The following is a 72,089-nucleotide window of genomic DNA, read 5'->3' on the forward strand; positions in this document are numbered from 1 at the left end:
ATCCCATAGGTTTTGGTATGTTGTTTCATTATTATCATTATCTAGGATAAAATGGTTAATTCTTTCTATAATTTGTTTTTTGGTCCACTCATTTTTTAAAATGAGGTTATGCAGTTTCCAATTTGCTCTGGGTCTATATCTCCTTGGTCCAGTATTGCATATGACTTTTATTGCACTGTGATCTGAGAAAGATGTATTCACTATTTCTGCCTTTCTGCAGTTGATCATTAGGGTTTATGTCCTAGGACATGGTCAATTTTTGTATAAGTTCCATGTACTGCAGAGAAAAAGGTATATTCCTTCCTATCCCCATTCAGTTTCCTCCATAAGTCTACCATATCTAATTTTTCTAACAATCTACCTCCCTAATTTCTTTCTTGTTTGTTTTATGATTTGATTTATTTAGATCTGATAGCGGGAGGTTGAGGTCTCCCACTAGTAGAGTTTTGCTGTAATTCTGTAATTCTTTCAGCTTCTCCTCTAAGAATTTGGGTGCTGTCCCACTGGGTGCATATATATTCAATATTGAAATGACTTTATTGTCTATGATACCCTTTAGGAGGATAAAGTTTCCTTCCCTATCTCTTTTAATGCTATCTATTTTTGCTGCTGCTTTGTCTGAGATAAGGATTGCTACCCCTGCTTTTTTTACTTCAGCTGAAGCAAAATATATTTTGCTCCAACCTTTTACCTTTACTCCATATGTTTCTCTCTGCTTCAAATGAGTTTCTTGTAAGCAGCATATTGTAGGATTCTGGTTTTTAATCCACTCTGCTATTTGCTTATGTTTTAAGGGAGAGTTCATCCCATTCACATTCAAGGTTATGATTACTAATTCTTTATTGCAATCCGTGCTATCTTCCCTCTGTTTTTATTTTCCCCCCTTTCCCCCCTTTTATCCATATTCCCTAGTATTTTGTTTTTGAATACCACTCCCTTCAGTGTGTTTGCCCTCTTATATCACCCCCTTCCTTTCTTTACCCTTTCCCTTTTTCCCTTTTCCCTTCCCTTCCTTTGTTATTTCCCCCACTCCCCTTCCCTTTCTCCATCCCCCCTCCCCTTTTCCCCTTTTAATACTTGAAAGGTTAGATGTTTTATAAGTTAACTGAGTACGTGTAGGCTGACTTTAAGCCAAGTCTGATGAGAAGAAGATTCAGGTGTTTCTCCTCTTCTCCCTTCTTCCCCCTATTAGCATATGTTTTTTGTACCTCTTAGTGTAATGAGATTTGTCCCATTCAATTCCCTCCCTCCTCCTGTCTCTTTCCTGTCCCCCTTTTTAGGGGGGGTAGTGTATTTTTTTAGATCATTCTATCTATGTCATAGAAAATTCTGAGTGTCTGTCCCTTCTAGTTCAGTATATTCTATTGAATAGAGTCAAAATTCCTGAGAGTTATTAGAGTCTTTCTCCCAAGTGGGGTTAAAGCCAATTACATCCCATTAGATAGCAGTCTCATGGATAGGTCATGGATGTCCATCATTTCTGGCTAGGTATATTCTCTCTGTTAGAGTTACATTTCTCAGGATTTATAAGAGTCTCTTACCCCCCCCCCCCCATGCTGGGATATAGCCAGTTTCAAATTACTGATTGCATTTTTTTTCTTTTACCGCCCCCCCCCCCTTCTTTTACCTTTTCATGTGTCTCTTTAACCTCCTGTTTGATGCCCAAATTTTCTGTTTAGCTCTGGTCTTTTCATCAGAAATTTTTGGAATTCTTCCATTTCATTAAATGTCCATCTTTTTCCCTGGAAGAGAAGGCTCAGCTTTGCAGGAAAGTAGATTCTAGGCTGCATTCCAAGGTCCCGTGCTCTTCGAAATATCTAGTTCCAACCCTTTTGATCCCTTAAAGTTGATGCAGCCAGGTCCTGAGTGATCCTTAGTGTGGCTCCTTGATATTTAAATTGTTTCTTTCTGGCTGCTTGCAGGATTTTCTCTTTTATCTGATAGTTCTGCAGTTTGGCCACAACATTCCTTGGTGTTTTCATTTTAGGATCTTTTTCTGGTGGGGATCGATGTACTCTTTCAATAACTACTTTGCCCTCGATTCCATGATATCAGGGCAGTTTTCCATCACTAGATCCTGTAATATTAAGTCCAGGCTTTTTTTCTCTTCAATGTTTTCAGGAAGTCCTATAATTTTCAGGTTGCCCCTCCTCGATCTATTCTCAAGGTCAGTGGTTTTGTTGATGAGGTATTTTACATTTGCTTCTATTTTTTCTATTTTTTGATTTTGTTTAACTGACTCTTGCTGTCTCATGGAGTCATTAGTTTCTGTAGATTCCGTTCTTTTTTTGGGGGAGGAGTTTTCTTCATTAACTTTTTGCAACTCCTTTTCCAATTGGTCAATTCTACTTTTGAAAGAGCTTTTCCATTTGACCAATTGAGGTTTTGAGAGAATTAATTTCTTTTTGCATTTGCTCATTTGAGGATCTGAGAGATTTATTCTCTTTTTGTGTTTGTCCAATTGTACTTTCTAAGGTTTTGTTTTCTTGTTGTAAGGTATTAATTGTCTCTCCCAAATTTTTACGCTCCTTCCTTATTTCTGCAAGGAAGTATTTCTGTGCTGGAGACCAGATTGTATTCTCCTCAGAGGTTCCAGGTCTCTCTGAGTTGGGATCTTTCCCTTCCAGGAATTTTTCTATGGATCCACCTTTCCGCTGACTGTTCTTCATTATGCTTAGACCTTGAGTTGGGGGGGGGGGTTCACCTGGGCTTGGGATTGCCAAAGGCTTTACTGAGTGCAGTTTCTCTGGCTGGCCAGTAGGAGGTGCTGTTGCCCTCTCTGGAGTGTCTGTGACCTTGGTTGAGAGGCCTTCTCCCTTTGCTTGAGGGAAGGAATTGGAGCTATTGAATTCTTTTGCCTTCAATCAATGGTGGGCTTTACCCTGGCCTGAGGTCATTCCTCAGCTGAACTGGTTCTTTTGCTCACACACCTGGGCCTGAGGCAGAAGTAGTTTGCAATTGTTTGTTTTGGAGGAGGCTTCAGTTCAATGGAGGTGTGGACTCAGAGTTTTTCAGACCTGAGGAGCCCAGGGATGGCGTCTGCAGCTCTCCTGCACCAGACCTCTCCCTGCAGCCCCTTCCCCAAGCTCCAGGGGGACAGCACCAACACCAGTGCCTCTGCTTCCCCGCAGACTCAAGCCCCTTTCATCCAGCCCCACTGCTGATCCAGCAGGTCTGGTTCTCGGTCCCTCAGACTCCCAGTTCCAATTCAGCTGTTAATCTGACTGATCCGGGGCTGTTCCTCCCTCAGAGCCCAGACTCACCCACTGGTACTCAGCCAAGGCTGCTGCAGGAGACAAATCCTGAGGTAAATGTTCCTCTCCTGGCTTTTCTTTCTGGGTTTCCTGGTTCGGATTTCTTTTAAGAGGTTTTTTTCATGTGATAGATGGGGAAGAGATCAGGAGACTTTAGAACTGTGCCTGTCTTCTCTCTGCCATCTTAGCCGGAAGTGTATGTAGACTTTAAATAGACTCCAAGGTTCCAATTAGAATGATTCAGAAATACCTTTACACATCTTTATCTCAAGTGGAGCCACTCAGCTGATGATATGGGAAGAAGAGTAGATTAAAAAGATGTGAAATGTTATCATTATAGTAGAGTTATCATTATAGTAGTGTTAGGAGGATGAATCCCAACATGCAGCACAAAACTGGGGTAGTTACTTGGGGCTAAACAAAGTCACTTTTAGGTCATCCCTCCTCTGTTTTTAACTCATATTTAATCTTATCTAGCATAATCCATGGATATGCTTAAATAATTCCTAATTAATTACTAGAATTTCATCAACTCTCTATCTAAATTCAGAACCTGTATTTCAGTTTCTACATCTTATTTATTTAATAAATGGAGAAATTTCCTGTCTCATAGGAATTATTCATCTCTATTATAACACCCAAACTCTTAGGATTAAATAAATATTTGTTATTGCATATATAATTCATTGATAATGAAATGATAACAATGACAAATATTTACATTGTTTTAATTATGAAAAATATTCAGTAAGTCACCTCAAGCTAATACTGCTAATTGTAGATGATTTCTCTTCTAAAGCAGTAATATAAGTTCACTCCAGATAGCAAATAAAAAATCTCTTCATTAGAATCGTCATTTTCTTTGAAAAATTACAATGATTGCATAAAAAGGAAGGTCCATTCATCTTTCTCTCTGTTTTTTCAGCTATTCTGAAGTTAGGACAAGAAAACCATGTCTTTGGTTTTTCTCAAGCCCTCTCTTTTAATGGTATCTCTCTTCCTTACATTATTTTTCAAGTGTTTCTTCATAATAGTTAAGATAGTTTCCCCAAGAACAAAATTTTTCTTCCTTTTCTTTCTGTTTTTTCCATTGCTTCTCTTAACCCATATCTAGTACCTCTTTCTTCTCACTTTCTCAAAACTGCCAGCTCTCAACTATCGAATCCTAAACATTGTCTAACTCTCAAAACTACAGCAACAATTGACCATAGTATCTGAAAGAGAGACCTTTCAAACAGATATTATAATCAGAAGAGGGTAGCTAAGTGATGTAGTGGTTAGAGCTTCATCAGCTCTGGAATCAGGAGGACCTGAGTTCAAATTCAGCCTCTGATACTTGACTTGAACTAGTTGTGTAACCTTGGGCAAGTCACTTAACCCTGATCTCACATCTGGGGTCATCTCTAGTCATCCTGATTCATATCTGGCCATTATACCCAAATGTGTCTGGAGAAGAAAGTGAGGTTGATTACTTAGCACCCCCCTACTCAAATCATCACCTCCCTAAGGTCATGGCCTTCTTTGAGAATGAAGGACAAAGTTATTATATCAAAAGAATTGACAGATATTTCTTGAGTTCTTGCTTTGTGCAAGGTGTCATATTCCTGCTAGGTGCTGTGAAGCCCCAAGGGAGAAAATTTTGATACTGCCTTTCTTGTCTATATCACTTTCTGAACTTTGGTACTCTTTGATGTATTAAAAAATATTTCATTGACAATTTTCTTTTCTTTTCTTCTCCCCACCCTACAAATAGATTTCCTCCCTTGAAACAAATAGCTATAATCAAGCAACAAATTAACACATTGGCTATATCTAAAAATATATCTTCTTGTGCTCTTAATCCATCACTTCTCTTCCAATAAGTAGAAAGGATGCTTCATCATTAGTGTTTTGAAGTCATGGATTGCTTTGATTAGAGTTTTAATGTCTTTCAAAATGTTTTCTTTGAAATTATTGTATAAAAACTAGTTCTACTCAACTTTACACCATTTCATACTAGTCAGGATATTTTCTTCATTGCCTTGAGATGTTGGAATGCCTGATGGTATCACAGGATTCCTTTACATATAATCCTACATTAGATCCATCTAACCCAAATCTCTAATTTTCTAAATGAGGCTATTAAGGTTCAAAGAAATTAAGCAACCAACCCAAAGTCATATAGCTAGTAAATGTCTAAAGTTTGCTTTGAACCCAGATCTTAATGGTTACAAGTTCAACAATCCAAAGTTCAAGCCAAACTGCTTTTGACAACAAGGACCAATATACACAAACTAGCTTCAGAGGCTGGGTTAGAGGGTTTGGGGATACTTTTCATTCTCCCCATATTCCTTAAATTCAAATCTACCCTTGGGGTACGAGGCACAGTGGGATAGTGTGGCTCAATGGATAGAAAGTCAATTTTTGAAACCAGGAAGATTTGGGTCCAAGCTTTGCCTCTAACAGAGATTGATGGTGTGACCCTGGTCACACTTCTTTGATTATTTGGAAATTATCTAACTTTCCAAAAGTCCTTCCAAAGTCAATAGCCTTTTTCTATGTCTCTGATAGCAGAATCATCTCTCATTCATAAAAGAATCTGAGGTATTTCTATGAGTTCTAGGCATTCTGAGTCCTTATTACTGGATAATGATGGAATGGTGATGGAGAAGAAATGGATGGTATTACTTGAGGTTCATTTGCATATATATATATATAACTCATAAATATTTTGGGCCACTACCAAATTATTCTATTTCTTCTCTCTCTCCTAACATACACATACCTCATTTGGTACTTCATTTCCCATTTTAGGCTGCTATGGATAGACATTTTAACTTCATTTCACCTTAAAATACCAATGGGGTCTTGAATTCCTGGATGTACTATATTAATACTCATACTCCAGAGTAGCTGAGGAAACTCAACAGATTAATCAGAATAAGCAAGTACTTATCCAGCACTGTGGAAGGCACTTGGGAAACAAAAATATAATAGCCTCTTCAAGGAACTTAAGATTCTATGGGGAAACAATATCTACATATATAAGTATATGCAAAATATAAGGCTAGGGATTGTGTCTATGATTTGATTGATTTAGGTAATTCCTGGATGAGGAAACTCCCCCTACCAAGGCAAGTAAGTACCTTTTTCTCTAATGTGTAGGATATTTCTAGTGTAGCTTGTTGAGAATGGGGACATGATGGAGACTGCCAGCATTTCCATGTCTTCCCAGAGTCTTTTCCTTCAAAGACTTGAAATGGGAGTGGCCTCCCATTTTCCCTCTTAAAATTCAAAGTTAGAAGTGTCCAAAATGATTGAAGACTGAAGAGAACTCAGAGAAAACTAAAGACATGACCTCTTCCTCTCTTGACAACTGTATCTAAAGCTGATATAGGAGAATCCCATTTCTTTGTTTTTTTGGACTATTTAACCAATAGAATCTTGGGGAGTTGCCTAGTCTTCCTGAATCCAAGGTCAGCTCTCTATAAACAATGCAAAATGTACAAATATACAAAATAAGTTAAAAAAAAAGAATAATCAGGGTAGAGAGGAAAGAAGGGAAGGAAAGGCACTGGTTACTGTTTACATTAGTTTCTATAGCAGCCCATCAACCATTTATTAATTGTTATCTTTCTATAGAGAACTCAGAAAAGTTTCCATAGCATACTGTTCTTTCTCCCCAACCTTCATTTTCTGCCCCAACCTCTGCTCATCCACCCCATCTCCCAATATAGCATTCCTCTCTTTCTCTACCCCATAAATATGGCCTAAATCTTCCAAGATCCTTAAATGTATTATTCTTGAGGAAAAAACTGTCCTACTTCAGAGAAGTTTGTTTTTTCATTTTCATATGTAAAGGGATTTATCTACAGTTTTACCATGCCTTCTTTCCTTTCCAAACACAGTGGCCTTGTTGTTAACTGCAGCCCTGGGTTTCAGTAGAGGGCACTCTGACCTTACAAGTCAAGTATTTTAATTGGCCAGTTTCTGGGAAGAATTGGAACATTGCTATTCTTATTCCAATACTCTATGCAGAGATCATTCCTCAAGCAATTAAACCATAGCCTCCTGATTCTGTGTAAATGGTGTAGGAAAAGAAAAGAAGAAATCCACAAAGTCCAAAGCTTCTTGAGAGCTGCACATTTTAATGGGAAAAAAGGTGAAAGAAAAGCTTAGCCTTCTGAGGAAATGCAACTTTACACTGATGTAGTCAGGAATGGAAACTTTATATTAAGTGCTTTATAGAGATTGGTTAGATGGAAACAAACATGCTGACCCTCGACTGAGCTTCCTTATAACAATTCAACTATTTCATTTATTAAGCACTTGCTGTTTGTATGTCAGTGGTCATAGAAAACTCACCTTTGAGTTAGGAAGACTTGAATTCAAGAATAAACCCTACTGACAATCACTTCACTTTTCAAGACTTTGAACAACTTGTTAAGAATGTGAGTTATTCATGACTAATATGAAAATATGTTTAACATAATTATACATGTATAACCTTTATCAGATTACTTGCTGTCCAGGGGAGGGGGGAGGGGGGAGGGAAGGAAAAAAATCTGAAACTCAAAATTTTATCAGAAAATTAATGTTGAAAACTATCTTTATATGTAGTTGGAATAATAAATAAATTTTAACAAAAACTGTGGAACAGTTGTTAATGAAGTCTGTATAATAGGAATTCCTTATAGCAGTGAAATCACCAATTTGTACTGAATGTACTCTCCTAGATGATGGGAATTCAGGAGATGTTGTGAAGCTCAAATTTTTCCCAAGTCAAAATATTTGTGAAACTCACTTTGTAGACCTTAAATTGCTGTATAAATGCTAGTTATAATTATTGATATTATTATCACTATTATTATTAATCTACAGTCACCAAATCTCCAGTCTGATGATGACTTCATTTAGGGAGCCTGCCCTCCAAGTGAACTTAAGAGTTTGTAAAATTATATACGACTGTGCTGGTGGGTGTTTTACATCTGGACTCTCCAGGAAAAAAAAAATTGAATGTACACACACACTTTTAAGTTTAATATGCAGATATGAATCCTTTCTTAAGTCTAATTTAATCAACCAAAACAATAAATAATAAATCAATAAATGAAAATAATAAACCAAACTTTGATTTGCAGTGATTGCTGATTTTGAAGGTCTAAATACTCACACTGAAAATTTAATAATTGTTCCTGTTAGAGATGGCTTCAGTACATGCCTGTGGCAATTCAAAGACCAAAACTGAATAAGTTCTGCCATCAATATACTACTATATATTTAGATAAATAAATATGAAGTAAATATAAATTGACTCCAAGAAAAATAGCACTAATAGAGGTGTGTGTGTGTGTGTGTGTGTGTGTGTGTGTGTGTGTATGTGTGTGTGTGTGTATGTGTGTGTGTGTGTAGGTGAGCTGAAGTTTGAAGAAAACTAGGGATTCTCATTCATTCCATCAAACATTAAAATGACTACTTATATAAAGCAGTGTAGGGAGAAAGAGGGAAGTTTGCAAATACATTTAGTATTTCAGGTTTGAATAGAATTCATAGGGTGTTAGAACTAGAAAAGAATCTTAGAACAAAGAACATAGAATGTTATTTGGGAGGAATAATAATATCTGAATCTGGAAGGGACCTTACAGGTATTCTTATCCAGAGATTCTTGTTTTTTTGTGTGTGTCATGGACTTTTAGATTGTCTGATAAAAATGATGGACAACTTAGAATAATATTTTTTAATGTATAAAAGAAAATATGTAACATTACAAAAGAAGTCAGTTATATCCATTATGAAAATATAATTTTATATTCCTTTCTGAATTCTGTCCTCTGATTTTCTGAAATCTTTTCTCTGAGACCCCTGGATAAGAACCTTTTAATTTCTTCTTTTTAGATAAGGGAACTAAGCCTATAATATTTAATTTATGCTTCTGGACTTGACAGATGATTTACAATCTTGACAAAGTTCCATATTCTGCTGGGGTAGGAAAGAGTAAAATGGTATTTGCTATTTTTTGTACTGAGTCATTTCATTAATGTCTGACACTTCATGACCCCTTTTGGATCATAGAGTAGTTTTCCTTTTCTTTCTCCAACTCATTTTATTTACTTGTTCATTCATTCATTCATTCATTTATTTTTATTTAAGGCAATGGGGTTAAGTAACTAGCCCAAGGTCACACAACTATGTAATTATTAAGCATCTGAGGTCAAATTTGAACTCAGGTCCTCCTGACTCCAGGGCCAGTGCTCTATCCACTACACCACCTAATTACCTCCTCCAACTCATTTTAAAAGGTTAAATGACTTGCTCAGGCTCACACAACTAGTAAGTGTCTGAGATCAGAACTGAACTCAGGAAGTTGAGTGTTCCTAATTATAGACCTGACATTTTAGTCCCTGAGCCACCAGCTGTCCCCATTTTTCATTAGAGCACATATTATCATTAACTGTTAAATTGTCTTTTTATTTATTTTTCAATTACATTTTAATCTTCTCTTGTAGGCTGGCTGCATTTTACATACACCAGCTTGGAGGAGTGGATAGGCCACTGGATTTAGAATTAGGAAGATCTGAAATGAGTCCTATCTTAGATATTTAATTGCTATGTGATATTGGGCAAGCCACTTTCCCTTATCTATAAAATAAGGAAGGGTGATAGACTTAAGTTCTGCTTCTAGCTCTAAATCTGTGGTCTTTACATTATGACAGTTCTGTCCAGTGAATTCTATAATGGAGGAAATTCAAACTAACTCTGATCTCTTAGGACCTCTTAGAGGGTCAAATAATTAGGAGGACCTTAGACAAAACTGTGAAACTGATAACTCTATTTCTTTTTTTTTTTTGATGTTTCACAGGAATGTTTATTTATGAGTATTTTCATATCAAGACACATCAAAGACTTATAAACCTATCAAGTGAAGAACTGGGAGCCCCTAGGGGCCTTTAGCAAGGCTCAAATTGTTTAATGAGTTTTAGTTCTCAAGATAAAAAGTTTCAACACTGTCAATGGAAAAAAAAACAAAATCAAGTCCAGTCTTCTTTCCAACCCTCTAATAATCAAAGAAGACTAATCCTGTAAACCATTCCAACTTCTATCCACTACAACAGAGAGTCGAAACACACGAGAAGTGGAAAAGTGACTGTGTGCCCACCTTGTTCCCCCATGTCCTTCCTAATATGTGGGTGGTCTCAAGGTTCCTGTTAAAAGGAACAAAGCCTACAGGAGTATAAAAAGGTGACCCCTTTTTTCGGCTTGGGATCTAAAAGCCGGCCGGCCGCCAGCCAGAGTGTGAACTGAAGCAGCTGGACTCCCTGGAGCAGAGGATGCAGGACATGACTCTATTTCTTATGAGACCTTTATCCTCTTCTGGGGATTAATTTAGGTGTTCTCAATGTTGTCTTTCCTTTCCACCCCATTGATGATCTGGAATCAAGAAAGGGGCTGATAGAAGGTACTTATGCCACATAAGTCATAGAAAAGGATCCTTGGTGGATAAACTCTTAGTTTTTATAGTTAGAAAGTCCTGATTTCAATTCAAGAACTGTGTAGAGAAGATGTTGTTCTTCACTGCAGAGTGTATTTCCTCACTCAGAATTCCCTATACCATATACATCATATATCTCATCTAAAAGCAAACAAAAAGTTCATAGAATTCTGGAAGGGATCTTAGAGAGTACCTAGTGAAAGTATTATATTTCCCTAGGGATTTGCATTAAAAATTTTTGATTATGATTTTGGAATAAAAGGCTTATTTAACAAAAATTTAGCATCAGGTATTTTTTTGATGGAGTACACTCTTTGTGGTTCCATTATATATCATAATAGATGGTGTAAAGATCCAGGGTTGGTGGCACCCTTCAATTTCCATCTTCTATGATCACTAGTAGTCTGGAAAATCTTAGGGTAAGTAAACACACTCAATCTGCAGCTTCTCAAATCATTGTCTTCCCTAGAGAAACTCCAGGTCCCATTTGACTGAGATAAAGCAAAGTAATTGGCAAGGGTCCTCAAACAAGTCAGTGCTCCAGTCCAAGTCCCCTCATCCCTACAAACTCCCACCAATATTCAACTCTCATTCCCCTTCCTTAACCCATTCTATTAGAATATCTTGCCTTCTTAGATCATAAGTGGCTGCCCAGGATTGGGCAGAACTTTCTCTATACCCTCACCTATTTCCCAAGACATGCTTAGGGGCAATTGAGAGCAAGAACTGGAAAGTCCACATGACTCAAGAATAGAAACACTATTGATGCAGGGAAAGATGTAGAGAAACAAAATTTGTAATCTTAAAGGCTGTTAAATCTTGTTAAATTGGGTGGAGGTTTTCTACTCTTGAGATGTAAATCAACTACCATTGTTTCACTGTTTAATGTAAAATTTGTATCTTGATTTTCTTAGGCTTCAACCCTCTACTAAAGAATTCCAGGTCCAATAAGGGGGGAAGGGAATCCATCTTTTTTCTCTCTGGATAAGGACAAGACTATAAAAATCTGGGTAGAAACTCGGCTCAGGACTTGAGTTGCCTCTGACTTTCTGGCCCAGTCTACTCTGCTTGACTATTCTTTTATCTCTTTGTCTCTCTTTACCTACTGCTTTCTCATGTGTTGTAACTTCTTTTAATACATTTTTATTTTCTTTCCACTTGCTTTCCCGGGTCTGAATATTGATTCCTCATAGGCAGAACTGAACTTAAGTAGCCAGAGGCTACACTATGACTTTCTATCAGATAGCAGAACTGGGACTAGAGAACTCACTCCAAAACTTTCCATCTAGACAACAACATAAGCATCAAAGTAAAGGATATTTAACAAAAATCTATCAACTCCTTTCATAAAAGGTCTACCCAGAGGCTTTCATTTAGGGACCTAAACTCTCCTTAATTTTTCCTCCTCCTAAGCATCCTTTCTTAGGTTAAAGGAAGTCACAGAAACAGATACTGAGTTTACCTTCTTGAAATTTTCCATTTTCATCTAGTTGTCTTCCCTCTGTGGGACCCTTAGAAGCATGAATTGCTGAACTCCAATGGAAGAGATGGCTCAGGGAATAGAATATGTTTAAACATGTTTTTTGATAAGACAACTGTTGCAGAAAGTATAAATTTCAATCAAAACATACCATGTAGCTTTTAGAACTATTCTAGATCTTTACAAAGCTGAATTGCTCTACAGAGATCTGGCTTGCTTCCCCATTTCACTTAGGCACTTTTGCTAGTTATGGAACATATGAATTCATTGTTCAAAGACTGATTTTATGTTCTTTGTTAGGTGCTTAACAAATAAGAAACAATATATTATAGTGGATCAAGAGCCAGCCCCAGAATGAAGAGGATACAAGTTCAAATTTTGTCCCTGACAAAAAGTGGGTGAGTGAGCCTGTGCATGTTACCTAACTATTCAGGGTTGCAGGCAACTCTCCAAGGCTTGGAATTGGAAGGCACTTATTCATCTGTGCCAGTGGGAAGAGCTTCCTCACTGGGAAGTTCCAAGTTTGTATAAAAAAAAGAGACCCGCATAAAGCCTAAAGATATGAAATCACAAGTCAGAACTCAAAAAGACAACAAGTCCATTGGCTACATTCTTTGAAAATTTAGCTAAGTGCAAGATACCATTGCTTCTGGGTGCTCACAATGTGTATAGGGCACAATGCTTTTCCCAAGGCAATAGAACAATGAGGCAGATGTAGAGAATCATGGAAATGAAGACAAGGATTTTGAATTTACAAGGAAATAAGTAGGCCTATAAAAATGCTCTGATGTCGATATGGACTAGTGTCCTTTGTTGGACATTTTTTTCTTAGCAAAGGGAAGAGGGAAGACATCTGTCTCTCTTCTTGTTCTCTTTTCAATACAAATACTTGTCTGAAATCTTTAGGTCCCTTCAGATTGCTGAATGGATGATATGCTGCAAAAAAAAAAAAGGAAAAAATGTGACTTGTATTTCAAGTTGCTTGATAATTGTGCTATATCTTTGGTGAATGACAGTTGAACTAGATGTTTTCCAATGTCTTTTATGAATCATGAGAAGAAAAAAAACCTCTTCCCTCTTGTCTTTATGACTATCTTTCTCCTTTTCTTTTCCTCATCTTGGTCTTTATTCTTTCTGTCTTTATCTCTGTGACTGTCTTTCTGTCCATCTGTCTCTCTGCTTTTCTTCTGCCTCTTTTTTTTTGTCTTTCTGTGTCTCTCTTTTTCTTTTCCTTTTCTTTTTTCCTATTGTTTTCTCTTTTCTTCTCTCCCTCTTTCCTTGTACTCCTCTCTGTCTCCTCTTTCTCTCTGCCTTTTTCTCCCTCTCTTTTTTAGTTGTTTTTCTGTATCTCTGTCTCTTTTTCTCTCTTCTTACCCTTCTCCTATCTAAAATTTTCTATCATTGGTTCCAGATTTGACATTAATATGTAGCTGACATTGCTTCTTGAGCAATATTGTGGAGCAGAACGGTGCATATGAGTAACCTATTTACTCATTAGCATTAACTACCATAGAATGTTGTAGTGCCCAGGGAGAAAATAAAACTACCCCTGTAGATAAACTTAATAATTGTGCAACCTCATTATAACATGGCATCTGGCACTTACCGAAATGAAAACACCACATGAGAAAAGATTGGGATGTTCAGCCCCAGTGACTTTACCACTTCTGGGTTCTTCATTGCTTCCTCCTCTGCACCCCCCCCCCCCCCAAATCCGCCCTGGGAGAACCAGTCTGTCTTAAGGAAAGCAGAAATAATGAGCAAACCATCCAAGAAAACCAAAATAAGATCTTGAAGGTTTTTAGGTATCCATTAGATTTGCAAATTCTCTCTCTCTCTCTCTCTCTCTCTCTCTCTCTCTCTCTCTCTCTCTCCTTCCCTCCCTTACTTTGTCTCTGTCTCTCTCTCCTCTCTGTCTCTGTCTGTCTGTCTCCCTCTCTCCCTCTGTTCTTCTGTCTCTGTTTCTCTGTCTTTTTCTGTCTCTGTCTCCCTATCCTTCTCTCTGGCTCTGTCTGTCTCTGTCTCTCCCACCCCCTCCTCCTTCCTTTTCTCTCTCTCTCTCTCTCTCTCTCTCTCTCTCTCTCTCTCTCTCTCTCTCTCTTTAGTTTTTGCAAGGCAATGGGGTTAAGTGGCTTGCCTAAGGCACACAGCTAGGTAATTATTAAGTGTCTGAGGCCTCATTTGAACTCAGGTACTCCTGACTCCAGGGCCAGTGCTCTAAGCACTGTGACACCTAGACGCCGCCCCCCTTCTCTGTCTCTGTTCCCCCCCCCCCCCCATCTCTCTGCCTCTTCTCAGCTTCTGCTGGATGATTCTGAATTGTGAAGTACTTCAGTTGTAGTGGAAATAATTCCTTGTTCTTCAGCATCTCCTAATTGCAGGCCCTGGGTGCACATAAGTGGCCTGGCACCCGCTCTTTAGATGACTGTAACTGTCCATGCCCACAGATGAACTAAATCAGCAGCAAAGTAACAATGGAATCCTGGGGCTGGACATTCTAATGCCTGCTTTGTTGCTCCCTGGCTTGGTAAATGGGTTTCCATCTTCAGCTTTCTCTTTGTGTAAAGGAGTAGCCAGAGCATAAGTCAGGTCTTGTTATTGGCTTGGGACTGAGACTCAGACCTCTTATGCTGGGCTAGCCCTCCCTGACTGTCTAGCTACAGAACAGCAATGCCTAATCCTATAGGAAGGAGAGTTTGTGATCGTGTTCCCTGGAGTTGTGCCCTCTGGGCTCTGGTTTCTTGGTCTATGAATGAAAGTGGAGGGGAAAACACAGGCACACTGGGCTCTGCTTCTGGTTTGGGGATGGAAAGATGTGGTTTGGTGAGGCTGGAGCATCCCCCAAAGAGCTGATTTAAGGTTTTGACTAGACATGAAGTAAACCTAAATCTTCCAACGAAGGTCATCAAATGTTTCTTCATAGTAGCAACTTTTAGGAGAGAAGTTTGTGCTGTAGGAATTGAGGAAATACCTAATTTTAGAGACTTTGAGAAACTAGGAAGAACTAATACAGAGGAAGGCAAGAAGAAACAGAACAATAGATAATAACAATATTATTAAAACTAACAATTTTGAAGATTTGTGCAAGCTGACGAAGAGTAAAATGAGGTGAACCAGGAGAAACATTTAGGCAATATAAAAAACAAACAACATAGAAAACCATTATGAATCATGGACGATCAATCAATAAATATTTATTAAGTGCTCACCACATGCCAGACATCACCATGACAACCACGATACCAGAGGACTGATAAAAAAGCATCTTATCCATTTCCTAATAGAGAGGTGATGTGATTTAAGATGCAGAATGAGACATATAGTTTTTGGACATAGTAAATGAGGGAATTTGTTTTACTTGACTTTGAATATTTGTTTTAGAAATTTATTTTTCCTTCTTTTTTCCTAATGGGATGGAAAAGAAAGAAAGCAGATTCCTGTTAATTAAAAGACAACATTTAGTGTAAGTAAGTAAATAAATAATCAGAGGAGACGGGAATCCCTTTTTTCTCTTACCCACTTCCAGATCTCTGGAATGGAAACCCCTGTTTCATGCTGTTATGTTGCTGCCCTCTAGTGATCAGTCTGAAAAGAACATAGCAAAATAGAACATAATAACCTGCTTCTATGGATTATTGAGATAGGGATTTCCTCTATTGGTCCAGATTGAGATCATGTCAATCAATCAACAATAATCAACAAATAATTATCATGTACTTACTATGTGGCAGGTTTTGGTTATCATTGTGACTGTCTTTCTATATTTCTCCATGGAAGATCTAATAACACATTGGATGCCTTGATAATGTTTTGTGGTATAAGGCTTGTCTGTCCATGTATCATACATGATTTATATGCTTATTTTTATGACCATATATGATGATGATGTTGCTATTTAGCAACCAATAGTTAATCTTTATATTATAGGCCCACAGATCTAGAGTTGTAATGAATCTTAGAGACTATCTAATCCAATTCAATCATTTTATAGAGAGGGAAACTCAGGGGGTCGTTTTTTGTTCATTCTTTTTAGTTGTATCCAACTTTTCATGACCCTTATTGGGATTTTCTTGGCAGACAGATAGGTCTAGGTGTTCTTTAGAAAAGCAGATATTAAAGCATCTTCTTTGGTGTTATTTCTATTGGGGACAATTTTATATTTTGGTTCTTTAGTAGCAGTGACTTCTGAGGAAGCAGGGGCTTCAGCATCTGCAGAGGCAGCTGCTGGGCTACATCTCAACAATAGATATTATTCTAGTTTTAAAAAGGCAGACTTTGGCAGCAGAGAATATCCTTGGATCATTAAAATCAATGTGTGAAAAACATAGGTAGTTTTAAAAAAATCTTTATTATCAAATTCCTACAAGATCAAACAATACACAAACTCATCTACTAATTCTATTATGTTCTTTTCTTAATATGCTTCCAATGAAGACAAAGAACTATTTCCTCACTCCTGCCCCCTTTATCTACATAAAATATATGGGAATTTGACCCATGTAGAATGCTAAATCTACATCTTTCTTGGAAGTGGAGACCTATTTTTTTGTTGTTTTATTAATGAAGTTTCAAGACTTTGTGTCTCAAGAGAGAGAAAAAGTTTCAATATAGACTTTTGGGTAAGTTTAGGTCTCTTGGTCCATAGGTTTCCTTGGTCTTTCCCCATTGAGTGATCTTTCACTTTTTCAGAATGCAATGATAATCAGATTATCTTTATATGGGGCCCTATATAAAAGCATAGGCAACACATAAAGATGATTTAGAGAGAATAGGAAACTCTCTAGGATTCAGTGTTAGTTCACCAGGCAATACTGAGATATAAGGGTAGGAGGAGGAATTGGAGACTGGATAAATTCACCAGGTTGGAGAGACAGTGAGACAATTATGATTACTAATTCTTTATTGCAATTCATGCTATCTTCCCTCTGTTTTTATTTTTCCCCCTTTCCCCCTTTTATCCATATTCCCTAGTATTTTGTTTTTGAATACCACCCCTTCAGTGTGTTTGCCCTCCTATATCACCCCCTTCCTTTCTTTCCCCTTTCCCTTTTTCCCTTTTCCCTTCCCTTCCCTTCCTTTTGTTAGTTCCCCTTTTCCCCCCACTCCCCTTCCCTTTCTCCATCCCCCCTCCCCTTTTCCCCTTTTAATACTTGAAAGGTTAGATGTTTTATAAGTTAACTAAGTATGTGTAGGTTGACTTTAAGCCAAGTCTGATGAGAAGAAAATTCAGGTGTTTCTCATCTCCTCCCTTCTTCCCCTCTATCATGATAGGTATTTTGTACCTCTTAGTGTAATGAGATTTACCCAATTCAATCCTCTCCCTCCTCCCATCTCTTTCCTGTTCCCCTTTTTAAGGAGGTAGTGTTTTTTTAGATCATTCTATCTGAGTCATAGAAAATTCTGAGTATCTGTCACTTCTGGCTAAGTACATTCTATCTAATAGAGTTAAAATTCTTGAGAGTTATTAGAGTATTTCTCCCAAGTGTGGTTAAAGCCAGTTACATCCCATTAGATAGCAGTCTCATGGATAGATCATGAATGTCCATCATTTTCTGGCTAGGTATATTCTCTCTGTTGGAGTTACAATTCTCAAGATTTATGAGAATCTTTCCCCATGCTGGGATATAGTCAATTTCAACTTATTGGATAGAAGTTTTTTTTTCTTTTACTTCCCCTTTAAAAAAAATATATGTACATATATATACATATATTTTTTTTACCTTTTCATGTATCTCTTGGACCTCCTGTTTGATGTCCAAATTTTCTATTTAGCTCTGGTCTTTTCATCAGGAATTTTTGGAATTCTTCCATTTAGTTAAATGTCCATCTTTTTCCCTAGAAGAGAAGGCTCAGCTTTGTGGGATAGTGGATTCTTGGCTTCATTCTAAGCTCCCTTGCTCTTCAAAATATCTCATTCCAGGCCCTTTGATTCCTTAATGTTGATGCAGCCAGGTCCTTTGTAATCCTTACTGTGGCTCCTTGATATTTAAATTGTTTCTTTCTGGCTGCTTGCAGGATTTTCTCTTTTATCTGATAGTTCTGGAATTTGGCTACAACATTCCTTGGTGTTTTCATTTCAAGATCTTTTTCTGGAGGGGATCTATGTATTCTTTCAATAACTACTTTGCCCTCTGGTTACATGATATCAGGGCAGTTTTCCATTACTAGATCCTGTAATATTAAGTCCAGGCTTTTTTTTTTCTCTTCAATGTTTTCAAGAAGTCCAATAATTCTCAGGTTGCCCCTCCTCAATCTGTTCTTGAGGTCAGTGGTTTTGTTGATGGAGGTATTTTACATTTTCTTCTATTTTTTCTATTTTTTGATTTTGTTTAACTGGCTCTTGCTGTTTCATGGAGTCATTAGTTTCTGCAGACTCCATTCTTTTTTTTTTTTAGGGAGGAGTTTTCTTCATTAACCTTTTGCAACTCCTTTTCCAATTGGTCAATTCTACTTTTGAAAGAGCTTTCCATTTGACCAGTTGAGGTTTTGAGAGAATTATTTTCTTTTTGTATTTGTCCAGTTGATGATGTGAGAGATTTATTGTCATTTTGTATTTGTCCAATTGATGATCTGAGAGATTTATTCTCATTTTGTATTTGTCCAATTGAGGACTGAGAGATTTATTCTCTTTTTTTATTTGTCCAGTTGTATTTTCTAAGGATTTGTTTTCTTGTTGCAAGGTGTTAATTGTCTCTCCCGCATTTTCCAGTTGATTTTTAAACTCCTTCCTTATTTCTTCAAGGAAGTCTTTCTGTGCTGAAGACCAGATTGTATTATCCTCAGAGGTTTTAGGTCTCTCTCAGTTAGGGTCTTTTCCTTCCAAGAATTTTTCTATGGCTCCACCTTTCCGCTGACCCTTCTTCATTTTGCTAAGACTTTGAGTTGGGGAAGGGCTGGTTCACAGGGGCTTGGGATCACTAGAGGTTTTACTCACTGAGTGCAATTTCTGCAGTTATGGATTTTTAACATGTGAAAAGGGAGGAAGGGGGAAGAGTGAATAATCAAACTCATCTTCCCTGGTTTGTAGTCTTGGCCTTATTTTCTGGAGCAACAAATGGCCCTAGCTCATAAAAGTGTTAGAGAAAAGGCTTATAGGGAAGGAGGAATTGTTGATCTGGTGGAGAGTATAAATTATTTTATTTTTCTATGGCTTATTGATTGATGAACAAAGGATAGAAAGTATGTTTCAACTTAGATAGCATAGTGCCTATATTTCCAGTTGTGTTTGGCCCCAATTTTGTTACCTCTTGCTGTTACCATTGTATATAAATTTATTTTAACTTTTCTTTACTTTCCTTAACTTCCTACAAGTAAAAAAAAGCCCACTTTTATTTGGTGAAATGTATAGATTGATGGAATTGGAAGCACCTGATTTCAAATTCTGCCTCAGACATTTAATAGCATTGTGATCTGGAAAAGTCACTTAACCACTACCTCAAGTTTCCCATCTGTAAAATGTATCTGCCTTCCATAGTTATTGTGAAGATAAAATAGGATAACATATAAAAATTATTTTATAGACCTTAAAATGCTACATAAATATTATCTATTACTAACAGTATTCTTTTTTTCTCTGGCAATATCATTAGATGAAATACCATGTACCTTTCCCCACATAAATGAGTGTAGAAGAATGGGAATTGAATCAATGATGTTCCCAAAAGATGAAAGGTTCCTAAAGTCAACAAGTAATCCAAAAGGTAGATAATCTGCTTGAATATAATGACTAGTATTACTAACAACTGTTAGGTTAAAAATATTGCTACTTTTTCATAGCTATAAGATCTTCAACAATTTAGACTTCAGATATTCTTAAATAATAGGCAAATTCCGGACTGTTAAAGAAAATGAGGAGATGAAGAAATTCTATACAGGACTCAGCAAGAGCCTTGAGGTCTTCAAGGTGAATACAAGTATTAAGTGAAAAAGAAAAAGAAAAGGTGTACAGCAAAATATAGGGAAAACTTTTAAAATATCAATTTGAAAGTTAAGAAACATGAGACACCATAAGTTTGTAGACTACATAGACTTTTGCCTATTTTTCATTAATTCTTTTCAAAGAGAGTCAGGAGGCACTAGGCACATTGACACTAGAGATTCCACAGATGCTGATTGCAACCTGTTTGACTCTCATACATCTCCTTTTATAAATTTGCCACATGGGTTCATTCATTGTGGTGGAGGTTGATATCAGGACCATCTAATAGTATCACAAATGACTCTGATAATACTTTAACCAAGTGGAAACAATTTTTTTGATGAGGATGGGTGAATTGACTATCAGTCTGTTTGCCTTTGAGCAATAATCTAAAGTCATAAAGGAAAGAAAGAATAAAAATAAGAAAAAATTAGATCAATTTAACAATGTCAAGCAAGCTAAAGAAAATTCCCTAGAAAGTTTAAAATAATACCCTTATGATTTTGAGGATATGTACCCAAACCATCCACTAAAATGACACAACTTTAACCCCTCTAGAAGTTTTACCCCTAAAAAGAAAACAAACACTGGGGATACCAGGAAAAGCTATGAGAAATCTTAAGATTTCATATAAAGTAGGGAAAACATTGGACAGAAATATGTTTTATAATCAATCTGTTCCTTCTGCACTGACCATGTATTTTATATTTAACATTGCTGAAGGCAATATATGCCCCTACCCCCATCCCATTGTTCAAGTTATTGAGATGAGGTCAATGAACTTTTAGTAAAGTACTTTGCCCCTCCCTGGCAAAGACAAGCCCCTAACAACAAAACAATGGATCCCTGAAAGTATTGATTCTGAGCTACTGTCTCTCATCAACATATCCCTCAGTACATTATCTCTGCTCTCTGAGCTACCTGCCCTCCCACCTACTTTTACATATGTTTCCCTATTTATCCCTTAAAAGCTCAGTCTCTTCTCAGTTGAATCGCTCATTTTCTCATGAAGCTCCCCAGCTCTTGGGGAGCATGATCCCCTAGATAAACTCTCATGTTTCTTATTGCTCATCTTCTCATGGAGACTTATGTTATCCATGTGACTGTGGCTACTGCTAATCCCCCTTAGGGGAACAGTGTCTTCCAACTGCCTTTACTCTTTTCTTTCCTTAGCTCCTGCCAACCTCAGCAATACTTAAATAAACCTTTTTGTCCCTAAAATTTCTTCTGGGTCAGAGCCAGTCTTTTACATGAATTCTTTCATGTTCTGCCTGAACCTTTAGCTGGTTACAATTTCCCCTAGAATCACATAGTTCTTAACCTCCCTTTTTTTGGCTTTCTCATTTTCTCTGGCTCTCACTCTTTCACCCTCTGTTCCAGAGATGTCTCCTTCTATTTCTTTCCTTATTGGTAAACAAACAGGACCCTGTTCTTTTATGAAAATGAATCAGGGCAATATCAAAAAATGAAAAAGTAAAAAATCAAGAGCCAAACTTGATTTAGTCTGCATTTTCATTAGTTAGTTTTTGTCCTATTTCTGTGACTCCAGACTTCTTAAGGAATGTCAAATTAAGATATTAAATTATAGCTGTGTGTATATAGCACTTATCAATTTTACTGATCTCCTCATAGGTTTTAGTGAATTGTCTAGTTTGATTATATATTTACACAACACTTTAATGTTTCCAAAGCACTTAATTTATGCAATCTCAGGTAATCCTCACAACAGTCCTGTGAATTTGGTTCCATTATTCTTCTCATTTTACAAATGAGGAAACTAAGAATGAGAAAGATAGGTAACTTGTCCAGGGTTACATAGAATACAGGGCAAGCTTTGAACTCAAGTCTTCTTGATTACAAGTTCAATCACTCTTAAAATTCCAGTATTTTAGACAATGCTATAAGACTATCAGTTATAAAGAATGTGCCAATTTGAATCGGTAGAAATTCCTCCCTGGGAGTTTTTTACCCCAATGAAACACAGCTTTAATAACTATCTGATATTTAGGTATAATGGGAAATTCCTATCAGTTGAAAAATAAAGGAGCAACAATATCACAAGGATTAGTGTTGGAAATGAATGGGTTGAATTGCCATTATTTGCAGATAACATATTAGTAACTCTTAACTCTTTTGATGTTTAAGGCCCTTTATTACTTAACTCCAATCTTTATTTCTAGGCTCATTATGCATTTCTTTCTCTCTCTCTCCTGAATTCTATAGTACAGAAAACTGGACTTTATCTATTTCTCAATGACTTTATTTTCATCTTCCACCCTTTTCTTTTGCTTTGGCTAACCCCCATGCTGTATGCACTCTGCTCATATCTATTTTGCAGAATTCCTATTAAGAAACTTAGTTCAAAAACCACTATCTATGAGAAGATTTCTTGACCTTTTCTTACCTCCTTCTCATATTTTATTAGTATTTTCCCTCCCCCAACTATCTTTTGTTGATTCTGGATATACATACATACATCTATATTTTATATCTCCATCTGCATCTATATCTACATCTACATCTACATATACACAAACAAACACATGCTGTCTCTTTTGAAAGAATAGTTCTTATTCATCCTTTGTTCTTTTTTTTTTTTAGATTTTTCAGGGCAATGGGGTTAAGTGGCTTGCCCAAGGTCACACGGCTAGGTTAATTATTAAGTGTCTGAGGTCGGATTTGAACCCAGGTACTCCTGACTCCAGAGCCAGTGCTTTCTCTACTGTGCCACCTAGCTGCCCCCATCCTTTGTTCTTGAAGAGGACCAATAACATCAGGAAAACAATCTCTTTAAGTGCAAGTAAATTGGATTTAAGTTTAAAAGGGCTTACAAAGTCTCTAGTTTAATTTTCTCCATTAGAACCATCTGGGTTCAGTGACAAGACATAGATCAGGATAACAGAAGATAGTCCAAGACACAGGGACAGATCTTTGTCTTTTTAAAATAAAATCTTTCCCAGGTCTCAGTTTTTCCAAGATAACACCCATTCAGTGATTAAGGCTAGGTAAAAAATGAGGCAAAAATGGTGACTTTTACTTATTAAAAAAAATCTATCTGGTAAGAGAAGACCCTCAGTGTTTCTGGTCAGAACAGAAATAATTCTTATTTACTACTACTCTGAACCAACAAAACTCAAACAATGACAACTGAGACTTAGGTTGGGGATTATTATTGGTCAGTCAGGAGAGCCATAATGATTTGGGTTTAAGACATAGTCAAATAGGTCCATATGAACCTGAATGGCTTTTATTAATGCCTGGTATCCAGAGCTGCATTTCAAGAAATTTATATTTTTCCATAAGATCTTTTACAGGTCTCAGTAATATGAGGCAACACCCATTCAGTGATTTAATTTTGGGTAAAAAATGAAGCAAAAGATGACCTCTCCTTTAAGGAGTTACTATTTTTTTTTAGGTTTTTTTTTTTTTCAAGGCAAATGGGGTTAAGTGGCTTGCCCAAGGCCACACAGCTAGGTAATTATTAAGTGTCTGAGGCTGGATTTGAACTCAGGTGCTCCTGACTCCAGGTCTGGTGCTCTATGCACTGTGCCACCTAGCTGCCCCAAGAGTTACTATTTTTGTCTTCATATGGAGTTACTACTTTTGTCTTTATATTGTCTTTTTATTTCATAATAAATAAAAATTTGTTTTATGTATTATTGTCATTTATATTTAGTTTTTATTGTTGCATTATCTATTTAGATATTTGTTTTTATATCCTTAGCATCTACCATGTTAAGTGATATGGAAGATATAAGATATATAGAGAATTAAGAAATGTTTCTTTTTATTGCAGTCTTAGAACCCGATAGTATCAAAAAAAAATCATGGGAACTATAAATAGTTTCAGCAAGATCATAGTATGCAAGATTGTACCACAAAATCCAATTAAATTCTTATTTGAAGCACTAATGATTAAAATAACATCGTGGAAAAGTAAATTGCTTTTACAATATCATCAAAATCCATAAAATATTTGAGAATTAAACTACTAAGAAATATACAGGACATATAAGGACTACTATAAAAGTGTAACAGCTGGAGGGAAAAGGAAGATCTAAGAATTTAGAGAGACACTCATTGTATATAGATGGATCAGATTAATGTGGTAAAAATAGCACTACCTCAAATTAATTTGCAAATTTAATGCTAATCAAATGCCAGAGAATGTCTTCATAAAATGGAATAAAGTCACATTGAATTTTACATGAGTAGCACATGACTGACACCTTTCATGTTGTATGTTATTCTCCCTATATATATTCATGTTATTCTGTGGAATTACATGTTAATCTATTTGTAAAACATGCAGGTTATGTAACGATTTTGTCACATGGATTAAAAACATTTCCCGAATCTCTTTTCCTCTGCTTCCTTAAGGGCTTCTGTAGCTGCTTAATCCAGCAAGTAAATGGATTTACCTTCTCTGATAGTGTAAATTCAGGAGACTCTTCCTGCCCACAAGAATGTCTGTCCCACTCTTGGAGGAAATTCTACCTTGGAGGAGTTTCTTTCCTTAGTTTAAGGATAGTTTGTTTAAAAAAAAATACCTCCTTAAATGTTAGGTCCAGACCTGGGCTTCACTCTTACTCAAGTGAACCTGATTGAATATAATTTCTTAGAAGACATTCCAACAACTCTCTCCCAATCAATTCTCAGTCCCTTTGGAAAGCCTATTACCTGCTACTTATATCCCATATCCTAGAAAAGTCATGCTCTCCCTGCTACCTGCTGCTGGAGTCTGTTCTGACCCACCTTCTTTCCTTCAATAAACAGCTTTACATTCCATTTACCTCCATTGTTGTCCTTAAACTGAGGGTTTTTTGATCTCACGTGAACCCTAGATAAAAAGGAAATTGGCACTATAAATGGAAATAAATGCATAGGTATTTATTGAAGGAATGAATGTTTGGCTGGCTCCAAGCAGACTCCAGCAGTGGGCAGTGGGAGAGCAAATCTTTTTATAGGTATTGAATATAGGAGGCAGGGTGGTATGGTTTCTATAGGGACCAGGAGTTGTTGTTGTCTCCATAGAGGGTGGGTGTTGTTTGGGGGCTCACCAAGGTGAGATTGTACAATGTTTGGAGTTTCTATGGAGGCTAGGGTTCATATCCTTTGGAAACTGGGAAAGGATAATCAATGGAGCTTTACTAGGCAACAATGAAACTCAGACCGGGATCCAATACTCACCTTTTGACTTTTCATATGGTCCTGAATTCAGGGAAAGGAATAGCAAGAAATCCTGAGGTTTGTCACCAAGGAGGAAGTGAACTATCCAGTGCACTTGGGCTAACTCACTCATCTTTCCAGAAAGACCTACTTTGCTACCCTCTCCTGAAACTATCAGACCTCTGGTATTTAAAAACAACTACTATAACCTAGTCGCATCAGAAGATAGGACTAATATGAGAGATTAGACTCCTTCCCAGGCAATCCCCTTTCCTCTTTGCCAAGGCAGCCAGGGTGTTCCTTTCTGAAATCCTAGCCAGGTGGGGAACTGCTTTGAAATAGAGAAATGGAGCTGGGCCACCTCTTTTTCTCTCTGTTTAAAACAAAACTAAACAACTCAGCTGTTGGGGATGGTGGGGCTATAGGCCACTACCTGTGCATCTGAATCATAGCCACTAGGCTACTTTGTGTATCCTCACCTCACCTCATCCTCCTCTTCATAGGGACCTGGAATTCCAAAAATTCTCTGACACACTCACTGACCTGAACAATTTGTATTAGAATTAAGGCAAGCGGAATGAAATCCCATATGTCCAGCTGTTTTTTGAACTAAGGGAGCCCTTTGTGACTTCTGCTCTGCTTTTCAAATTCTCCTTCTCCATCAGCTGGACCCTCCCAAAATGAATCTAAATCCTTGAACCAAATCAGATTTCCCCCACTGTCTCTGCCCCACTGATCCCACAACTCCACACCTCCCAGTATCTGAATTGTACCTTTGCTCTGGCTCACTCTTTCCTGAACTCCACAGAACCTGGAAAAGTTTGCAGACAAGAAGAAACTTATGATCTCTTTTTACGCCACTTGACCTCAATTTAGAAAGTCAGGTGAAATGAACTTTGAATAGGTCAATAAAGCAAGAATGCCATTCTTCAATTAAACTAAAGTTCCTCCTTCTGAAAAACCTTCTTCTGAGAAAGCCCTGCTTTTAGCTTTCTTATTGCTGTCTCCTTTTCACTGCTCTCTATATATAGGGGAATGGGAGGCTTACTCTCCTTGACCAAAGGGGCTTGGTACCAACAGGTAAAACTAACCTGGAAATTATGACCTTGAAGGGGATAATCTATCCTCCCATTCCTTGTTCTAGTTTGGATCCCATTCTGAGAATTTTTCTATAATTAATTCTTCTTTCCTTCTTAAAATTTGTTATCAAATTTAGATCAACTCATATATTTTTTCAGGTTTTTGCAAGACAAATGGGGTTAAGTGGCTTGCCCAAGGCCACACAGCTAGGTAATTATTAAGTGTATGAGACCTGGGTACTCCTGACTCCAGGGCCAGTGCTTTATCCACTACGCCACCGCCCCAACTCATATATTTTCACAGATCTACTCCATTCTGGGAATTATGCCAATAGAAATCTCTCAAGAGTAAAGTCATGTATTAACAATATGATCATTGTATAGCTATTCTATATAGTTAGAGAAAGTAAAATATTTTTTAAAGTTTTTGAAAGGCAATGGGGTTAAGTGGCTTGCCCAAGACCACACAGCTAGGTAATTATTAAATGTCTGAGGCTGGATTTGAACTCAGGTACTCCTGACTCCAGGGCTGGTGCTCTATCCACTGTGCAACCTAGCTGCCTCTGAAATAAAGTTTTCTTTTTTTTTAATTAAAGATTTTATTGAGTTTTACAATTTTTCTCCCAATCGTACTTCCCCCCCCAACAGAAAGCAGTCTGTCAGTCTTTATTTTGTTTCCACGTTGTACACTGATCCAAATTGAGTGTGATGAGAGAGAAATCACATCCTTAAGGAAGAAACAAAAAAGTATGATATTACAAAATCGGACAATAAGGTATCTGGTTTCCCCCCCCCTAAATTAAAGGGAATAGTCCTTGAATTTTGTTCAAACTCCATGGCTCTTTATCTGGATACAGATGGTATTCTCCATTGCAGACAGCCCAAAATTGTCCCTGGTTGTTGCACTGATGGAACGAGCAAGTCCATCAAGGTTGAACATCACCTGCATGTTGCTGTTAGGGTGTACAGTGTTCTGCTCATCTCACTCAGCATCAGCTCATGCAAATCCCTCCAGGCTTCCCTGAATTCCCATCCCTCCTGGTTTCTAATAGAACAATAGTGTTCCATGACATACATATACCACAGTTTGCGAAAGTAAAGTTTTTTTTTTAGTTTTTTTTTCCAAGGCAAATGGGGTTAAGTGGCTTGCCCAAGGCTATACAGCTAGGTAATTATTAAGTGTCTGAGTCCAGATTTGAACCCAGGTACTCCTGACTCCAGGGCTGATGTTTTATCCACTGCACTACCTAGCTGCCCCAAAAGTAAAGTTTTTAACAGTTATTACAAATAAGGACTTTTTTTTTTATTAACTATATCATTGGGAAATTAGAATTTCATTGTTGCAAACATGATGACTTTTAGAATTTATAAGATTGTTAGCTGAATTACAAAGAAAATTTTTGGGGGGTGTTTGCAAGGCAATGGGATTAAATGACTCACCCAAGGTCACACAACTAAGAAAGTGTTATTATGCATCTGAGGTTTAATTTGAGCTCAGGTCCTCCTGACTCCAGGGCTAGTGCTCTATCCACTGTGCCACTTAGCTGTCCCCCAAAGAAAATCTTGAAAGGACAGAGGGATTTTAGAAATATCTAGACATAGATCTCATAAAAAGTTGACAATTTGGAGGTCTAATTTGATGTTATTTCTAGTGATGAAGGAAATGACAATGAATTTGAAATTTATTAATTTGTTAGCTTGTTTAAAGACATTAAAATAAAAGACAGAAAATTCAGTGAAGAAATGTTTTTAAATTGGCATTGCTATTTATCAGATTGCTTTTGTAACTGTCTGGATTTTTTCCTACCTTTGCATAAAAGTTAAGAAGAAGCTATATTTATAACTGTTGTTGCTTATGTGTCAGTCATATGCTACTCATGTAAAATTCAATGTGACTTTATTCCATTTTATGAAGACATTCTCTGGCATTTGATTAGCATTAAATTTGCAAATTAATTTGAGGTAAATTGTTTGATTTCATATTATAATGTTGTAACCTAAAGAGCATACTCCAACATAGGATAAATGGGTGGGCAAGCAGGGCCAACAAACACAGTACCTTTCTCTGAGATCCTGATTCATTCACTATGGGCAAGATCAATGAGTCCTGGGCAATAAACCAATTTTAGACAGATAAGTGGACAGATAAGTTCCTGTCTAATAGCAATGATTTGTTTTGAAGATAATAAACTTTGGTCTTCATTTAAACTCAACAGTTCCTTCTGTGAATATGGCTGGTATTTTCCATCACAAGTCTTTAAAAACTGTCTTTGATTATTGTACTGCTGAAATGAACAAGTCCCTCAAGGTTCATCATGTCCCCATGTTGTTAATGTGTATAATGTTCTTCTGGTTCTGCTAATTTCACTCAGTTTCAATTCATACAAGTCATTTCAGGCTTTTCTGAAATCCTGTCCCTTATGATTTCTTATAGAATAATAGTGTTTCTATACATATAACTGCAATTTGTCCTTTCCCAATTGATGGGCATCCTCTTGATTTCCAATTCTTTGCTGCTACAAAAAGAGCTGCTTTGAATATTTTTGTATGTGTGGGATTTTTACCCTTTTTAATGATCTCTTCAGGATACAACCCAGTAATGGTATTGCTGGATTCAAGAGTATGCACATTTTCATTGCCTTTTCGGTATAATTCCAAATTGCTCTCCAGAAAGGTTGGATCAGTTCTCAACTCCACCAACAATGCATTATTGTCCCAACTTTCTCTAATTCCCTCCAACATTGATCATTTTCCTTTCTAGTCATATTGATCAATCTGAGGCATTTTAATTTCCTAGTTTTTGTCAAACTGTTTTCTAGTTTTCCTAGAAGTTTTTGTTAAATAGTGAGTTCTTCCCTCAGAAGCAAGAATCTTTGAGTTTATCAACCAGTAGATTACTGTTGTCATTTACTACTGTTTCTTTTTAACTAAACTATTTCACTGATCCAATTTTTTATTTCTTAGGAGGTACCAGACAGATGTGATGACTGCTGCTTCAAATTACAGTTCTAGTTCTGGCAGGGCCACCTTACTTTGCATTTTTTTCCCTTTAATTCCCTTGGCATTCTTGACCTTTTGTTCTTCCATATGAATTTAGCTACTATTTTTTCTAGCTCACTAGAGTGATTTTTTTTGGAAGTTTGATTGGTATTGTACTAAATAAGTAATTTAATTTAGATAGAATTGTCATTTTTATTATATTAGCTCAGCCTGTCCTGATTTTATTTGTGTGAAAAGTGTTTTCTAGTTGTTTTCATAAAGTTTCTGAGTCTGCCTTTACAGGAAGACTCCCAAGTATTTTCTGTTGTCTGAAGTTATTTTAAATGGGATTTCTTTCTCTATCTCTTGCTGCTGTATCTCATTAGTAATATATAGAAATGCTGAGGATTTATGTGTGTTTATTTTATATCCTGCAACTTTGCTAAAATTGCTAATTGCTTCCATTAATTTTTTATATTATTTTTTAGAGTTCTCTAGAATCATACCATCTGTAAGAAGTGAGGCTTTGTTTCTTCATTACACATTGTGATTCCTTCAATTTTCTTTTCTTCTCTCTTACTGCTCAAGTTAACATTACTAATATAATATTGAATAATAATGGTGATAATGGGCATCCTTGTTTCACCCTTGATCGTATTGGGAATGCTTCTAGCTTATCCCCATTACATATAATGCTTGTTGATGGTTTCAGATAGATACTACATATCATTTAAGGAACAATCCATTTATTCTTTTCTTCTCTGGTGTTTTAGTAGAAATGGGTGTTGTATTTTGTCAAAAGCTTTTTCAGCATCTATTGAGATAATTATATGAATTCTCTTAGGTTTGTTATTGATATGGTCAATTATGCTGATAGTTTTCCTAATATTGAACCAATTATTCCTGGTACAATTCTTGCTTGGTCATAGTGTATTATCCTAGTAATAAATTGCTGTAATCACTTTGCTAATATTTTTAATATTTTTGCATCTGTATTCATTAAGGAAATTGGTCTATAATTTTGTTCTCTCTTTGTTTTGACTCTTTCTGATTCAGGTATCAGTACCATATTAGTGTCATAGAAGGAATTTGGTAGACCTCCTTTTTCACCTTTATAGAATTGGAGCCAATTGTTCCTGGAATATTTGGTAGAATTCATTTGTGAATCCATCTGGCCCTGGAGATTTTTTTTAAGGGAGTTCATTGATGCCTTGTTCAATTTATTTTTTTCTGAGATAGAGTTATTTAAGTATTTAATTTTCTCTTCTTTTAATGTGGGCAATTTATATTTTTGTAGATATTCTTCTATTTCGCTTAGATTATCAAATTTATTAGCATACAGTTGGGCAGAATAGTACTGTATTATTACTTTAATTTCCTCCTCATTTGTGGTGAATTTACCTTTTTAATTTTTGATACAAGTAATTTGGTTTTTTAATCAAATTAATCAAAGTTTTATCTATTTTAATTGTTTTTGTTTTCATAAAGTTAACTCTTGATTTTAGTTATTAGTTCATCAGTTTTCTTGCTTTCAATTTTATTAATTTCACTTTTAATTTTGAGAATTTCTCACAGCATTTAATTGGGGATTTTTAATTTGTTTTAAAAATTTTTAGTTGCATGCTTAGTCCATTGATCTTCTCTTTCTCTACTCATGAAAGCTTTTAGAGATATGATGTAGTCCCTAATAACTGCTTTGGTTATATCCCACAAGTTTTGTGATGTTGTCATGTTATTGTCATTGGCTTGGATGAAATCATTAATTCTTTCCATGATTTATTGTTTTATTCACTCATTTTTTAAAAAATTAGGTTATTTAGTTTCCAGTTAGTTTTAGGTCTATCTCTCCATGTCCCTGAATCTGAAAAGGATGCATTCAATATTTTTGCCTTTCTGCATTTGATTCTGAGGCTTTTATGCCCTAATACAACGTCAATTTTTTTGTGTAGGTGCCATGTACAGCCAGAAAAGAGGGTAGATTTCCTTTCTATCCCCATTCATTTTTCTCCAGAGGTCTATCATATCTAAATTTTTCTAACACTGTAATAACCTCCTTAACTTCCTTCTTGTTTATTTTATGGGTAGACTTATCTAATTCTGAGAGAGGGAGGTTGAGGTACCCCACCAGTAGAGTTTTACAATCTGTGTCTTCCTGTAACTCATTTGGCTTTTCCTCTAAGAATTTGTATATTATATCACTTGGTGCATACATAATTTATATTGAAACTACTTAATTGTTTATGGAGCCTTTGAGGAAGATATAGTTTCCTTCCTTATCTCTGTAGAAGCTAATGACTGCATAAGACAGCAAGAATCTGTTTTTAAAAAATAAAAAAAAATAAAATGTAAATATCTCATTGGCAAAACAACTGACCTGGAAAATAGATCTGGGAGAGACAATTTAAGAATCATAGGATCTATTTTTGCAACTTCTTTGTCTGAGATAAGGATTGCTTTTTTACTTCAGCTGAAGCATAATATATTCTGCTCCAACCTTTTACTTTCATTCTATATGTATCTCTCTGCTTCAAATGAATTTCTTATAAGCAGTATATTGTAGGATTCTGGTTTTTAATCCACTTTGCTATCCACTTCTGTTTTATGGGACAGTTCATCTTATTCATATTCACAGTTATAATTAATAACTCCTTGTTGCCCTCCTTGACATCTCCCCTTCTATTTGTATTTTCCCCTTCTTTCACCTTATCCCTCCTCTCCAGTGTTTTGCTTTTGAATACTGCCTCCCTCAATGCTTTTCCCCTTTTATACACCACTCTCCCCTACTTCCCCCTTTTCCTTTCCCCTTCTCCATTCCCCTCCCTTTATCCATATCTCCTTCCCCCATTCCCTTCTTAAGACTTGCAAGTAAGATAAATTTCACAAATTTCTATACGTGTTAATCTCTCTTTGAGCCACAACTTATGACCATAAGATTCAGATGGTTTTCCCCTCTTCCCTTCTTTCTCTCTATTGCCATAGATCCTTTATACCTCTTCATGTGATATAATTTATACTCTTTAGCCTTTCCCTTCATTCTTGCTCTTTACAGCCCCTCCCATTTTTAATGAAATAATTTTTTAAAAATAATCATTCCATTGAAGTCATGGCCATACCATGATTATCCATAACTTCAACCTAAGTATATTCCCTCTAATAAAATTACAATTCTCAAGAGTTATGAGAATCTTCCTCCCAGTTGGGGATGTAACAGTTTAATCTTATTAGATTACAGTTTTTCTTTTCCCCATTGGCCTTTTCTCCTCTTTGAAGATCAAATTTTCTGTTTAGCTCTGGTCTTTTCATCAGGAAAGTTTAGTTAATTTTTAAATTTAAATGAATTTAAATGCTAGTTAAATATCCATCTTTTTCTCTGAAAAAGAAAGCTCAGTTCTGCTGGATAGTATATCCTTGGTTGTAATTCAAGTTCCTTTGCTCTCCAAATTCAGTCTTTTCAGTCCCTGAACATTGATGCAACCAGGAACTGTGTAATCCTGACTGTGACTCTTTGGTATTTGAGTTTCTTCTTTCTGGCCATTTGCAGGATTTATTCCTTAATCTGATAATTCTGAAATTTGTTTATAATATTCCTTGGGGTTTTCATTTTGGGATCCCTTTCAGAAGGTAATCTATGGATTCTTTCAATATCTATTTTGTCTTCTGGTTCCAGGATATCACTATATCCTGAAGTATGAAGTCCAGGCTCTTTTTGTTGATCAAGGTTTTCAAGTGGTCCTATGATTCTTAAATTGTCTCTCCCAGATCTATTTTCCAGGTCAGTTGTTTTGCCAAGGAGATATTTACATTTTATTTTTTTATTTTTTAAAAACAGATTCTTGCTGTCTTATGCAGTCATTAGCTTCTACAGGTTCCAATATATTTTTCAGAGAAGAATTTTCTCCATTTAGCTTTTGCATCTCCTTTTCCATTTGGTCATTTCTAATTTTGAAGGAGTTGCTATCCTTTTCCATTTGTCACTTGTGTTTTTGAGGGAATTATTTTCTTTCTGCATTTGCCCAATTGTATTTTTAAAGGATATGTTTTTTCTGTCATTCTTTGTTGTAGAATGTTAATTTTCTCTTGCACAGTGTAAATTTTCTCTTGTACTCCTTTTCCCAATTTTTTCCATTTGAGCTTTAAATTCCTTTCTGATCTCTTCTAAGCAGTCTTTCTGGGCTGGAGACCAATTCATATTTTCCTCTGAAGCTTCATATATAGCATCCCTTCTATCCTCATTTTCTGAGCTAGTATCCTTATATCCAAGGTAACACATTCAATAGTCTCTGTTTTGTGTTGGCATTTTTTTCATTTTGAGTTGTTAGCTATCTGTAGGGTCTTGTGTTGGGGGAGGGACTGGTTTGAAGACCTTTGGTTTTGAGAGGTCTTGTTTACTGGGGTTGGAAACTCCAGAGGATTACACAGTAGACCAACCAGTAAAGAATGTCAGAAGATTTCTCTGGATTGTCTGTTTTGGGGACACAGGCCTGGGGCTAGATCTGGGTTGTCCTCACTCAACCCAGTCTTTGGGCTAGGTGGATTTGAGAAGTCAGAGGTCTCTCTGGATAGTTTGTGCTGGGGAAGTTCTGCAGCTCACACCTAGACCTTGAGGAAAGATGTAAACACCTGGGCCTGTTTCTGTGTTTGAATTGTAGAAAGACAGACCCTCCCACAGGAATGATGAGGCTCCAGCTGGGAACACAGGAGGGGAGTAGGGCTCTGGACCTTCCAGAGCAGTACACCAGTCTGCCCACACTGTACAGTGCAAAGTCTTCAGCTTCCATTGCAAAGGCTTTTGCTTCCACCCCTATAGTTCTTAGGTTAGCCCTCTACCTCATCCTGTGGCCTCTGTCCTGGGCACAACCATGTCCCTTGTGACAGACTTTGCTGGAAGATATTCCCATCTGTTCTTTTGTGAGTTCTATCTAAAAATCTATTAAGAGGCTTGTTTCATATAGATTCTGAAGGAAAAGCAGGAGAGTTTAAAACAGTACCATCTTGGCTGGCAGAAATGATTTTTAATGATTTTTGTCTTTATAGCAGGATAAATTAAAACTGCAGAAGAAGAAAACAAAAGTGATGAATTTTAAGTGAAATTTCTTATGTATGTTTGAACTGGTAAACTTTTATTGCTTATAGCAACATATGAAAGAAAACAACTATATAACGTTAAGATGATGGAGTTTGTTATTTGAAGTAAAAGATTTTGGGACTATGATAAAATTTATTTAGAGGTCTGACTTTAGGTATTGACTGATGGATCATTATGTCAGTAATCTACTTTGTGGAAGCATTTCTGCAAGTTAAGGTCACAAGCTACTTCTGTTATGCTCCTTGAAAAGAAATGTTTCCCACCTGGTTATTCCTGAGCCTTGACTGTTAACTGTGACATTTACCTGAAGTCAAACAAAGCTAAGGATGTTTGATTCTACTGTATATGTGTTGAATTACCAAGGATTAATTTATTTATTTTTTATCATGTTCCAGTTTTTTTCTCTCTTTAGCAGAGCATGTAACCAATGAAAGACATGGGTGCACGGACAATATATTCTGGTACTCCATATTGCTCCCCTACATACTGAAAAGAATAGTGCTGCCTGGATTGATAACTACCACATGATATATTATTATTTTGTTATCTATACTTTTCTGCATTGGTATTGTTTTTTCTTTTGCTATTGCTGTATGCATATTATCACCTTCCAACAGGCTGGACTCTGCCTGAGTATATCATGGAAAAGATCACAAGTTAAAGACCTTTGATTTCTCTTCAAAAGCCAGAGAACCTGTCTTTAATGAACTCCACTAAATACCCCCTAGTGCTTCTGTTTTTGATTGTCCTCTTGTTTGTCATCTTTTTTCTGCAAAACCATTGATAAATGTGACCCTTGTAGCTATCCCTTGGACATGTCCTAGTTATTCTTTACTGTCCAAAAATCTAGATTCTTCCACACAATATTTCTCAAAATGATTATCTCAAATAAAAATGCTAATTGTTGTTCCACACTCTGTTTCCCTAGATCAAGCTGCTGCCTCCTGATCCACAGGCCATCACGACCTTCCTGTGTATGGGTCCTACATCACCCCTTCTTAGCAGGAAGCAGCCACTAAAGTCTGGGCCATTGTACCAATTCCCATGAAGAATTGTCCTATCCTATCCCTTATCCCTTTTGCAGCTAGGCTCTCCCACCTAATAGACCCTAATCCCAAACTGACCCTAAACCCCCCCCCCCCCAAATTAAAACAGAAAGCTGGAATGTTAGGCTCAGATCTGGGTTTTACTCTTACCCAGGTGAACCTGGTTGAGTATCATTTCCTTAAAAAATGAATTCTAACCTCCATAGACACTCCCATCACCTCTCAAACTCCTGGTAGACCCTCAAACAAATCACATCTTCATGGAGATCCTAAATGACTCTATACTTATGGAAACCATACCACCTAGCTTCTTATATCCTGTACCCTAAAAGGCATGTTCTCACTACCCACTATTGGAATTTGTTCTGACCAAGCCCAAAGAGCTTTACATTTCATTTACCTCCATTACTATCCTTAAACCCAGGGTTTTCTGATCTCACCTTTTGATCTTTCACTGTTAAAGTTTTAATTGGTTATCAATCATTTATACATTAATATAAATGTATTTCAGATTCTTTCTTGAAAGTACATTTTGACAGGAACATACTATAGAGTACAAGGAAAAGTAGCACCAAACTGGGGAGTGTTGAAGAACTGGAAGACCCAGCCTACTAAAAATATACTTTACCTAAGGTTAATGCTGACAAAGTCCCACAGTAGCTTAAAGGATTTTAGGCCAGAGCACACTTGATATTTAAGGGGGGAAAAAGCATAGTCCTCAGAATTGGTGAGAAGCTTGAAAAGACAGTTTTTAGAAGCCTGAAATTCTCATTCCTCTGCCTTGAATAGTTCTTGGCTTCCTTCAAAGCACTCCTACATGTGGCATTTCTTTTTTCCCTTCTATTTCTTTTGCTTTTGTTTTTGAAAGGCAATGGGTTAAGTGACTTGCCCATGATTTCACAGCTAGTTAAATATTAAGTGTCTGAGGTTGGATTTGAACTCATGTCCAGGGCAGGTGTTCTATCCACTCCTCCATCTAGCTATCCCAATGTAGCCTTTCTTTATACCACCCCCTTCCCTTGGTCAACTCCCTCTATCCCTTGAACTCATTTTGTATTTACTTGATTATATACCTAGAACACTCCTGTCTTTCTTCAGAATGTAAGTAACTTGAGGACAAAGTCTTTGTCTTCATCTTCCTGGGATCAGTATGTCCTTGGCACACAGAAGACATTTAAAAAGTATTTATTTGAATTGTTTTAGGAAAATAACAATTTTCCTTTTTGGACAGCCCAAAATATTAATTTTAGCTTTATTTTACCATTTGAAAATTTGGAGTGTGGCATGAGAAAGGCCACACAATTTGGGGAGAGGGAGGTAGATTTTAGAGGTTGGAAGAATACTGGATTTGGAATCAGAGGACCTGATTTTGTATTTCATCTCTGATTTTTATAATCTGTATGATCTTGAGCAACTCAATTGATCTCAATTGGTTCTAGATTTTCTCATTCATAAAGTGACAAGGTTGGGTTAGACTCTAACCAGCTTTAAGGATTAAAGGATCTCTTAAGGTCACTACCAGCCTTGAGACTAAGATTCTTTGAGAGAACCTTCAGGTTCTCTACCTTCCTAGGATTAGGCATGCACTTTCCAATTCCCTACTCATCTATTTCTCCCAAAATCAGAGCTATATTTGACTTGAATTTAAAATGTGGAAGGCAATCACTTCAAGTTAAATTTAAATAATTTCCTCTGAAAACATTTGAGATCCTGAGAGGAATGATTGGATATGCAGGAAGAAATAAATATGTGCAGGAAGAGAAGTTTGGGAATGGGGAGGATGTAATGAAATTCCTCTTCTTTTTTTGGTTAACTAATATGCTAAGTATCTCAAGATATAAAAAAATCTATGTTTTATTTAGGATAGAAGTGAAAATGAATGTTTTGGCTACATGAATATTCTAATTAATAGTGAATTAATTGAAATTTTATATGGAAATAAAGAGATGGGCTTAATGTCCTTCCCCATCCTGGAATATTTTTACTTCTTAACTACAGCAAGAAGGAATAATTTGCTATCAAGTCTCTTACAATAAACATTTACTAGGGTGAGACACTGCAATGTCTGCCATATCTACATGTTTATTTCCTTAATTAATTTATTTTATCTATTCAGTCTATATATCCTTCCACTTCTCCCTCAATCCAAGCCCTATTTGACCCTGTCCATAATTGTTTACTTTTGAAGTTTTTAGCATGTTTCACAATTGTAAACAATTTCTAGCAAAAACAAACTAATGAATGACAGTATGTTCTCAAAGGAGTTATAGTAGACCCTTGCTAAGATGAGATTTGATGCCAGATTTTTAAGATAAATAATGATGGAAATATTGTGTTTAGCATAGACCTTTCCCAGGGACACTTTGAGGTGCTACTACTTTCAGAGACTTTGTGGAAGAAATGGAATGTTTTCCTGTGACTTGGGAAGACAGTGAGTATGTGAATATACTATCAAAGCTTTATGTAGCAGAGAAAATTGTTTTAGCATGAGAGAGCTAGACCTCAAAGAAAACCTAGCAGCCATTGAAAACATTGTCCTCATTTTATAGATGAAACTAAAAACTAAGGAGGTAAACTGACTTGCCCAAGATTATATAGGCAGGAAGCATCAGAGATGAAATTTGAACTCAGGTCCTCTGTCACTAAATGCCAGTTCTCTTTTCCCTCTACTGCCACATGAAAACAGATTGATTAATAGGGACATTTAGCAATTTTTTTTAGTGTTACATGAGAGATAAATTCAATTTATATTTGCTAAACAATTGCTGATATGGTGAACACACCATCCTGGTTATTTTGGATGGGATAAAAGTTATCAAAGATAATGAGAGATATTTAGATTTGCAATCTAAATTAGGGATAAAAATCATTGAATCTCTGAGAGTTGGAAAAGACCCTGGGGTCACTTAGACCAATCCCTTCATTTTACAGATAAGGAAATTGTGACACTGAGAGGGAAAATTGATAAAATATAGTGACTTGTATGAGAAAAGACATAGAGGCAGAAAAATAAGGAACATTTTCTGGGAAGGGAAAATAGTTTGGTTAGAATAGAGCATATAAAGGGGAACAGAAAAGGTGCAGCCTGATTATGGACACTCTTGAATATTTGCTTATTTTTAATTTATTTTATTAGTTAACAAGTGAATTTTTTGAAGGATTTTGAGCAGGAAAATCATATAATCAAAGTTATGACCTAGAAAGATTAATTTTCTAATGGTATATGGTATGGATTAAGATAGAGAAAGGTGACCAGTATGAAAGATATTGCAATAGTTCAGATGAGAGGTAATATGTGTGAAGCAATATGGTAGCAGTAAAAATGGAAAGGATAGTACAAATTTACGTTTTCAAATGAACAGGAACTGGGTACTGATTAGATCTGAGTGAGAAGATATGAGATGAAACTAAGATGACACTGAATTTTCAACCATAAATGAAAGGAAATCCAGGAGAATTGTGACAAATTGAGAGAATAAATAAACTTTAGGGGAAGATGAGAAATTGATTTTGGACTTATTGAATTTAAAATACAGTATCTGTCCAGGTGGAAATGTGAGTTTTCAGGACAAAAGTCATAATTGACATGGGAGTCATTTATATAGATAGTTGAAGACATGTGAGTGGTTGAGAGAATGGTTGAGTATAGAAGAGAATATAGAAAAAAGACTGAGGACAGAGCTTTGGAGAATATTAATATTTAGGAGGCAGAAAGAGGAAGAGGTTCCAATGAAATAAGTGATAGTTAAATCATAGAAGCCAAAGGAAATAAAAAAATATCAAGAAGGAGGGGATGATTATTAGTGTTAGATACAAAAGAGCTAAGAAAAGGTCATTATATTTGAATTTTATAATTGTTTGGCCACTAGAATGAATATTGCTGCTCTTCAAGAGAAATGTGTCAGTAATGTTGAGAAAGCAAGGCAGCTTGCAAGAGTTCTAGCCATGAATGGGAGCTTAAAAATGTAGATTACATTTTTGAGGAGGTTAATAATGAAATAAAGAGATGATATAGCAACTCTTGAGTAAAACAGGTTTGAGGGAAGTATTTTCTTTTTAAACTTGTTTGATTTTTGAGGATGGAGAGACAAGCATGTTTGTAGGTAAAGGGCAAATAGTAAGGAGAGAGAGACTGAAGAGTGACTTACACATAGTAGGAAATCAATCTGTTGATTATGACCATTATAAAATTATGGAAAGGAATTTGCTTTCCTAACTGTCTAGGGAGACAAGGAGGGCTGGGGAGAAAAGAGGAAGGTGGAGAGAGAGAGAGAGAGAGACAGGGAAAGAGAGAGTATTGAATCAGAATGGAAGAGAGAATATAAACAAAAATGGTAAATATGATGCTGTATGGACTTATAAATTATCTACCTGATTCCACCTCCGCCCCCCAAAACCTTATATTTATTTTGCATATATTTTTTTATTTTTGCCTTCGTAGGAAACTTGGTGCTTCCCACCACCTCCTTACTACACTGGTGGTGACTTAGTATAGACACTTGTTTGTCTTTAGTCCTACTATCATAACTTAGAACTTTCAAATTCAATTGATCCTCCAGTCTTAGCAGAGACTACAGTTATTAACCACAATGTCTGTTTATGTATTTTATACTCTAGCCCAAGATCCAACTTAACTTTAGTAATTGTAATATTTTTCACATTTAAAAACCTCCCTTCCAACTAGAAAAAGAACAAATAAAAAATCTCCAAAGAATACCAAATTAGAAATTGTAAAAATCAAAGGAGAGCTTAATAAAATTAAAAGAAAATTATTGAATTAGTAAATAAAACTAAGAGTTTATTTTATGAAAAAAAATTAGAGACTATACTTTTGGTTAATTTAAGAAAATTATTATCAAAAATAAAAAGGATAAATTTACCACCAATGAAGAGGAAATTTAAGCAGTTATTAGGAAATATTTTCCCAACTTCAATTGCCAATAAATCTGACATTCTAAGTAAAATGGATGAACATTTAAAAAATGAATATTACCCAGATTAGCAGATGCAATAAAATATTTAAATAACCCTATTTCAGAAAAAAGAAATGAAGAAATCATCAATGAACTCCCTAAGAAGAAAATCAGATGAATTCACAAGTGAATTCTATCAAACATTTAAAGAACAACTATTTCAATACTAAATACATGATTTTGAAAAATAGACAAAGGAGTCCTGCCAAATCCTTTTAGGACTCAAATATGGTGCTTATACCTAAGCCAGGAAGAACCAAAACCAAGGAAGAAAATAGGCCAATTTTCCTAAACAATATTGAAGCAAAATTTAAAGTAAAATTAAAAAAAAACAAAGAGATTTCAGCAAATTATCACCAGGATAACACACTATGACCAGGTGGTATTTATAAGAGGACTACAGGGATGCAGAAAAAGAATTTGACAAAATATAGGGTCTATTCTTATTAAAAAACATTAGAGAACATTAGAATAAATGAATTTTTCCTTAAAATGATAATCAGACTTTATCTAAAATCATCAAGCAAGCATCATATGCAATAGGGATAAATTAGCTTTACCAATATGATCAGGGGTGAAACAAGAATGCTCATTCTCATCACTATTATTCATAGTACTACTAGAAATGTTAGCTTTAGCAATAAGATAAGAAAAAGAAATTAAAGGAATTAGAATAGGCAATGAGGAAACAAAACCATAACTTTTTTTTACAGATAATACAATGTTATACTTAGAGAATCCACTAAAAAATCTACTTGAAACAACTTTAGCAAAATTGAAGATATAAAATAAATCTACACAAATCATCAGTATTTCTATGTATTATTACCAATAAAGCTCAGTGACAAGAGATAGAAAGAGAAAATCCATTCAAAACAACTGTAGACAATATAAAATATTTGGGAGTCTACTTGCCAAGACAAACCCAGGCACTGTATGAGCATAATTTCAAAATTTTTTTTATTTTGGCAAGACAATGTGGTTAAGTGACTTGCCTAAAGTCCCACAGGTAGATAATTATTAAGTGTCTGAGGTCAGATTTGAACTCAGGCCCTCCTGACTCCAGGGCTGGTGCTCTATCCATTGCATGACCCAGCTGCCCTTCAAAGTACATTTCACACTAATAAAGTCAGATCTAAACAAATGGGAAAAAATCAGTTGCTCATGGATAGACTGAGTCAATATAATAAAAAGAACATTATTACCTAAATTAATCTGTTTATTCAGTGTCATGCCAATCAAACTATCAAAACTTATTTTATAGAGTTATAAAATATAATAAATAAAATAATATAATAATAAATAATAATAAAAATATAATAAATAAAAATAAATGCAAAGGAAGGTGGCCTAGCCTTACCAGATCTAAAACTATATTATAAATGCTAAGAAATAGAGGGGTAGATCAGTGGAATAGATTGGGTTCATAAGACTCAGTAGTAAATAACTATACTAATCTACTTTTTGATAAACCCAAAGACTAGTTTCTGAGTTAAGAACTCACTATTTGATAAAAATTGGGAGAAAAACTGGAAAATGGAATGGCAACAAACTAGGCATAGATCAGCATCTCATACCCTGTACAAAGATAAGATAAAACGAGTGCATGATTTCACATAAAAGGTGCTACCTTAAGCCAATTAAAAAAGGCAAGGAATCACTTACCTTTCAGATTTATAGAGAGAAGAATTGAAGATCAAAGAGAAAGAGAACATTATGAAATGCAAAATAGGTAATTTTGATTAAATTGAATTGAAAAGGTTTTGCACAAACAAAACCAATAAAACAAGATTAGAAGAAAAGTAGAAAGTTGGGAAACTATTTTTATACATAGTATTTCTGATAAAGACCTCATTTCTATAATAAATAGAAAGCTGAGTCAAATTTATAAGAATACAATTGATAAATGGTCAAAAGATATGAACAGGTAGTTTTCAGATGAAGAAATCAAAATCACTTATAGTCACATGAAAAAATGTTCTAAGTTACTATTGATTAGAGAATGCAAATTAAAACAATTATGAGGTACCACCTCTTACCTATCTGATTGGCTAATATGACAGAAAAGGGAAATGATACATTTTAGAGGGAATATGGGAAAACTGGGGCATACTAATGTATTATTGGTTTAGCTATGAATTTATCCAACAATTCTGGAGAGCAATTTGAAAATATTCAAAGATACAAAAGTATGTATACCTTTTGATCCAGCAATGCCACAACTAGATTTATATCCCAAAGAAATCACTAGAAAGGGGAAAAGATCCACATGTACAAGATTATTTATAGCAACTCTTTTTGTGGTGGCAAAGAATTGGAAATTGAGTGAATGCATATCAATTGGGGAATGGTTGAACAATATGTGGTATATGAATATAATGCACTAAGATTACTCTATAAGAAATTATTAGCAGGAAGATTTCAGAAAAACCTGTATATACTTAGATGAACTGTTGCTCAGTGAAATGAGCAGAACCAGGAGAACATTGTAAACCTTAACAATGACACTGTGTGATGATCAATTATGATAGACTTAGTTCTCAGCAATGTAGTGATCAAAGACATTTCTATAAAACCTGCAGTGGAAAATGCCATCCACATCTAGAGAAGCAACAATGGAATCTGAATGTAGAACAAAGCATGCTATTCCCAGCTTTTGAAATTTATTTTTTGCTTTTTCCAAAATATATCTATTTTCCCAGTATGTAGGGAACATTATGCTTAATTATTATTCTGCTGTATCTAATTCTTTATGGTCCTATTTGGAATTTTCTTAACAAAAATACCGGAGTGGTTTGCGATTTCCTTCTTCAACTCATTTTTCAGCTAAGAAGACTGAGGCCTAGGCTCACTCAATGTCTGAGACTACAGAGAAAGAAATATAAATACAACTCAGTGAATATTTATGATAAAGAGAATTTAGCTTGACTTCTTATTAGTATCTTTTGGGGGCAAACTTTGTAGGAGAAAAGGTTAAAATAATGGAATAAAAAAGATTTGAAGATTTTTTAGGCATATTCTCCTTAACTGTGGTTAATAATAATAATAATACCTGAATTTACTGACTATTTTGAAGTTTGTATAATGGTTTGTACACATTATCTCATTTTATTCTTGAACCAGTCCTGTGAAAGCAGTATATACAAACAAGTATTCTGCACTTTAATAATGATGATGATAGCTAGCATTTACATGGAACTTTAAGATTTGCAAAGTACCTTATTAATATTCTCATTTTATCCTCACAGCAACCCTAAAGGTAAGTGCCATTTTTATTTCCACTTTACAGATAAGCAAGCTGAGTCACAGAGAGAATTAACTTGCCTAGGGTCACATAGATGGTATCTGATATGATATCTGAACTCAGAACTTTCTGACTCTGTCCATTCATGAACCACTTAACTACCTCTATAGTTATATGATGATGATGATGATAATACAATAACTAATATTTATATGGTACTTTAAGGTTTACAGACTCTTTATACAAAATCTTATCCTGCAGACAAAAACTTTGTGAAGTGAGTGCTACTGTTATATGCAGTTTACAGATGAAAACAATGAAAACTGAGGCAGAGAAGGATTAAGTGACCTTCCCTTGATCATAGAGCATTAGACTTAAGAATTGGGATTCAAGTTCAGGTTTTTCTTCATTTATTGATCAATGGTATTTTGCCACAGCATAGTGCTTCTTACAATCAAGACCATCTAAAGTAGTGAAAGGGATAATAAATTAAAAATCAAAAGATCAAAAGATTTATTAGAAGACACTTCAGAAATCTAGTTTGATGCCACATATTTTGTCTGTTTATTCATTTATTTTACTTTGCTTTATCTAATTTACTATTCATTCATTTATTTATCTATCCTTATTTTATCTGTCGATCAATCAATTTATCCACCTATCAATCTTAACTAGGATGTTGTAGAGGGAAAGTGAGAAAATGAATGTTGGCAGTTTCTTCTATCTCATCACTAACTACACAGGACAGCAAAAGAGGAGTAGGAGCAGGGATAAAAAGTTAGGGATAAGGAGAGTGATATTGGGTATAGGGTAATTGATTATCAAAACCAGGAGATGATGAAGTTTGATTATCAATATCAATTAAAATATATTTTGTTGAGAGTACATATTTATTTTGGTGGTGCCTAAGCTTTCATAGAGTTGAAAATTTATACCAAGAGCACATTTAGTTTAGCAATCAATTCTAGGTCTGGGAATTTAGGTAGTTGTGAAGTTTTGATGGCTCCTAGAGATTTAGAAGATCTTCTAAATCCATTATAAAAATCACAAAAACAGAGGAAAAAAGCAGGTATCCACAAAAATAGGTAGAAATTGCCCTTTATTGTCCCACCAATAAGATTCTAAGTGACATATCCTATACTGTACAAAAGCATTTGCTTTCAAAAGACAAAGAATAATCAACCTTTATTTTAAGGAAGCTAATTAAGTCATGAAACCAGGTAATTAATATCTGGAGAGAATCAATGGAATAAACTGAGGTTATTTAGCCAGAAAAAATAAAAATCTTAAGGAAAGCATGAACTCTACCCTCAAGTATTTGAAAAAATGCAAAGTTGGAGGAGAATTAGACTTGTTCTGCTATGCCTAGACCAGAGGGCAAGCATGAGAGTAATGGAAAGATATTTCAGAATGTCAGTTTTAGATTTTATATGAGCGAAAAATTAATTAACCATTGCTGTTGCCCTAAAATTGAATGGGTTGATTCTACTCAACAGAAATCTACAAGCAGAAGGAGGGTGTTGGGGGTACTATAGAAAGTATTCCTATTGTGGTATAAGTTAAAAGAGATAACCTCTGAGGTCTTAACTATAAAAGTAGAAGACTCTGAGACCTTGCTATTTTTTTCTGTCATTAACTAATTCTTGTCTACTGCTAAAATATTTGTTTTTTTTGTTTTTAGTTTATGAAATAAAATATGCATTTTTATAACATAATGCAATAAGAAAGATGATTGATAACAAAACTATAAACTTACTGTATACAATTTGCCACTCCTTTCAAATATATAACTACATTATCATGTAAATTTTATTTTTTCCTTTTTTCTTCCCTCCACACACCCTTGCTTAGAAATGACGACCATTCAATATAAATATATATATATATATCCATATATTTACACATGATAAGAATATATATTTGGATGCATATATATATTTTGTATGTGTATATGTAGAATTGTTCTATTCATATTTCTGTTTATCAATTATTTATCTAGATGCAAATAGCATCTTTCTTTGTTATGTCCTTTATAGTTAATTTTGGTGTTCATAATAGTCAAAATAACTTATTTGCTCAATTCTTAAAACAGTATTGTCATTATTGTATATAATATGCTCTTGCATATGTTCATTTTGCACTTCATTATTTTGTTCAGGTCTTTCCATTTTTTTTCTAAAATTATTTAGTTCAACATTTCTTATAGCACAAAAGTATTCCATCCCTATCATGTAGCACAATATGCTCAGCCATTCCTCAATTAATGGGCATCCCTATGATTTTCATTTCTTTGCCACCACCAAAAGAATTGATATAAATATTTTAGAAAACATAGGTTCTTTTCCTTTTTTCCTAATTATCTTTGGAAATAGATCTAGTAGTGGTATTGATGGCTGAAAGGGTATGGTTAGTTTAAAAACTCTTTGTGCATAATTCCACATTGGTCTTCAAAATGGTTGGATCAGTTTACAATTCTATCAACAATGAATTAGGGTCCCAATTTTTTCACATCCCTCCCACATTTTTCAATTTCTCCTTCAATTATTTTAGCCAATTTGGTAAGTGTGAAATGATTTTTCAAGGTTGTTTTAATTTGCATTTCTCTGTTCAATAGTGATTTAGAGCTTTTATTCATATGACTATAGATAGCTATAATTTCTTCATCTGAAAACTGCCCTGTTCATATCCTTTGACCATTCATCAGTTTGGGGAATATATATAAATTTGACAGTTTTTTATATGTTTGAGTTTTTATGAGACCTTTTTATTCTAAAAAATTCTGCTGCCACCCCCATCCTGACTAATTTTCTGCTTTTCTTCTGATCTTGGCTACATTTGTTTTAGTTGTGTAAAATCTCCTCCTTTCCCCCTCATTCTCCTCCTTCTCTCCTCTTTCCCCCACCCCCCTCTCTCCCTCTCTCTTGCCTCTCTGCCTCTGTCTATTTGTCCCTCTTTTCCTTCTTCTCTCTCTCTCTCTCTCTCTCTCTCTCTCTCTCTCTCTCTCTATATATATATATATATATATATATATATATATATAATTTGTATGTATAAGTGTGTATACCTGTGTATGCGTGCATATACATAAATACAGACAAAGGGATTTAACTCTGATTTTATGGGCTGGGGTGGAGGTGGGTGGGTAGGGGGACACAAGTCTTAGGCAAGGTAGACATTCAGTGACATGGAAGTTCTATTGCTGAGTGAGAATTTGTTGAGCAAAATCGGGGTAGAAGAGATGAGAATGCTGCTACTTTAACTCAACCTTCTCTTATCCTTTCTCAGAATTCCTGCAGTACTGTCACAAAACAAACACAAAGTCACAAAATCTATTACTTTGTTGTATCTTGCCTGCACTATCAACCTCTAATTTAATAATTCAATTCATTCAATATCTATTAAACATCTAACAAAGGGCAAATACTGAACATACTAAGATAAAAATAAAACAGACTCAGAATTCACTTACATTCTACTGGGAGGTATACAGAATGAATCTATGGAACTAAGTATCAGATATTTGGAGAAGAGAGTAAGTACTAGCGACTAAGGGAACCAGGAAATGCTGCTACAGGAGGTGGAAAAATCTCTAGCCATTTTGAAGATGGAAACAAAATGTCAGGTCCATAGTGTAGCAAGCTTGTAGTTTTGGGTGGAACATAGTATATAAATTCTATATACTCTTCTACAGTAAGGAATGGAACATATTTCTATCATACTTCTTGTCTCACCAGACAAACAGAAAAAACCTTGATAAATAGCTGAAGGTTTTCAATGATTTTGAGACCTAAAATTATACTGTATATGCAATAATTATGCCTCTTTACCTTGAAAAAGTCTTGATGTTTTCTTGCAGAAGTGATAGAAGGATTGAAGTTTGTGAGTTATTGTGAAATGATAGTTTTCTGCATTCTCACTGTTATATAGACAAAACTGCACATTAGCAAACTTGAAATTCATGTTATGCTTAAAACATTGGAATATATGAACATTATATGAACATTACAGTAGAACTGGATATAGTATTAGAAAATTCTTAGTCAATATGAAAACAACTTATTAGATTTATCTCATACTTCTATCTCTTCCTAGTTGAGTAGTAGAAACTGCTAGATAAGATGATGTAGATAGGACATGATCCTCTAGTGGGTTCAGTGTAACATTTTGGGGTATAAAGGAAAATATAACATTCCTACTATTGTTATGCTTCTCAAAATGTACTAAAATCCAAATAAAGTCTGAGATAATGGAATATTTGGAGAATATTTTCCAATTCAAGTCCATCTTACTCTCCCTTCTTTATGCAAACTGCCTAAAGGCAAACTGTATTTTTATTGTTCAGTTGTTTTTCTGTCACGTTCCCCCTTTTGTTTTTTTTCTTGGCAAATTTGCTGGCATGGTTTGCCATTTCCTTCTTCAGATCATTTTATAGATCAGAAAACTTAGGCAGAATGAAGTGATTTGCCTAGTCACACATTTGAGCTCAGGAAGATGAGTCTTTCTGACTCAAGGTCTGGTGTTCTATTTGCTAGATGCCCTCACACCTATAAAACTAAACATACTTACCACTCCAGGATAAGAAGGCAAGAATGAAAATAAACTCTGTGCTCTTGCATGTTTAAATTACTCCTGCTGTGAGATCTTAACACTGATCACTTCTAGACTGGTGAAGACCTGAATTTGAGTAATATAGCCACAGACTGATTTGTGCCATTTATTAGACTATATCATCAATACATTTTATGATACAACTAAATACACATTAAGTTAAACTTTCTGCACAATACAATTGTTTTTCTATTATGACAAATATGCAAAAGCCCTTTCTCTTATTTGGTAGAGTGTGAAACTCATTTTGCATTGTTTATCATAACTACAAATGTCTATAATTTATAAATCACAACTCACTTATTTAGTCTTTTCTAATTTTCTTTGTGTGTTTAGGTTTGCAAATTGACATTATGTTCTTTTTATGCAAATGTTGAGGAGGCAAAAATTATTAGCAAGGAAACCAAAAAAACCTGATATCTAAAAAACATTTTGAGTTCTTGGGTTAGCACTTTGTAGTAGAAATAATCCTGGACTATGAATAAGAAAAATTGGGTTCTAATCTTGTGATAATCTTGGATAAGTAATTTCATCTTTCTGAACCTCAGTTTCCTTATTTGAGGAAGGACTGAACTCAGAGGTATGCTGGTATATGTTTAAGAACTGGGTTCTCTCTGCACTTACTCTAAGTTTAATTTTCATTATTGATATTTACTTAAGTTCAGATAACCAACAAAACAAAACACCAAACCCTGATTTGTAGAAATTATCATTTTTGAGGCACAAATTTTTATACTAATTCTCATTTGTCTCCCCAGAGCTGGCTCTAGTCCACCCCTGGTTGTAATAGATGATCTTTATGGTCCTTCTAATTTCTAAAGTTCATCGCAACCATGGAAAGATGACAAAAGTCTTTGAGCCTCAGTTTTCTTATCTGCAAAATGGTGATAAAACTTGGGGTATAGTAGCTAGCATTTATGTAGCATTTCCTATGTACCTGGCACAATGTGAAACACTTTATTATCTCATTAATCCTCACAATATTCCTGGGAGGTAGGAGATATTATTCTTTTTATTAGTCTTGTTTTATAGAAGAGAAAACAGAGACCAACAAAGGTTAAATGTTACAGAACTGATAAATATTTGAGGCTGGATTTGAACTCAGATCTTTCTGACTACAGACCTGGTGCTCTAGCCATTGAGTAATCCAGCTGCCCTAGTTATTTAGAGTTTTTTTGAGACTCAAATATAATATTTGTTAAGAATTTTGCAAACTTGAAAGTACCAAAAACATGCAAAATATTACTATTAGTTATTGCTATTGTGACTACCAGTCTATTGCTGAAAAAGTTATTTGGAAATATAATTTATTTCATTCTTTTTATTAGTAGCACCATTCACAACTTTACCAAGCTTATGTTTGGATTTTGATTCCCTGTGAACTTTACCTTTTACTGAGTACTCAGCAAATTCAAGATAACAATGTATTAACCATCAATCAATCAATAAGTGTTCATTTATTTATTCAGCTTTTACTATGTACCAGGACCTGGTGATGTAAAGACAAAACTGAAATTCTCATTTCCCTGGAAGAGCCTGTATTCTAGGAATTTGAGGACAAGACAAGACAACATACATACATATTAGAAAATAAATAGCTATTATTTTGGGAGTGGTGAAGGCACTAGTAACAGAAGGGATCATGTAAAAGATCATGAACAGGGGCGGCCAGGTGGTGTAATGGATAAAGCGCCGGCCTCGGAGTCAGGAGTACCTGGGTTCAAATCCGGTCTCAGACACTTAATAATTACCTAGCTGTGTGGCCTTGGGCAAGCCACTTAACCCCGTTTGCCTTGCAAAAAAACCTAAAAAAAAGATCATGGACAAGGGATTATAAGACACAGACATAAGGAAAGGGTTCCAGGAGTGCAAAGACCCTACAGAGAAGGGAGATGGAGTGGCCTATATAAAAAATAGCTGTACTGCAGAATGTACTAAGGAGAATAATATAAAGTAAGATGAGATTAAGTTGAAGTCATACTTTGAAGTACTTCAAATGCCAAATACAGAATTCAATACTAGAGGTGTTAGAGAACTACAAGAATTTACTGAGCATGGAAGTGACATGGGATGAAGCTAACTTGAAAGGAAAAAAATGTGATTGCAAAATGATAAAAGGTGATGAGGGCCAAAATTCAGATCATGGTTGTTTGTAGGTAGAGAGAGGGAGATTGATTCAGAAAATATTGTGAAGGAAGAAACAAGATTTTGACAAGTGATTTGTTATGTTGCATGATAAAAAGTGATGATATCAAGGTTATGTAGAATTGAGATATCTATGGGATATCTAGTTCAAAATTTTTAATCCTCAGTATGGAAATCATTCTCAAGAGATTAAAGCTGATGATTTTGGGATCATTGTGAATTAAGTGATTTGCCCCAGAATTCCTGCAGTACTGTCACTGCCACAAAATCTGTTACTTTGTTGTACCTTGTCTATACTGTCAACCTTTATTTTAATAATTCAATTCATTCAATATCTATTAAAGATCTAATAAGGGGCAAATACTGAATATACTAAGATAAAAATAAAATGGGCTCAGACTTCACTTACATTCTACTGGGAGCAATACAGCATGAATCTACAGAACTAAGTATCAGATATTTGGAGAAGAGTTAAGTACTAGCAACTAAGGGAGTTTGTAAGTTTAAAGAACATACTCAGAGAAAAATATTTACAATAACATTTTTTGAAGGTTGGTACAGCTGTGTCCCCCAAAATAATATTTTGTCTATAACCAGTTTGTTTTTCTTCCTGATATGCAAATCCCCCAAATAATATTATGTCTACCTCCAGCTTGTTTTTTTCTCTCTGATAACAATTTCCCCCAAATAATATTTTGCCCTGACCTTTGACATGCAAATCATCCAGTTCTAGGAAAGTGACCCAAAATCAGAACCCCATTCTCAGAAGGGTACTTTGGTTCACACCCTCCTCTCTAGCAGAAATATGCCTTCCTACTAAAGCACCACTCTCTTCCTGCAGAATGGTCACATGACTCTGTGCCCCCTAATGTAGTGCTGCTTCATGTTGGTATGTATGTATGAGTTGTATATTTCTTCTTTTCCCTCTCTCGTATTACAATAAAGCCTCACATTGAGCTGATTCCTACTGTTTTCCATTTTCTCAGCACCTGAACTCATTAAAGGATTGTTTTTTCCAGTATCTCTCTCTGACTGGCCTGGGAGGCTGTCCTTAGACATGAGTATCCAAAGAAGGACTTAACCTTGATAGTTATGCCTACCTTTGGGGAGTAGGGCACCATAGGCTTTGCCAAGGGAATGTTATAAACCATTATGTAATTAGTACTATTCTGTTATATGTCAGATTCCAGCACTGGAGATACAAAGACAAAAAAGTCCCTTCCCTCAAGGAGCACTGAGCAAAAGCAACAATGGTAACAGACATATACATCCTTAAAGATAAACAAAGTAGCTACAAAAGTAATAAAAATACTTTCAAGAGAGAGTGAAAGATTACACCTTGAATGACCAAAAAGGAATCCTATAGCAGTTAGGTTGATCCTTGAAAAAAAGCTAGGGATGATAAAATTCAAATCCCAAGAATCTTTTGCAACATTATGCTGTTTTGCTACACTATTGGATCTATAATAACTCATCTTAAATTCTATGAGGTAGATGGTATAGATAGTTTTCCCCACACTTTATAGAAAATGATATTTGGAAAAGTTAAATGACTTGTTCAAAGTCACATAGTCACAAAGTAGCAGATATTCAAAAAAGCCAGGTATTCAAATCCAATGCTATTATTACTCTACCATGACACTGCATTATTTTCTATGATAGAGTGGGAGAGGATGAGGGAAAGACAGAGCCAAATCCCTACAGCACCAAATTCAAGCCTTACTGTCTGTGACTTCAGTCATCATATCATTAGATTTGTCTCATACAGTAAATAGTCATTCATTATAAATCATTAAAATTTTAATTTTAAAAATTAGTGTGAGAGCCTGAGCTAGGGAGGGATATTAATCTGACTTTTTGGTATTAAGATGAGAACAGCCCCACAGGAAACTTCCTAATGGAAATGTCACCAATAGTAATTACCCCTTTCCAGCCAGGCAGCTCTTTGATTTCCCTCCAGCATTCAGAGAGCAGCCAGCCTGACAAACATTGAGAAATAAGAATGGTGATTCAAAAAACTATGGAGTCCAGCAAACTGACTGGAGCAAGGCAAGACAGCAGTCTAGTTCAATATTTACGTTATCTGAGGGATGAGTTGGTTATGTTTTGGCTCTTTTAAATAGAAACTCCATGAGGTAAATGGTTATTTAAAAGAGAGAGTGAATAGAAGAAGCAAGTTAATAATAAAATAACAGTAATGTCCAAGCACAATTGAATATTTGCACCAGAAAGAAAACTTGCTAGAGGAACCTTACATATAATTGATAATTTGACCTCATTGATAACAGGACCTTTCTCCCTGCCATTCTGTATGAAAATGAGCAGATGAAGATTGGAAGAAATTAGTCAACTTTTCTTTAAGTGATAGTATTCAAGACGATGAGTATAATGTGAAAGTTTAAATTATTTGTGTGGGAGAAGAGTGCAAAAAGGGTATAATCATATATATATATATATATTCATATATTCTTTTGTTTTTTGCTTCTGGTTTTTTCAAGGCAGTTGGGGTTAAGTGACTTGTCCAGGGTAACACATCTATAAGGGTCATGTGTCTGAGGCTAAAATCGAACTCAGATCCTCCTGACTCCAGGACTGGTCTTTTGAAAACATCTGTTGAAAAACCCTGCTGGCCTACATCGATTTTGATCCTCTTCATACTATTCTGGCTATTTCCAAATGTAGGGCCACTGACTTCAATGTGACATGGTAGAAAAATCAATGAATCAAGAAACAGAGATGCTAGACCTGACTCTTCTAATATCACTCCCCAGCTCAGGCTCTCACACTAATTTTAAACTACTGAACTTCCTTGGGATTTAGTTTGCTCAAGTACAAAAGGAGGGGCTTGGACAAGATTTTTCCCAAGATTGCTTCTATCTCTAAAATTGAAAGTTGCTGGTGGCCCTGGGTTCTTATCCTCAGCTTTCATCACCTTAGCATTGTGTTTTCAAATTGATTTCATTTTTCCAAATTAAATGCAGCTTTGTGTCTCGGTGAATAGATTGCTGGGTTTGGAGACAGGAAGACCTGAGTTCAAAATATGACTTCAGATGTTTACTAGCTATGTGACCTTGGGCAAGTCATCTTAACTTCTCTTTACCCCAGTTTCCTCAACTGTAAAATGGAAAAGTAATATCACCTAATTTCCAGGATTATGACAATTAAATGAAATAATATTTGCAAAGTGCTTAGATTAGGACTTGTATATACTGAATAAATATTTGTTCCCCCCTCCCCACCATGAGGTAAAATAAGCAACAGTTCCCAATCATTTGCATAATCCCCTGTTTCCTCTTCTTCTTGCATGTATCAATATTAAAACTTTTCAGGGTTAACACGCTCATGTCAGTTTACTGATCTCATGCATCCATTGCTCCTTCCCTCTTCCCCCAAAAATAAGCTATTGCATTTTACTGAGAACGATCAGATCAAATTTGATTTATAAAATTAAGGAGCTAGAGTTTATTTAGGGTTAGCATTTTATGATTTTATGAAGGGAAGAGAGCAAAGGAACTTAGAGATTTTTTGCTTTTTCAGTGAAAAGAGCACATCTATCTAATGACTTAAAGTGGTTCATAGATGTAGAAGTTAGAGAACTTCTTACATCTTACATTTTGCATATGAAAGGAACTGAGACCCAAGGAAGTGAATGGGACTTGCAGGATTTGAACTTTGATTCCCAAAGCATCCTTTTTCTCACTGAACCATTCTGCCTACCTTGTTAAAGAAACTGATCAATATGGAGACAAATATCAAGTTAAGTGTATTCATACTACAATGAATTTGTGAGCTTATTGTCAATGTAGACATTCCTACAAACTGTAGCAAATCATAGATTGTAGCACATCTACTCATGATCCATGCCTACCATTTGCCCATTTTTTTCCCATGAATTCTCCATGGAAGAACCAACCAATGTTCTGGGTGCTTCCATTAGATTTTCTATATTATAATATAGCACATCAATGGTCCGTTTCACTCTTTTACTCTTCATATTTGACACTTCCTTTCTGGTCATCTATTTAATGGTAACAGTTACTTTGATTTTTGTGTATAATTTGATATTGGTATGCCCATATATTTCTCCATTGTCATTTGTGTGACCTATAATTCTGAGTCCTCAGAGATTCCTTGACTCCCAGTCAAATAGCATTACCAGAACATCAATGTTAAAAAAGATGAGTTTTTGTTTCAAGAAGAAATTTGAAGTTGCAAAAACCTGAACAATTCCCCAAATGTAATCAGACTATTCTTTTTCTCTAACTCATTCAACTATGAGCTCAGCATTGACTGTTCAAGAAACACACACTATTTGTGATACTCTGAACAAAAGAAATTCTTAATCCACTTTTTTTTTCTATATGGATAGTTAAGTTGAAATCATTTGAGTTACTGTAGTTCTTATTTAGGAGATCATAAAACAATGCCAAACTAGAGGTAATAAAAATGAGAAACTAAGATGTCCAATTAAAACAGCTCCTTCATGACTAGTTTGAGAAACTAATGATATCAAAAGTGGGGAATGGATAAAGGAATATGCAATATGCAATACATAGACTATCACTTTAAGGAAGTTTAATTAGTTTAAGGCAGATGAACAGTAATGAAGTCCTAAGAACCTAGAAACAGACTTAACAAGGAAATCCTTGATCTCTTTGCCAAGTGAAGTCAAAATTAATTCTGGTTTAAAACTAATTAATTTGCATAAAGGGGGATGATCATGAGTAGTCCTCTGAAAAAATAGTAAGAAATAGTAAAGGGCAAAAATACATTTTCAGAGAGCTGGATAAGGGATTCAAATAAGGCAGATCATCCCAGGAGGATTTAAAAATGAAATTGCAATTAGGACAAACAACAGGCAAAAATGAGAAAGATCTGTAAATATTTGTGCAACAATCTATCTTAAAAAATCACATAGAGTGGAGCCACCACATTTCAACTCTAACACAGCCTTTGATTCTAGGATCATAAATTTAGAGTTGGAAGAGACCTTAGAGGATATTGATTCTAACCCTCTTATTTTACAGATGAATAACCTGTATTGCATAGAGGTCATTTCAAGTGTTACACATCTAATAAAAATAGCTGTCATTATTAAAAAAATTACCTAAATGAATAATTAGATCAGAAATGGTAGGATGTTTGTGGACACACAGATATGAAAGATGTCAGTATGTCCATCTTTCCCTATATGCATATGCATACGAGTACATGTGCATGCATATTTAAAACTGAAACCTGATTTCATTAGTATAGGGATCAACCAGATAGGGAAATTCCTTCTACCAATTCAGGTTGACTCATTCTTTGCCAACTTCTAGTGTTAGAGAGTATTCTAGAGTGCTGAGAGATTAAGAGATCTGCACATGATCACACAGCCAGTTTGTATCAGAGATAGGAATTGAATTCAGTTGCTTCTGGTTCTGGGACCAGCTCTCTCTATAGTCTGTGACACTGCCTCTATGTGTATGTGTATTGTATCTGTGTATATCCATAACACATATACATATTTATCTATCTCTAATAGCTAACATTTATATAGCACTTTAAGGTTTGCAAAACACTTTATAAAAGCACTTTCTATATATTATCTGATTGCATCCTCATAACTACCTAGTTAGCTATTATTATAATTCCAATTTTACAATAGGAAACTGAGATGGAAAGAGATTTAAATGATTTATTTAGGACTACTCAGTTATTATGGTCTGAGCTAGAATTTGAATTCAGAACTCAGGTCTTCCTGATTCCAAGTTCAATGCTCCAACCACCACAGCGAGAGAGAGAGAGAGAGAGAGAGAGAGAGAGAGAGAGACAGATAGACAGACAGATAGACAGAGACAGATACAGATACAGACAGTGCAGTGAGATAGATTTTTGTATGACTTATGGAACAAAACTCATTATTTTGTAGTCACATGTATCCTATTATAAGCATAACTTAGGAGATGACAGATGTATTGGGATTCAGCATACTTCTTTGTAGTTCAGTTGTTCTGATATTTCCCCCTTTTATTAAAAATACTGATTTCAAACAGAAAGAAAAGAAAAAGAAGAAAGACAAAGATGTTGAAGAAAGTGAAGATATTGGGGGGAATGGAAAAGTAGTTAATCATACCTTGTTAGACTAACAATATTTTATTTTGCTGGTAGATTGTTATAGTTTTACCAGAGATCAGAGCCAGTAGGAATTTTTCTAGGTTCTATGAAGGTTCTGACTTGGAGTAATTCAAAGGTTTGCAAGTAGCTTCAGTACTCTTTACATATAAATGAAATGGTAGATATTTTTAAAGCAACTAAATAATGCATGGTATGATGGGATGAGGAAAGTATTACTAAAATTCACATCAAAAAGCATACTGTATCACATTGCTTGGTTCTCAGAACTGTTCCATTAGTGCACCTTTAACATGTAATATTTCCCAATTAAATGTGTTGGTAAGAATTATTCATGTTAATAATTAAAAAGCTTCCCTAGCTCCCTGAAGAGCGTTACCATGGAGGCTTAGTCCCACCACTGGGAATACTCACAGCATGTTAATGTACAGGCTGAGATGACACTTGAATACCAGTATTGCTGATGTATCTAGATTCCCTTTATAAGTGACCAGAAACTGACCAAAATGGAAGAAAATTGGGATATGTATTAGATTGGGGTCTTAGAATATCTGTGTAGAGCAGACACTAATATGATAATTTGGTTTCTTGGCTGTAGTTGTGACTGTATTTGAAAGTTTATTAAGCCCATGTTTATCCTTATCTTTCCCTCTTCAAATACTTTCCCTTTTTATTTTATCATAGTTATTCACCTTTTCTCTCTGACTTTAAACTGTAAATTCCTTTACAACAGGACTTGTATCTTTTGTTATCTCTGATAACATTCTATAAGTAATTCAAAGATCTATTTAGTCTGAAGAAAATCTGACCATTAATCAAAATCCTGATGGATCTGCAACCAATCTATAACTTATTTTTGTTTTATGGAGTGATGTGAGATCCAAAGGCAAAAAGATCAGGTGACACACAGCTAAGTAGCAGAAATGGGATTTAAACCCAGATCTAATTGAGTCCAAAGTCCAGCATTCTATATATTCTGCCTAGTTTCCTCTAATGTAGAATTTCTCAGCCTTGGACATTCTGACTTTGGAACTGTTCTCAGATAAACTAAGAAAAAAATTAAGGAAATGCTGAATTTCAATTAGAGGTTAGTAAAAATAAAGACACATTTTTCCCCACATTAGATCCATATTAGAAACTATCAAGTACGTGGTAGATACATAACCAATGTTTGTTGAATTGAAATAACCTCTAGGGTTATTCTGGACTAAGCATGATTCAGGTCAGGCTGATATTCCAGATGTAGGACTGGAACAAAATGAAATTCTCATAGATTATTTAACATTTAACAATTAGGTTTACATGATAATGATGGAAAGGACATTCAGCAAGAATACTTGTTTCCATTGAGTGGAGGTCCTTTGCCTCCAAATTTCCCCATCAAGAAATACCTTGTCAGGGTGGATGAAGCTTAAGGATCCCCTAACTTTTTGTGAGCCAGGCTTTTAGATTTAACTGACTAGGAAGTTATGCCAACAGAGTAGATCTCCTGGATCAGTCAAGGCTTAATGATGACTTTATTGATCTTTTTGGGAAATAGAAGTTACTCCTATCATAGGGGTGATCATAGATTCCACAAATTTTTTAGAACTAGAAAAGATTTCAACAGTCATCTAATTTAAGCCATAAACAAAAAAGGAATTCCCCACTAAAATTTATTCAAGAAGTAATCATCCAGTCATTATTTCTATTTTCTGGGGTAGCCTTTTTCATTTTTGGACAGCTTGAATTGTTACGATGTTTTTTCAGACATCAAGCCAAATTGTACCTCTTAACAAAAACCCCTTCATTTCTCTTGTATCTACCCTCTGGTGACAAATAGAATCTTTTAAATATTTAATTATTTTAATTTAGCTATCATGTCCTCTCTTACTCAAAGGATATGTATTTAGGACCCTTTATCATCCTGGCTGCCATCTCCTCTTTGCTCTCCAGCTAATAAACTGAAGCCATTAAAAAAAGAAACTCCTTAAATTAATGCAATAATTTGAAAAATAATATTTTATTTTTTCCCCAATGACATGTAAAGGCACCTATTAGCATTCATTCAAACAATGTTTTTGAGTTCCAAATTTTCTCCCTCTTTCCCTCCTTTCCCCTCTCCTTGACACTGTAAACAATTTGAAATAGATTGCACATGATCAAACATGAAAAACAAATTTCCAAACTAGTCATGTTGTGAAAGAAGAAAGAAACCAAAAGGGAACATAGACACAAAAAAGTGAGAAATAGTATATTTTGGTCTGTTTTCAGATTCAATCAGTTCTCTTTCTGAAGGGAGATAGCATTTTTCAATGCAAGTTCTTTAAAATTTTCTTGAAAAGAATAAAGATTTTAAAATCAGGTCTAAAAAAATCACAAGCCTAACTAAGGGATTAATTTCAGTTCTTCCAAAGTGGAGGTGCCCAAAGCATTTTAGTTAAAAAAAAATCAAAACTATGTTCTAGAGTTCTTTCAGAAAACTGGATTGGTAGTCGCAAAAACAAATTACAAATGCTAGCTTGACTGTATTGGGAAGGTTGACACAGGTAGACTGAATTTGGTCTCTCTTGTCCCTGGACCCTTGCAATATTCCTTTGGATATAAACTTTATATAATAACTCTTATCTATTAATATTATAGTTATTCTTGCAAATGATCATCATCCCTATAGAGGTCCAATTCCCCCTCACACACTAGTTATGCAACCTTGATCAAATGTCTTTTAAATTTAGTTTCCTCATCTGAAAAGTAGGTATAATACTACTACTTACCTCTCACAGGTTTTGCAAAAGTTAACTGAATAAAGCATCTAAAGCATTTTGCAAAGCTAAAGTAATATATAAATGTGAGATATTATTATGAATAATGTTAATAAGTATGTCTACCCAAAATCTTGAAGATTCAAGTTAATAAAGCTTAAAATTGGGGCAGATTGGTGGCACAGTGGATAGAATGCTGACCCTGGAGTTAGGAGGATCTGAGTTCAAATTCATCCTCAGACACTTAATAATTACCTAGCTGGGTGGACTTGGGCAGTCACTTAACCCCATTGCCGTGGCAAAAAAGAAATCCCACAAAGCTTAAAACTGCACCAAGACTCTTACAGTAGCAGCCTTCTAGTCATAGCTTTTACACTTGTATCTTTGAAACTAAATGCCTTAGCCATGGGCAGCTAGGGATAGAGTACTAGGCTTGGAATCAAGAAGGTTCATCTTCACAAGGTCAAGTGTGATCCTGAGCAATTCACTTAATTCTGTCTCAGTTTCTCCATTGTAAAATGAGCTAGTGGGGCAACTAGGTGGCATAGTGGAAAAAGCACTGGCCCTGGAGTCAGGAGTACCTGGGTTCAGATCCAGTCTCAGACACTTAATAATAACCTAGCTGTGTGGCCTTGGGCAAGCCACTTAACCCCATTTCCTTGCAAAAAACTAAAAAAAAATGAGCTAGGGAAGGAAATGACACACCACACCAGTATCTTTACCATGAAAATCCCAAACAGGGTCATGAAGATTAGAACATGACTGAAACAAATGAACAATGTCTTTTATAAGGTTATGTGTCACTAAATTAAGTAAATAGAGCCCTTTATGGTCTCTACTTCTGTGATCTTTCCACTGTACTAGACTACTTTTCATATTAGCAAATAATGACTTCTAGATTAGTGTGGTCTCATAGTCATGTTGTGAGGTGGCACTAAGGGAATTTCAGGCTGCCTCAAGAGCTCTGGCTCACATTCCCCAATTGACAAATGGTCAAAGGATATGCAAAGGCAATTTACAGATGAGGAGATCAAAGCAATTCATAATCATAAGAAAATTGCTCTAAATCATTACTTATTAGAGAAATGCAAATTAAAGCTTCTCTGAGGTACTTCACATCTCTCAGACTGGCCAATATGACCAGAAAGGACAATGATCATGGTTGGAAGGGTTGTGGGAAATCTGGGACACTATTACATTGTTGGTGGAGCTGTGAACTCATCCAACCCTTCTGGAGAGCAATTTGGAACTACGCCCAAAGGGCAACAAAAATGAGCATACCCTTTGACCCAGCAATACCACTACTGGGTCTATGCCCTGAAGAGATGATAAAAAAAAGGGTAAAAACCATCACTTGTACAAAAATATTCATAGCAGCCCTGTTTGTGGTGGCAAAGAATTGGAAATTGGGTGAATGTCCTTCAATTGGGGATTGGTTTAGCAAACTATGGTATATGTATGTCATGGAACACTATTATTCTATTGGAAACTAGGAGAGATGGGAATTCAGGGAAGTATGGAGGGATTTGCATGGACTGATGCTGAGCGAGATGAGCAGAACCAGAAAAACATTGTACACCCTAACAGGAACATGGGGGTGATGATCAACCTTGATGGAATCGTTCCTTTCATCAGTGAAACAATCAGGCATAATTTGGGGCTATCTGTGGTGGAGAATAACATCTGTATCCAGAGAAAGAATTGTGGAATTTGAACAGGGACGGAGAACTATTACCTTTAATTTAGGGGGAAAAAACCCTGATATCTTAGTGTCTGATCTTGCTATCTCTTATACTTTATGTTTCTTCCTTGGGGATATGATTTCTCTCTCATCACATTCAGTTTGGATCAATGTATCCCATGGAAACAATGTAAGGACTGGCAGATTGCCTTCTGTTTGGGGTTGGGGTAGGGAAGTAAGATTAGGGGAAAAGTTGTAAAACTCAAAATAAATAAAATCTTTATAATTCAGAAAAAAAAAAGCTCTGGCTCAGTCAAACAGGTAACTTGCCACCAACCATTGTATTACACTAAAAGCATGATTTGTTTCCTATGAATAATCTTGGCCGCACTTTGCCAGACCTGAAAATGGATCCATTGGCACCCCAAAGGAGACAAATTAGAGGAAGACAATATACAAGGAAGTACTCTGAAAGTACTCTATCAATGGAAGGTATTAATAATATTATACAATTTTAAAAGTAACTGAAAGGTATCATGTTATCTAGTTAACTGATTAATACAAATAATGGACACTGCAAAGTCATCACATCAATTCAAATTTGCTCTGTTCAAAGTTATAATTACATAAACTATGGTAATTCATTCTAGCCCAATGAAAATGCCCAATATCGATTTGAAAATGAGATTGCTGCCCAGAATTCATTATTATTCTTGTTAATTGGAAAAAACAAGGGATATCTGAATTTGAATCCTGTTTCTGATTTTGAATCCTGATACTTGTTAGTATCTAGCTACTTGGTATATATTTTAATTTACTCACTTTATATGGGGGTTATATATATATATATATATATATATATATATTTATATGTACTTGTGAAACATCCATATATATTCATTTCTTCACCTTATATTTATGCTCTCTAAATTTATATTTGCACTTCTTTAGAAAGTAAATTCTTTGTGAGGAGAGATTATTTCATTTTTTTGTACTTGTAAACTTTAGTGTCTAGCACAGTGTCTAACAAATAGTAGTTTTATTTGATTAATCGCTGTTGGTTGATTGATTCCCAAATTCTACATTAGATACCAATTCTCAATTCTTCTTCATTTGAATTATTATCTCCTGAGCTATTATCCAGAACTGAGCAATTTGTGAATGAACCCTTTTCATTGGGTACTTTGCTAATTTTTCATTGTACTTTTCCTTCTGCTCCCTGGAGTCCAACTAATTCCCCATTAAGTAATAGTTGGTAAAGATGCATTGTGGAGTCTAGTCATTCTCTGGTGCTATTTTTTTTGCAAGGCAAATGGGGTTAAGTGGCTTGTCCAAGGCCACACAGCTAGGTAATTATTAAGTGTCTGAGGCCGAACTTGAACTCAGGTACTCCTGACTCCAGAGCCAGTGCTCTATCCACTGTGCCACCTAGCCGGCCCTCTGGTGCTATTTTGTATAGTGACATAGTACTTCATCTTTCAATTACTTGGGAGGAGATGGTTTTCCATCAGTCTGATTTCTTGTGTGTTCCCTACACAAGAAGGGACTTCTAAGCAAAACTCCATTCCTTTGATGAAGACCTTGACAATGAATTTGAAGATCCTACCATCACTGAAGGTGGTTAGCCTTTAGTAAGTAAATCTTTCAGCTTAGAGATGCTCTAGGTATATTATCATCTTCATCTCCTGAGACACCAAAATATGTCTCACATTAGTTTTACTCTTATACTAAATCTTAATGAAAGAGCAATAGCAACAGCAATAATCATGATAAGAATATTTCACTTATAGAGTACTTTAAAGTTTGGAAAACATTTTCTAATAACACCTGTGGTTGAGGCTCTAACAATGCTCTAATAGTGAAGTCTCCTAATATTTTTGGCATGCCTATGATGTGGTCCTGTGGATATTTGTTGATGTCTGTGCAACCTTTTAATTGTGATAAAACTTTGGCAATTGGTCTATGCTACTGAATCTTTCCTGATATGTCCCCTCACTCATCCTACATTCCAGTGAAAGTGGTTTTCTTGATGTTTGATCCCAAAACATGACATTTCTTCTCCCCTGTCTATGTCTTTCCAGTTACCTGGAATACTCGCTTTTCTCTCCTTCATCATTTAGAATTCCTGCTACCTTTCAAGAGTGCAGCTAGGTGATACAGTGGGTAGAACACTACCCTGGAGTCAGGAAGATTCATCTTTCTGAGTTTATTTATGACTTCAGACTTTGTGACCCTGTGCAAGTCATTTAACCTTGTTTACTTCAGTTTCTTTATCTGTAAAATGAGCTGGAGAAGGAAATGACAAACTATTCCAGTATCTTTGTCAAGAAAACCCCAAATGGGGTCACAAAAAATTGGATGATTGAAAAATTTCAAAACAACCACAAATTTTCTCTTTTTTAATTATGTAAAATGTTTCCATATTAGTTATTTAATACACAAATATATTAGTTATTTAGTACACAAAATGAAAAATTGTATCTTTCATTGTGTATTCAAACAATATCAATTCTTTCTCTAGAGGCAGATAGCATGCTTCATCATAAATACCCTTGGATTGTTTTGGATCATTGTATTGCTGATAATAGCTGTCACTCATGGTCCTTCATCAAACAATATTACTGTTACTGTGTACAATGTTTTCCTGATTCTATTCACTTCACTCTATGCAAGTTTTTCTAAGTTTTTCTGAAATAGTTCCGCTTATCATTTCTTATAGCACAATAATCTTCTAAGTAATCATATGCCACAGTTTGTTTAGTCATTCTCCAATTGATGGGTGCCTTTTTGATTTTCACTTCTTAACTGCAATAAAAAGAGTTACTAAAAATATTTTTGTACAAATATGCCCTTTTCCCTTTTTTAAGATGTCTTTGGATATAAAACCTTGTAGTGGTTTTTACTGGATCAAAGGTTATGCTCAGTTTTATAACTCTTTGGATATATTTCCAAATAGCTCTGCAGGATGATTGGATCAGTTCACACTCTCACCAACAATGCATTAGAGTCCCAGTTTTTTCATGTCCCCTCAAGCATACAACATTTTCTTTTTTTTTTAAATTATATTAACCAGTCTGATAGGTGTCATGTGGTACATTAGAAAACAATCCTTTAAGACTCAAATAGTACCACTGACAGAAGACTTTTGGGGAACTACTCAGTTAGCAATCTATCTATTAGTATTTACTTTTGTATATTTCCTCCTTACAACACTGAACATAGCAGTCAAAGAATGAATTTTGGCCTAGAGCTTTCTTCTTTCTTTTTTATTTGTTCAGTGTGGTTTCTGGATTGGGGCTTACTTCTTTCTCTACATCCCATATCAGATGTAGTTGCTTGGCTGCCATTGGGTGTTAGTAAAGATAGAAGGGCTAACAGAATGCATAATCCTCAGGCTCCACTTATCTATTTGATCTTCAGATCTATGACTCTCAGCTCAGACATATCAAGATTGATCTTGGAATTGACCCTAAAATATCAATATATTTATTTGACTTATTAGGCTTCTGCCCTGTTTAAGCATAAAAACTCAAAAGCAGCAATAGTATTTGAAAAAGGACAACTTTTATTTCACCATACAGAAAGTATGCAACATACAAAGGACTTATAGCAGTGAATAAACACATTTAGAAAATTCTTAAGGACTATGCCCAAAGGGCAACAAAATGTGCATAGCCTTCGATCCAGCAATACCACTACTGGATCTATACCCTGAAGAGATGATGAAAAAGAATAAACATATCACTTATACAAAAATATTCATAACAGCCCTGTTTGTGGTGGCAAAGAATTAGATATTAAATAAATGTTCTTCAATTGGGGAATGGCTTAGCAAACTGTGGTATATGTATGTCATGAAACACTATTGTTCTATTAGAAACCAGGAGGGATGGGAATTCAGGGAAGCCTGGAGGGATTTGCATGAACTGATTCTGAGTGAGATGAGGAGAACCAGAAAAGCACTGTACACCCTAACAGCATCATGGGGGCAATGATCAACCTTGATGAACTCGCTCATTCCATCAGTCCAATTAGGGACAATTTGGGGCTCTCTGCAATGGAGAATACCATCTGTATCCAGAGAAAGAATTGTGGAGTTCGAACAAAGACCAAGGATCATAACCTTAAATTTAGGAAAAAAACTGATATCTCATTTTCTGATCTTGATATCTCTTATACTTTGTTTCTTCCTTAAGGATATGATTTCTCTCTCATCACACTCAATTTGGATCAATGTATAGCATGGAAACAAAGACTGACAAATTGCCTTCTGTGGGGGGGGGGGTGGGGGAGGGAAGCAAGAATAGGGGAAAATTGTAAAACTCAAAATAAATAAAATCTTTAATAAATAATAAAGAAAATGCTTAAGGAAATCCTTAAGGAAATGCAAGCCACAAGTGAAATGGTCTAACAAATGAATTGAAACACAAGATCAATCTCAGAGTTAGAAAGGCCATTTAGTTCAACCCATAACTGAATATGAATCTTTTCTATGATATTCCTAAAAATATCCATCTCATCTTTTTTTTTAGTTTTTTTGCAAGGCAATGGGGTTAAGTGACTTGCCCATGGTCACACAGCTAGGCAATCATTAAATGTCTGAAGTCAAATTTGAACTCAGGTCCTCCTGATTCCAGGGCCGGTGCTCTATCCAGTGCTCCACCTAGTTGCTACCATCTCATCTTTCCCTTGAGAGGGAACTCACTGCATCTCAAGGCAGATCATTCCACTCTTGGGTAGCTCTAATTGTTAGGAAGTTTTTTCCTCTACATCAAGACTAAACTGGCTTCTCTGCAATTTGTTCTTAGTTTTAAAGCCTTTTTGGGGTCAAGCAAGACAAGTCTTCCCCGAGGACTTATTCCCTATTTGTCCAGAGATTGTAAAGGCACTCAGTTCAGTTCTTTTTCAATTTTCTCTCATTTGAAAATGAATTAGGAATGAAATTTCATGAGGCTTTTGTTGAGAAGAATCACTAGTCATCACTCCAATACTAAATGAATTGGATATTTTCCAAAACTAAGGATCTGCTTTCCAATCTCCAAAGTCATTTAGAGACAGAGGTTGGTCAGAAGTTGAAGTGTTTGCTTTAGTTAAGAGGGCAAGTAAATTTATGTGAATATATATATATGTGTGTGTGTGTGTGTGTGTGTGTATGTATGTATATGTGGTGTGCTTGGGTTGATAAGCAGATCTTCTGTTGATGGAGACAAAAAATGAGGGAACTCCTCACTAGATAGGTATTTATTTTGTGATTAGAATTAAGAACAGTTTCTGAATTTTGTGCAAAGTCTTATATAATGGGGATGTTCATTTCAAATTTGAACAAATAGTGCCAGTAGTCACAATAGTTAAGTTTCAGTTATGATCTAATAAAAGGATGATGGGAAAGACAGAAGCTAGGGAATAAAATACTTTATATTTGTAAGGCAGTAATGGGACTTTTAGGTAACATTTAATCAAGATCCTGTGGAACAAGGAGTTTTCCTTACATTAGAACAAGGCCAAAAACAGGATTTTCTTAATTATATGAAGTGTGATTATGGAGAGATGGGCAGAGTATATTTCTTAGAATCAATCTCATTGCTTTGATCACATCTCTATTAGTGTATGAAATGATTTTGAATTTTGCAGCTAGATTAGAAATGTGATTCTTTTAAGAAAACTAAAGATATTTCATAAGATTCTATTTTCTTATCGATTTTAACTTGTAATAATTGCATTGTTTTTGTTATATCCTACATCAAAAGTATATAACAGTATTAGTAAACGAAGTGAAACCCTAACCCTAAATTAACCTTTTACTCTAACTCTATAGAAAAAAATTATACTTCCTTTAAAGATAAATATATTTTTTAAGGTACAGTTTGTAGATGAACAATATGAAAAAATAGCTCATATTTATATAGTACCTCATAGCTTAACAAATACTTCACCTGTACTATCTTAGTGTGGTATAGTATCTACTGAGATAGCTTTGGAGCCAGAAAGATCTGGGTTCATGTCCTTATATTGATTTTATGATCCTGAACAAGTCCCTTAACACTTCAATGTTCTAAAGACAATTTTCTATAAGTTTCAGAGAAGGTGTCAGCTTTAATTGGTAGGAGTTGTTTTCTTTTTGCTTTAGTTTTTTTTTTTTATCAATCTGGGAATTTATTATGTGAATTAAATCCAAAATCCAGCCCCCATTTCTCCTCATCTTGGCCTAAGCGGCATTTTAATAAAATCTCTCACATTATGCATATTTAATTTTGTTTTCAAGGAACAAAGAGAGTGATTAAAATTGGCAGAGTTGTGAGAGATGTTAGTGATGCAAAAGTCAACCTTTACAACCACTTTACAGCTAATAAAGACCAACAAGTCAGACATCTTCATTTCAATGAATACTTGATGATGAATATTGATGATGCTTGAAGCTAAGATGATAATACTTAGAGACTTCTGAAGATCATACAGCTAATTAATAGTTGAGCCAAGTAGAGAATCTTGCTCTCCTGAGGTATAGTTCAATGCTTTTCACCCTATTCATGAAATAGGATATTGTTTACAACTTCTTTACTAATTGAACACAAATGCAGATGGTTAATAACTTGGTTTTGCTGGAAATGAAGATCCAGTAAAGGTCTCATTTATCAGAATTATTTGAAGTGTAACCTCTGTAATTTTTAGTTATTTCCAAATCCTTTAACTTCCAGACCTGCTAGAAGTAAACTTATCTGCAGACCCTTGGAAAAGTTGTTTCATAATTGCCCAAAGTGAAAGTATCACATTGCTAAGCCTATGGTGTGTCTGAAGTTCAACATAAAGTTAATATATTTTATTTTTAGCTTTTATTTTCATATTATCTTATCTGTTATTCATTGTTTTTTAGATTAAACTCTGTAATCCCTTGTATCCCCTTTTTGTGTGATCTTGGGTGAAAATGCATGACTCAGTTTCTTTAATTATAAAACATTAGATGATCTGTAGTATTTTTTCCAGCTCTGTTTCAAAAATTCCAATTACTTTTACTTTCTCTGAAGTTTCATAACACAATACATAATTCCTTTCCCATCATTTTTTTTCTTGGAGTCCAATTTGTATATGGAATATATAATCTTTAGAAGGCATATTCAAGTTGACTTGAAATTCCTCCTTTTCTTCTCATTATTCTGTCTCTCAAACCAGAACATACATTTTAGTTTCAATTCAAGAAATTCAGTCAAACTTATTAAAATATGTTTTACATAAGTTAGCTGAATAAATTTCCCCAATATAATATGTTTCAATAACTTTCTACTTGTTCCTTACTTGCTCTCATGTTCTAGATGGAAAAAAAGCAGTTCATGTAACAGGTAATCTATGTTGATGGAATAAGTGCTAATAATTTACTTTCTCTCACAGCCTTTAAAAAGCACCCAATATAGTTCAATTAAATAAATTTTGAGTACTTACTATTGTGATCTATATCTGATCCAAAGGGAGATAGCAAACTTGTGTCTCAAAAAATTTATAATCTTGGAAAGATAAGATTACATAATAAAACATATAAGAAAGATATTCATTCCGCAAACATTAAATTCCTCAAATACATGTTCAGTCTTATATAGGCATATACAAAGTTTAGTGCTTACCCTCAAGGAATTGCCAATCTAGTAAGGCAAAAATATTGCTTGATATATATATATATATATATATATATATATATATATATATATATATATAATGTAATATATATGTATATGGAAAAGCCAAAAAGTGGTATGTTAAGTCTGAAGGGAATCATATTTTTTACTATTAAATTACAGAGGTTATGCATCAAATAATACTGATAAGTGAAAACTTATCAGTAAAACCAAGTTTTTAAACATCTTTATTTATGTTCAATTGATTTAGGGACTGAAAACAATATCCTATTTCATACATAGGATGAAGAGCATCAAACAGTGAGGGAGCTGTGACACAAGTAGCATTTTGGTTGAGATTTAGAGAATGGATAGGAATTAAATAGATAAATTGGGAATATGAACGAGGAATATAGATGGAGCCCATGGTATACTCAGGAAACAGTCTGCTTTGGTTCTAATATAGAATATGGAGGATAATAATTTAAGGTACAAATGAAAAGATAGACTGTTGCCAAACAATGAAAGGACTTGAATACCAGGGAAAGGTGTTTGAACCTTTTTTCAGTACACAATAGAAAGCCTAGAAGAAACAAATGCAGATTATAATGGCAGTGTTGACTATATGTGGAAAGAATGGAAGCAAGAAAGTTCTTTAGGAGACTAATACTGTCATCTAAATAGATGATGAGAAGTGTAAGAGCATAATAAAAAATGGAACAAGAGTGCTAGAAGTGAGAATATAACAGAGGAGGCAGTGAAGAATCTCAGACCCTATCAGGAGATGATGAGTGAAAGAATGTCACAAAGGAGAAGGTAATTCTGATTATTGGGAACTAAGAAAAAGCTATGAGGCTCTTCCTGAAGTTGTGGAAGCTGAGCACTTGGAATAGGAAACAGTTAATTGTACTCTAACAAATGATGTGTGCATTCATTAATGTTATCAAGTAAAACCAATAAAACCCAGAACTAGGAGAGATGAGTAATAGAGGTTAGTAACTCCCTACTGAAAAACAGGTGATATTTTCATCAACAGCTAATTGAAGATGAGAGTTTCAGATGAAAAGAGATTTGGGAAATGATTAGTGGTTAGTTGGTATCTAAGAATTGAAACTTATTTTCTGACTGATGATTAAAATATAGGACACATATATGCTAGTGAGAGGAGGTGTGCATATAAATAGTCTTTTAAATCTAATCAAAAGGGTTTTAAATTGAAAATATGAGAAGGAAACAAGTGATACATAGCCATAAACTGGATACAATAGATTGTAACTATAATGAAGAAAAAATGGCAATAAAGAAAATTACAAATTTAATGAGAATGTTGTTTGAATTTTATACAGGTTGTTGCCTGAACAGCAGATAGATTGCCCAGTGCTTACATTCATACTCTAGCAACATTAATATTAGACTAAATATTGATTAATAAACTATAGTAAATGACTTCTTCCATGCCAAGCCTACACAAAAGTCAGTCAGAAATTCATAGGAAAAAAGAAAGGGGACCCTTCCAGAATAGTAAATGTCAATATGACTAGACACAGGGCATAAGTAAACTCAAGGCTGTGTCTTTCAGCTACCTTGAGAAATCTCTATTGGTCAGATAGGGATCTTGAAAGCCCTGGAGGGTGGCATCAGTCAGTGACCAGAAACTGGCGTGGTGCTTCAGTACCATAATTTGGAAATAGAACCCAAACCCAGGAGTTCTGAGGTTCTCAACTACTTTGAGGATTTGAGGAGGAGTAAATAGAAGGGAAGGTAAAAGGAGGAATACACTAGTGTAGAAAGATTAAGGGTAAAACTTGATATTTCTTATAATTGTGACGTACGAAAAGAATATACAAGTATAACAAGGGGACAAAGGGGATGGATATCAGAATAACTTTGCCCTAATCTGAAATAGAGATGAGGAGAGCTGAACACACACAGACACACACACAGACACACACATAGACACAGACACAGACACACACATACACACACACACACACATAGAGTTTGGTTTAGAAGTGCATCAAACTCAACAATGAAATATATGTCACTATGGAAAATAACACAAGAGAAGGGAAGAGGAAATTAAAAACATCAAAAAACCCCCTCTAATCAAAGGCATCACCTCATGATGTCATTGGTCTTCTTCTAAAACAAAGGATAAATAATAAACTACATACAAACATATGCATATACATGCATACACAAATGCATAATTTCTATTATAAATTGGAGATAATCTTAGAGGAAAGGTACTAACAGATTCTGCAAGCATAGAGAATCCCAGCCTTCTCAAGAACTTTTAGTTGCCTCTTCTGATTATGAAGGATTCCATTTCTCAGTCTCTCATGTACTTTATTTTATTTTTTGTTCTTTTGGATATTTTTTGTTTATTCATTTTCATCCATTTGTACATGCATATTTCCAAGTTACAAAGTTTCCCTCCATCCTCCCTTCCCACCCCCTTCCCTTCAGTTGGGAACAATCAGGTTAGCATTTTACATATGTATTTTGTTAAACGTATTTACAAATTAGTCGTTTTTGGCATGAGTATTTAGGATTAACAGAAAGAGATACATAATTTTTATAAAGTGTTCATCAGATTCAGTAGGGGTGGTTTTTTTCTGTGTTTTGTTTTGTTTTGTTTTTGTTATGCTTTTCTTCCTGTGGTTGGGGATAATATAGTCTATAATCTGTCAAATATGGTTGTCCTAGCTCTCTGGACTGCCAAGAAGGGTTGCTTCCATCAAGGTTGTTCATCTCATAATGTTGATGTGCAAATTGTACTCTTGGCTGTACTCCCTTTGTTCAGCATCAGATCCCATAAGTCATTCCATGCTTCTCTAGAGTCCCACCATTTATTATTTCTTATAGAACAATATTATTCCATAATATTTTGGTACCATAACTTGTTTGGCCATTCCCCAATTGATAGGCATCTCTTCAGTTTCCAATTCTTTGCCACTACAAAAAAAGCTGCTATGAATATTTTGGAACATGTAGGACTTTTCCTTTTTTAAAAAATTTCTTCTGGTTATATTCCTAGAATTGGAATTGCTGGATCAAAGGGTGTCAGCAGTTATTGCTCTTTGGGCATAGTTCCATATTGCTCTCCAGAAAGATTGGGTCCATTCATAAGTCCACCAGCAATGCATCTGTGTCTCAATCCTCCCACAACCTCTCCAACATTGATCATCTTCCCTTTTTCTTATCTGGGTTAATCTAATAGGTGTGAGATGATGCCTCATTGTTGTTTTAATTTGCATTTCTCTAATCAATATTGATTTGGAGCATTTTTTCATATACTTATATATAGCTTTAATTTCTTCATTTGAAAACTGTCTATTCATATCCTTTAACCATTTATCAATTGGGGAATGACTATGACCTTATAAATTTAATGTAATTCTCTATATATTTTAGAAATGAGACCTTTATCAAAACTCCTGGTTGTGAAGATTGTTCTCAGCTTTCTGCTTTTCTTCTAATTTTGGCAGCATTTT

Source organism: Macrotis lagotis, chromosome X (genome assembly GCF_037893015.1).
Source record: "Macrotis lagotis isolate mMagLag1 chromosome X, bilby.v1.9.chrom.fasta, whole genome shotgun sequence".
NCBI classification, from domain to species: domain Eukaryota; kingdom Metazoa; phylum Chordata; class Mammalia; order Peramelemorphia; family Peramelidae; genus Macrotis; species Macrotis lagotis.